The 72,089-nt window shown below is 36.4% G+C and overlaps 3 protein-coding genes and 3 pseudogenes across 3 annotated transcripts; 3 read left to right on the top strand and 3 right to left on the bottom strand.

Annotated features, from left to right (window-relative positions):
* The first annotated feature begins 13,639 nt into the window (after window positions 1-13,639).
* Window positions 13,640-19,170, top strand: LOC113349394 (far upstream element-binding protein 2-like). The gene is made up of 6 exons (XM_026593370.1): window positions 13,640-14,025; window positions 14,135-14,454; window positions 14,967-15,059; window positions 15,135-15,206; window positions 15,313-15,429; window positions 17,741-19,170. The coding sequence occupies exons 1-6, from the start codon at window positions 13,728-13,730 to the stop codon at window positions 18,944-18,946; spliced, it is 2,106 nt and encodes a 701-aa protein (XP_026449155.1). The 5' UTR covers window positions 13,640-13,727; the 3' UTR covers window positions 18,947-19,170.
* A 9,360-nt stretch (window positions 19,171-28,530) lies between these two features.
* LOC113352177 lies at window positions 28,531-34,191 on the top strand. The gene is made up of 5 exons (XM_026596028.1): window positions 28,531-29,803; window positions 30,003-30,444; window positions 30,538-30,883; window positions 30,994-31,216; window positions 34,046-34,191. The coding sequence occupies exons 1-5, from the start codon at window positions 28,531-28,533 to the stop codon at window positions 34,189-34,191; spliced, it is 2,430 nt and encodes an 809-aa protein (XP_026451813.1).
* Window positions 34,192-37,378: 3,187 nt separating this feature from the next.
* LOC113354097 (1-aminocyclopropane-1-carboxylate synthase 7-like) lies at window positions 37,379-38,902 on the top strand. The gene is made up of 3 exons (XM_026597533.1): window positions 37,379-37,552; window positions 37,637-37,935; window positions 38,047-38,902. The coding sequence occupies exons 1-3, from the start codon at window positions 37,379-37,381 to the stop codon at window positions 38,900-38,902; spliced, it is 1,329 nt and encodes a 442-aa protein (XP_026453318.1).
* A 2,090-nt stretch (window positions 38,903-40,992) lies between these two features.
* On the bottom strand, window positions 40,993-42,280 carry LOC113352176 (annotated as a pseudogene).
* A 21,629-nt stretch (window positions 42,281-63,909) lies between these two features.
* LOC113354096 lies at window positions 63,910-66,121 on the bottom strand (annotated as a pseudogene).
* Window positions 66,122-66,396: 275 nt separating this feature from the next.
* Window positions 66,397-68,252, bottom strand: LOC113352175 (annotated as a pseudogene).
* Between the last annotated feature and the right edge of the window lie 3,837 nt (window positions 68,253-72,089).

Raw genomic sequence — 72,089 nt, 5'->3', positions numbered from 1 at the left:
GTTCGGTAAGGATGTAGAATTCGATTGGATTCTTTTAAAAAGGTATGTCTATAAACTTGAGAAAGATTTGTGTTTTTATTTATTTGCGTAGAGTACTTATAATGATCCATGTACCTTGCTTATCGTTCATTTCTACCTAACTTGATCTGTGTTTAAGGTTCTTAAATGTTTAGATATGAAAATAGTAGTTCGGGATGTTTGGACTTCATGGTACACATATCAGGTATGCATACCATCATTTAAAATCAAAATCTAGGGATTTTAGTACGCAAACTCGTTTGCATACTGCTCCAGCTCACGAAATTTCGTTTGCAAACCAGTATGCATACTGGCCTGTAGACGTCAATTTTCAGTAAACTTGTTTTGGTCGTAACTTCTTCGTCCGAATTCGGAATGACCTAATTATTTTTGCATTCTCTTCCTCTCTGAATTCTCTTCAAAATGGAGACGACAATTCCAGAATTTGGATGCGTTAAGATTGGTCTTTGTCCCAACTCTTGTTTTTGAGTGTTTTGCTCCGTTTCGTTGCACTTGTTCCACTTTTCTCGGACTTGGGCACTTGGATTATTGGAGTACTTCTCTTCTAATCTCATTTGTAGCTTTTGAAAGATGATTTTGTAGTATTGATCTTTATTGGTTTTATATATTGCAAAAATTGTTATGGGATATGTGTGTTTACATCTGTGAACTATGATTGTCCCATACATGTCAAAAGTTAAGACTATTGTGTCATTATGCAAATATTGATGGAAAATAAGACAAAATTTTGATTACAAAGATTAAGTATATGATATCATTATGCAAATATTGATCAAAATATAATGAATCTTTGAATATTCCGCAGTATTGATCTTTCCTTGATCCACTTCTATGTGAAAGTACTGTGCGGCTCCGTAAATTCTCTTATGTTGAGCATTTCCGATTAAATTAATCATGGGTTCTCTTGTATTTAATTTAATTGAGTTTTCTGGATACAAATTCATGCTTCATGTAATTTGTTAATGTCCAAAGAAATCCTTGTTTTCTTGCAAAAGTAAGGTCGCTCTTGTTGTTCTTTCGGGAATGACATTTTATGGGGGAGAGTTCTTAATTGAACTTGTGCTTAATTGCCAAATCTTTGTGGGGAGTGCGACTGTGGAATATTGTAGGAGTTTTCTTGTATTTTATAAACTCCTTGATGAATATACTAAGTTTCAACTATGTGAAATCATCAAAACAAAGTTGATATGTTTTCTTTTAGTCATGAAGAATATCTATGAGAATTTCATTATGATTCCACTAGTTTTCGTACCTTTGCCAATTTATATTGACAAAAAGGGGGAGAATTAATGTGCAGTCCACACTACAAATACATATGGTTTACGGATCATTATGTAAGGGGGAGTGGTTTTCATATGAGATGAAGTATTGATTAAGGGGGAGTGATACATATCACCATATTATTGTTGTCAAAGTTGTGATACAATTGGACTTTGATGTTGTGTAATAATACTATGACATTGTATAACAATACGAAAACATCTTATTTTTATATATTATATAGTTTCGGAGCTTCAACAACTATGATGCTGAGGTGAACACGTTCAGAATCACTGGAGTAATTGCAAGTGACGAAGATTTCGAGTAATGTTAAAGAACCAAGGAAATCAAGAATTTGGATAAGAAGCTATAAAGTTTATTTACTTTGTAATCCAATGTATTGATAGTTTTATCACTAAAATTGACAAAGAGGGATATTGTTAGATCACTCCTCGGTCGAACTCGCAAGTGTTGCTATCTCAAACTTGTTGTCAAGTTTAGTTTCCAAAACTATAAGTCTTGATTTCTAGTATATTTATAGCTAAGTCTCAGATTAGGATAGTAAGTGTAGGTGAGCATTATACTTCACGACATTCATCAATTGAAGACGAAGAACTACTAAGGGGAGCTTGTGGAACTTCATCAACAATAGTTATTTGGAGACTTGAACTCATCTATCACTCAAAATTCTATCTACTCTATCTCCTATTTGAGACAAAATTCGTATGGCTATATAGGCTTCGGTTATACACATTTGATATTTTAAGCTGAGTTTAACTCGCTTACATATTTCTCGAAATATGTGTTGGTAAGCTTTCGCTTTAAACAAGTTCATCTTATATTCTTGACGAAAGTCAAAAGATGATCATGTGAAAATCGCCTGGTAACATCTTACATGATTTGTGTGAGAAAGTCATTTGATGTAGACTTGGAATGTTTCGTATTGATCATTCGATCACTTGAAAAGTGCTTTGAAGCTAATAGTTTTCTTCTTCTAAGAATGTTTCAATGATTGAAATGGGAGTTTAAAACAATTAACCATGATTGGATATAGTACAGTATGCGTACTTGTATGCTAAACTGTTGCATGTTATTCCAAGTCCGAGAACCATAGTATGCATACCTGTATGCGTACTGGTTGGTTATTGAAAGTCTGGGAACTTAGTATGTATACCCGTATGCGTACTGGCGTAAAGTTCATGTCCGGAAATTCAAATGAGTTTGGATGTATGCGTACCCGTTCGCATACTGGCGAACTCAAACTAAGTCCGACCACTTAGGTATGCGTACCCGTGGCTATAATGTTCATGAATTGATTCGAGTGAATCAAAACCGATTTTGCTTCAATTGTGCCCTGTATACTTCTATGAGAATATAAACAATTGAATAACTCTAGAACTAGTTTCATTTGAGTCATTTGAACTAGTTATGGTTAAGATGAATATGGTTGATATGGAAGTGTTCATATGGCTAACTTCGGTTAACTATTGTTGAGCCAACAAGGTGTACATGTTTTGGTAGGGTTACTCATATCTAAATGAAGTCACTTTTCATTTGTGTGTAACAAGCTAAGTTCGATCTAATGGTTGAAAGATATTAGCTTGAGTCTAATCAGGTTTTCATCTAACGGTGAATATTGAATGCTTTGTTACCAAGGTAGCATTGATTGCAAACCCTGATTTGAAGACTATATAAGGGAGAACTCTAGCAACTGGGAAACCTAATCCCCACACCTCCCATGTGATACTAGTTGCGACTAGAGTCGATTCTCCTATAACCTTAGGTTTTTCCAAAACCCTGTAGGTTTAATGACTTGAATACTTCATTGGGATTGTGAAGCCAGACCCAATTATTTTCTCTGTAGTTTCGTGTTCTAATCTTGTTGTTTTCTATCGTATTGAATACTATCTTTTCTAAGATTTGCTCGAGATTTAATCTCCGATAGGTAAGATAAAAAGTAGTCACAAACATCTTCGTCTCATCGTTTGTGATTCCACAATATCTTGTTTTGCTACCATACGTTTAAGATTATTTTGAGGTGATTGATATTACTAGGTTGTTCTTCGGGAATATAAGTCTGGTGTATCAATTGGTTCCGGTTCACCTTGATTTATCAAAATACGGAACAAAACTCGTAGGTATATTCGTGGGAGACGGATTTATCTATTACCGTAGACTTTTCTGTGTGATACAAATTTGTATATTAAAGTCTTCGACTTTAGGTCGTAGCGGCTCTTAGTTGTAGGTGAGATCAGCTAAGGGAATAAAGTACGTAGCATCCTGATGGGATTCATAGGCGTAAGGAACGCGACTGTACCTTGGTTAGGGATCAACTACATTCCAGTTCGAAGTTAAGTTGGAGTAGGCTAGTGTATGTAGCGTCTTAATACACTGTGGTGTTCAAATCTGGACTAGGTCCCGGTGTTTTTCAGCATTTGCGTTTTCCTCGTTAACAAAATTTCTGGTTTTTGTGCTATTTCTTTTCCGCGTTATATTTTCTATATAATTGAAATATCACAGGTTGTGCGTAGTTCAATCAATTAGATAATCCAACCTTTGGTTGTTGATATAAATTGATTGAAACTTGAACATTGGTCTTTGGTACCTTTCAAGTTGTTTCACATAAAAATCAGGCTCGCGGATTTCTATCTGTTTGATTTTCTGATTACATTGTGAAACAGAGATACAACTCTTGGATATATTTCCATTTATTAAGTCTAACTGTCTAGTTGATTCTCTTGGAATTATATTGGAGTTTGTCCATACAGATTGCCGAAACGAAATATTGGGTGTGGTGTTAGACCCCTGCTTTTTCAAGAACGACGTCTATTCTATTATCTTCAGTAAGGCCATCAATCTTCTGCAGCTCCGCAAACAACTATTTGTTGGTGTCTGATTCTTAGGCTAGTACCATGAACCACTTCGTAATGTTGAAGAGTGCTTGATACAAACTTGCTGGAAGTTAGGTATGAGTTCAATAATCATAAGACTAAAACGATCAACCAAAATATTAGAAACACTAAGACCTTCGGTAACTATGATAGACCGGAAAATTACGCCTACGACGCCCAGCCGCTGATACATATGATATCTGTACCTTGGTGACTATTATTATAGAGAAGACATTCATAATAATAATAGATGAAAACTAGAAAACAGAACACACTAGAAACCAAATTGGAAGAAGTATATCTTCTCTAGATTATGAACAAGAAAACTATTACAATTCTCTCTTTGTTACGCTCACAATCTCTCTAGGTAAATAACCTTTAAACTGTTTTGCTAAGCTTGCTTTTGCAATAACTAATTGCCTCACAAACTTATCTCTAGTATAGTTTGTATCACAAACCACACTATCTAGATCTAGGTGTGTCTGTATCACAAACCACACTCTAGATGTCTTAGCTATGAGCTAAACATCTCTATTTATATCTTTAAAGGTTCCCAAAACCTCTTAGGAATTTATTTCCTTATCTAAGAATAATACCTTTTCTTGGTATATTTCTTTATCTAGGAATAATTCCTTTTCTAGAAAGAATTCCTTGTCTAGGTATATTTCCTTATCTAGGAAAATTGCCTTATCTAGGAAGTATTTCCTTATCTAGGAATACTTCTTTACTTTTTTTTTGGTTTCCCAAACCTTCTAGGAATATTTTCCTTCTGTAGGAATACTGCCTTAAATCAGTAATCCCTCCTAAATTACAATTCTATCCTCAAACCGTCTTGAGGATAAAGATACACATGTATCAGCCACGCAGACCGAAACTCCTCGATGCGCCACTCATAATGCAATGACTTTATAACGACCCGTCTCTCCACCGATACTGTCCCCACTTAACCACTGCGGTTATCTGGAAGTATGGGTTCTTCAACGGGCATCGCTGCGGTAATCCTGTAGCAACTTCTCGGGAGGTCACCCATTCCTGTATTGCTTCCGCTCGAGCACGCTTAACTGCAGAGTTTTCTGCCAACTCTGGAGCCAATTGTGCTGAAAAGGCCTCAGTGTTAGGAAATGACAAATCATTACTTATATTCCATTCAGCCAACTGCTACCGAATATCAGGGTATTAGAACAATCATTTCTTGCATTATATTGCCGAGATAGATGATATGAATTATCATAATGTTACAATCACCTCGCAATTATGATATGAGCGACAAGGTGTTGGACCACTAATGTCGAAACTCATTATGGCTGCCTACGTACCCTTCTCCACATCTCGAAGGGATAAAGCACTGACCGTAGTTCATCTATCGTCAAGACATGCAATTAAATCCAACTCATGTTGCATGGCCAAAGCCAAGCCAAACCTCTATTACTTATAGTCCAAAGGGACTTTCAAAGACATGCACAAGATTGTGCATAACTGATACTTCCTGGGTTAAACTTTCTTGAGTAAGCTTCCTCGGGTACGCAACATGTCATAATGATGTTTTTGAATCATATATACTATACCGACTTAGATATAAGCTTCTTGGTGCATTCCCCATTAGTGTACCTTTAACAACGTACCCCTCCCTATATATATCTTAACAATATTTTTGTAACTAAAATTTCTGGACCACTTCGTCACTCACCGAGTACCACTTCCTCGAAGAACCATCCTCTACTTCCTTGAGGAACGTCCTTAATTTCCTTTAGGAATCCTCACAACATAATGGTTTCGTAGCATCATTAATGCTTCCACAAGTTTAAGCCGATGCTTCATCTTGTTCAGTGACGTATCTTTGAACATACATCATGCGAAAAGTGCCGGTGTCGCATTAATTGCCTGTAACAAAGATATTCAGGATACAAAATGAAGCATCGACAAAGAAATACCTCCAAGCTATCACTAAGCAACACCATCACTCTTCATTCATATCTTTAAGAAGATGGAGGGAGAGGATACACAAAATAGAAATATAAAAATACCAAACTAGATGTAGCAATATGATAAAAAAAATTATATGAACATCCGTTGAATATTGCTTATGTGTTTTTTATAAGGATTCATATTTTTTGATGCAATCACACACACAGGGAACACTACAAACATCAAATTTATCGAAATAACAAAAAAATGAAAGAACAAATACACATATTCATAAGTTAATTATCATACCATAAGCCCAGCACACAAATCAAAATACAAACTTATATCACTATCGAAATCAAATTAAATGAAAAAGGTGGAGATATTATGCATGAAGATGCTCTAAAAATCCAATTGAGATGATAATTGGTCTTGTAACTAATAACTTCTGAAACAAACTTAAAAGAGATTTAAATCCCTAACAACAAAATGAGAAGAAGTTGCATAAAACGAAGTAGAGAAAAATAAAGTTTCAATCTCTAACTTTACCTGCCAAAGTTGCATAAAACGAAACCCTCACAACGAAATACAAGAATATCATTTAGTTACCACCTTAAGCAAAGATGAAAAATGAATATGGTTGAAGTAGAATTGTTTCTTCATTTTTGCTTGGTTCTGTGATTACTAATTTTTTTTAATGGTAGAAAATGGAATTAAGTTTTAGAGAAGTAAAGTGGAAGATGCAATTAGAGAAGACACAGTTAATGAAATCGAACAAAATTTAATCTTATTATAATATCCATCTCTCTTTATCTCTGGTTTTTATTCCTTACTCTCAGTAATTTAAGAAGATGAGAAAATGAAAAATAAAACAACTAACTCTCGATCTAGGTTTTAATTTAAAAGGGACAGTTTAGTGAATTTAACTCGACTCCCATGTTTTCTTACGAAAATTCGATTTCATTCCACTTACGGAATGACTAAATAGAAAATAACATATGCGAGGAAATTAGATTCCCAATATGATTTTTATAAAAATGTTCGGTTCGGGGAAATTTGGCGTATTCCCTCGGAATCCAATTCCTGGACTCTTAATTACCCAAACTGAACGCGATGTTAGGTATGGGAACATTTTTCCGACATGAGGCCTAACTCTAATACTGGCGGTTAAAGATTGAAGTTGATGTCTTAGCAAATTTATAGTCACGTTACTTCCATCGTGATAAGATTTTACAACTGTCGTGAAACACAAATATACTCACCATAGTGACCGGAACGGACTTGTGCAGGACGCTTCTTAATGTCTTTCACACTATCCCAACGGCCTCTGCCACCCATCTCTTAAAGTTCATTTTCTTACTTTCTAAGTTTTTTTTTTCTCAGATGAGGAACAAAGAGGCTGCAAAGTGAAACTAAGGCTCTCTCTCAAATGAAGGATTCAATTTATAGGCTAACCCTCAAACATGATTTTTTTTTTTGAGACGTGTCTTGATCTGAATGTGAATGTCATTAATCCTCCGACTATATATTGATATCCCCCGACAAGGGCGGAGCCATCCCATGGAAAAGGTATAATAAAACTTCGATAAGTAAATAGTCTTGATACTGCCAAATTCTATCAATTTATCGAAGTATTAATTTATGATAAATTAATAAGTTATTAATATACCGAAACATACCAAATTTAAATTTAAAAAATAAGTGTGTAGTGTTATAGGACCTATGGCCCATGGATGTGCGGTCCATTAGATGACTAGGTTTTCCCTTACATGTATATAAAGAACATCATGTGTATGTAATATAGGATGCCTTTCAAAAATAAGTGTGTAGAACAATTTTCCTATAATAACAAGAATTTAGAGATTTTATTTTCAAATTATATTTTATGACATAATATCAAACAATATATTGCATATTATGTATATAAACTATTTAAACTTTGATGTCAACAAGAAGAACAATACAACAAAATCACTACAGAACTTCTCAACGGATTATAAAAAAGTTACATCTAAAGTCGAATGTGATATAGATGTGAACAAGAAACAAACAACTTTTGGATTCTTATGTTAATAAAACATCATAATATAATGCTACCACACTGATTATTAAGTTATATATTAGTTGAGCTCTATTGGAAGTTTAAATTTTTTATTATCTTATAAATTTAGCGAGGTTATTAATTTAGCATACTTGCCCAAGTCGGAACTGGAAAAAAAATAATATTTTAACGAAGTTTTATTGTAGATAGTTTTGCATGTCCTATCGGGCTGGCTCTCAAGCCTATTTTATGTCTAGCTTTTTTTTTTTATTATTATGGTAAATCTTTGTTTGTTTGCTTTTTTATTTATTTTTTTTCTTTTTCTTTTTTTGCTAGCAAAGATAATTGAATTAACGAAGAGAAGGATTATAGAGTCATAAGATGAAACAGGGAGGTGTATTACCCCATTCACCGGTTACATCATACCTTATACTAAATTTACCAGCTTTATCTGCTAGACTATTAAACTCTCTACTAACATGAGAGAAAGTGTGGAAAAAAAATAGTTCATAATAGATAGACAATCATCTAAAATTGTGGAGCTAGGCCAGCTAATCTGGTTAGCACTTTTATTTAAATAAGAGATTACATTTTTTGCATCCCCTTTTATAGCGATCTTAGAGAAATTCCTCGTCTTAAGCCACTTGACGGCTTCCAAAACTGCCAAAATTTTAGCCTCCTCTGGACCACTGTTTAGCCCTGCAATAGTTTAGCAACCTGATAGTTGCGTGCCGCGTCTGTCAAAATTAAGCCGATACCATATTTATGAGAATTTTCATCAAAAGAAGCATCCACATATGCTATGACTGAATCAGATGGAAGGTCATCATAAGTGATGGAAGAGTCTCCAGAATCTACAACTTGTTGCTGATCAATAATATTGTCAGTAGATAATGCATTCAAAGTTTCAGCTGCCAATTTGGTCGCTAATGTTGAAACACTAGTAGGGTTAACTTGCTTTCCCTAGAAGACATCACAGCACCCCTCTTTCCAGATACTCCACGCAGTTGTAAACATGTAGCCTAGTTGTTCTCGACTATAATTTCCAGACAACAGTTTCTTAATCCAATCGGATATAGTGATATTGGTACCAAAATCATCCAAAACTAAATTACACATGACTAACTGATTCCAAAACTATTCTAGAGAACCTACACTGAAAAAGAATATGTTCCGTTATTTCATGCTGGCTGTCATCACACATGTTGTAATAAGTATAATGCGCAAGCTTACATTTAGATGGGAGGATGTTTTCAAAACATTTTCAAATGAAGAGCTAGATTTTATGCATGACACTAGTTCCCCAAAGTTTTTTGTATAAATGGGTATTAGGATTAGAAAAAAGCATAACTAGAAGTATTACTAGTGATTATCCTATATACAAACTTAATTATAAGAGAACCATTCTTAGTATATGGCCATATTATTCTGTCTTGGCCAGAGTTGGAAATTCTACTTCTTAAGATTTTCTGGCAGTTAACTGTCGCGAAGAAAGATTCTATCAAGCTAACATTCCAACTATGAGTATCTTGATCTATGAACTTAGCAACATAATAATTAGAGTTAGGATAAGAGATGCATAATGGTGAAGAAGCATTACTAATCCAAGAATCCCTAAAAGCGGTAACTTGTTGACCATTTCTAACCTCCCAAATAACATGAGTTTTAAGGATCTCAATGCCAGTACAAATACTAGTCCATACCCAAGAAGGATGGCTAGTTTTTTTTTATAGTAAAGAGGATGGTAGTCCGTAAAGTATTTACACTTTGTAATAATTGTTCATAGTTCATTTGACGAATAAATGAGTTTCCAAGTTGTCTTAGTTAAGAGAGCAACATTCATCTGTTTAAGATTACGAAAAACCAGACCCCCTTGGGTTTTGTGAGTACAATTACTCTGTCACATCCTCTAAAGTATACACCTCTAGGTGAGTTCTTACCCTACCAAAAATTTCTTTGAGACCTTTTTATTTCCCGGATAGTAGCATCAGGAAGCAAGGATGAATTCACGGTATAAGTTGAGTTGTGTTTAAAACATGATTAACTAAGATGGATCTTCCAGCTTGGTTAAAGTGGATTCCTTTCCACTTAGATAATCTTTTGTCAAACTGATCAACAAAAGTATCACAATTCTCAACTCTAGATCTTCCATGAAAAATAGGTATACCTAGTACTTTTCATTCGGCTTAACTTTCCAAACATTTAAAGTTTTGACTAGAGACAAACAGTGATTTGGGTATATATTTTTACTAAAAAAGCAGGATGATTTTTCGAAGATTATCATTTGTCCCGAGATAAGGCTAAAATCTTAAATTAAGGACAAAATATTATTAACCTTATTGTCGGGTGCCTTTGTGAAAATTAGGCAATCATCAGCGAGTAATAAATGATTGATGCCGGGGGATTTTCTAGTAAATTTTATGCCATGAATTTGGTGAGTTTCTTCAGCATGTAAAAGGTATCTAGAAAATGATTCCATGCACTGAATAAAGAGGTACATAGACAATGGGTCTCCTTACCTCAGGCCTTTGGTGGGTTTAAAAGAAGGACAAGAAGAACTATTGAGCATCACTGAGATATCAGTGGAACTGATGTATTGGTGTTTAAGTTCACACCAATGGTCTGAGAACCCAAATCTTTTAATAACATTAATTAGAAACACCCACTCGATTCTGTCAAAATCTTTTGACATATCGAGTTTTAACCCCATAATACCAGTTCATAAAGTAAACCAGTTCATGCGCTATGATTACATTGTTCTAAATATTTCTATTTGAACATATGCAGACTGATATGGGCTGATCAGTTACAGATCAGTGGTTTCATTCTGTTGACAAGTATTTTAGAAATAATTTTAATTAGTATTGCATAGAGAGGTTGGTCTAATGTCAGCTGGGGGTAGCTGGATTTTCGACCTTTGGGATAAGAAATAAAAATGTGTGGTTCATTTCTTTAAGCAAGTGTTTGGAGTTAAAGAAACTCTTGATGGTATTCCATACATTTGTTTCCACAATCTCCAGGTGTTGCTTGTAAAAGCCTGGTGGAAAACCATGTGGACCAGGGGCAGTCCAAGATTACATTTTCTTAATAGTCTCTGACTTCTTGCAAGGTTACGAGACTCAAAAGCTTGTCATTGTCCTCATTATTTATGCAAGTCTCTATGCAATTAAGGATATAACTGTTTTGAAAAGGGTTAAGGTAGTGATTGTGGATTTGAAATGAGATAGTAGCAAGTCTTCAAGGGTATTTCTATCCTCAGACCAGCTACCATCATTCATTTTCAGAGCACTAATGTGATTGAAATGCTTTCTTTTATTAACACGTGAATGATAGAAACCAGTATTTCTGTCAAAATTCCTACTGTAATCAATTCTAGACTTTTGTGCATAGAAATCTTCTTGCACTTTTTGCCAATGCTCTAGATCTTTCTCAACTTGCCTTATAGCTTCCATATTCTATATAGTATTATTATTACTATACAGTGTTTGGAGTTGATTTTATAGAGTTTTCACTTTGTGATATATTCCAGTCTTTAAGACCAAATTTGGCATATACCTAAGTCTATTGACTAACTGGTAGGGAGCAGAACCTCTTACATTACGATTTAAAGAGCTCTTAATGACCTCATGAGAAGAAGGATCCCTAAACCAGCATTTGTAGTATCTATACGACTTTTTACCTTGATGAGACTAGGGATTAGTCACCAAGATAATTGCAGAATGGTCAGAACCAACTGTTTCTATGTGAAACAACTTAGCATTAGCATAATCAGTTATCCACTGACCATTAACAAAATCCCTATCAAGCCCAGCTTGAACATTATGAACTCCTATTTGCCTATTAGAACATGTGAACTGGGAACCAATGAAGCCCAGGTCACTTAGTTCACTGGCATCAAGAATAGATTGGATAACAGAAAATTCAGAAGTGGTAGAAGCTGTAAAAGTAGATCTTTCATAATCATGCAATATAATATTCAGATCCCCAATAAGAACCCAAGGGTGATTAACCCTAGCTCTTATTTCACTGATGTAATTCCATTGTTCCAACTTTTCTTCTTGGTATACTGAACCATAGAGAAAAGCTGCTAGGAATTCTGGTTTACTAGGATCAGATGAAATGATGGTATTGATCATTTTATTTGTGTTCTGAACTATTTCTAGTTGAAAACCAGTTTTCCATAAAAGAGCAATACCACCTGAAAGTCCAGCAGAAGGGAATATCCAACTATTAGGATACTTGAACCTTCTGAGGTATTGGATCATTTTGTTAAAATTGTTTTTGGTTTCACAAAAAAAAAACAAAAAAAAAATGTATGGGTTTTGACCTCTTATCATGTTCCATAGAGCATTCCTAGTTGCAGGGTTGCTGAAGCCCTGACAATTCCATAACAAGATTCTCATAGTGTTAGTATGAGAATAAAATCTAGGAAAGTTATGGTTAAAACCCAGAGAGAAAAAATTATTCAAACAATGGCAATTAGATGGAGTGACTAGACAGGGGAAATGGTATTCAACTAGAGATACGCAGATGATGCAAATACGATTATATCTTAAGATACTGCTAATGTCTAATTGATTGCAAACTAAAGTAACATGTTTAATCTTGACAACCAACACCACAGCAGAACCACCAGAGTATAACAAGCGCTTGCATATAAAGTAGTTTCAAATTGATGAAATTTGAAGATATAAATAGACACAGGTGTAGGTTTACAATTGTCAAAATTATTAAACAAAACATGATGGCAAGCAATTGAACCGCTATTTATGTATCTAATAATAAACCAATTTAGATTAATTGAAACAACTAATAAATTAATCGAAGCCCTAATTTTGTACCAGATATCATAGGATATATATAAGTAATAATAAAGCCTAATTGGTTTAAGAGGAACCTGTGTATATTATTGCTAGACAGTGTTTGGCTTTTCTTTTTCAGTCCGCGAGTTATAATCACAGAGATGTCACCATCCTTCCACAAAAAACTCATCAAAACAAAAATAACACAAAAACCCCATCAAAACAAAATTAACACAAAAACCCCAATTTTAAATGTTGGTTTCATCAAATTTTATGATGAAATCAAAATAAAATTTGATGAAACCAACATTTAAATTTCGGATTTTTGTATCAATTTTTAAAAGTTTGGGATTTTTGTATCAATTTTGTTTACGATGGAATTTTAATGGATCCCAACATTTAAGTGGAGGTTTTTATACCACAAGTTTGGTCACCTTGGATTTTTATGACTAGTTTTGTTTCTTTTTTAGTTTTTACCTCAAATTTTTTGCTTTCTCATAGGGGATTTTCTGGCTCCGCCCTGTTGGGAGATTTCAGGCACCATGAGACTTACCTTGCCTTGCCCTGCCCTAAAAGGTCAAGTCAAGTCCAAAAGCATGGTTTAATTTAATAAACCTAATAACAATCTGATTAAATCAAAAGAGGTTCTAAATCTTAAACCCCACAAAATATATTTATTAGGAAATAAAATCGAAATAAAGACTCTTTTTACTCTAAAACCAGCAGCACAAAAAACTCTCAAGAAAAAAATCACTTCCGTAGGGTTTCTTCTTTTCTTCATCATCTTCAATGGCGGACGATTCACAATACTCAACTCGAACAACAACAGATAATAACAAAAGAAAACATGAAGATTATCATGATAGATCACCACCGTCATACTCATCTCGTCGTCCATCTGGTTTTTCAGCTCCAATCATCGATTCAACACAACAAAACCCTAATAATTCCTATAATCCTTCTCCTAATGATGAGATTCAACAAGCTAAACAAAAAGCTCAAGAAATCGCTGCTCGGATTTTCAATTCTGCTGAAGCTAAACGTCCTCGTTTCGAAAACGGCGATGGCTACAACGATGAACCTAATGGTAACTCCCTCCCTCTATCTCTCTCTTTCTGTCTCCCTCGAGCTGTCGAGCTCTCTAGGGATCTTTATTACTGAGATTTAATTAGTGGAATTTTCGTTTGGTGCTACAGATTATGGACAGAAGCAGCAACCTCAGCAGATGCCGATTTATGGCGGTGGTATGAATATGGCTTCTTCTGCAGTACCAACTTCATATGGTTCTGCTCAAGGTGGAAGTAAGAAAATTGAGATTCCGAATGGGAAGGTTGGTGTTATAATTGGTAGAGGTGGTGATAAGATTAAGAATCTTCAGCTTATGTCAGGAGCTAAGATTCAGATTACTAGAGACATGGAAGCTGACCGTAATGCTCCAACGCGAGGGGTTGAACTTATGGGTACTCCTGATCAGATTGACAGAGCTGAGCAGTTGATTAACGAAGCTCTCGCTGAGGTACTACATTGTTTTTTTTTTGTTTCAATTGTCAATTGTTGGAAGTATTGTTTGAGCTCTTTTTAGTTGGAATGGACAAAGTAAACTAAGTTGACGTACTCATATTCAGCTAAGCTGATATTTGGCTCTAAGATCAAATCTTGCCGAAGTAAACTTGAATACATAGCAGTTGAAGTCTATAATGATGCTAGATAATTCTTTCTTTTTGGTTTATATTAGAGGTGTCAATTTAGTTTGCTAGCTTTTTCAAAGATAGTATTTAATCGAGCATTTTTCTTATATATATGTGAGCATCCACAGTTTTGTGTATTTGGGACTACTTGGGCAGCAAATCCATAAAAAATAACCAAAAAAGATGTGAGCTAGCTTCTGAGTTGGTTTGAGTATGCACAGCTGCAAGTGCTCAAAACATGTCCCAGTCTGAACTGGTTTAGACACTGCTATTGTTTTGAAACTTGATTTGTGAGCTTTGAATCTGATGCCTATTAACACTGTAATCAATTACGATGCAGGTTGATACCGATGGAGGGTCTGGTGCTGTTCCTCGAAGGTTCACAGGGCAACCTGGAGCTGTGCAATACCAAATGAAAGTTGCGAACAATAAGGCAAGCAAAAATTGCAGATCTTGTATACCTATTAGTTCCACTTGGACATTTATTTGATGAATTTTGGTTTATCAGGTTGGTTTGGTCATTGGTAAAGGAGGTGATACCATAAAACAAATGCAAGCTAGTTCTGGCGCTCGTATCCAGGTTTGTTTTCCTTGCATTTTCTCATTCCACTTTCTAACCATTCTATTTGACACCCTATGTTTGCATATGGTTCTAAAGAAATTGTTATGCTATTATTATTAATTAGGTGATACCATTGCATCCGCCACCTGGTGATACCTCAACAGAAAGAACTGTGTATATCGATGGCACTCCTGAACAGATAGAATATGCCAAACAATTGGTTAATGAGGTCATCAGCGAGGTATGTTTGGAGACCCTTGTTAATTGTTAACATGTAGATTTATGCGTATAGGTTTTACCCAAAAGTTTCTTGCTCCAAATTGTTATTCTTGCAAAAAAGTGATTACTGATTTATAAGGCCTAGATCATATATTAGTGTTATAGTTATGTGAATACATTTTGGAACAGTCTGTCTGACTGTTTTTCTTTGTTACTGATGTGGTTTCACACCCTAGTGGGGACTTTCGTTAAGGCATATCTCTCTCTTTTGCTGGGTATAATAAGTACTATGTGTTAGGGATGCGAATATGACTGCTTTGGTTTTACTGTAGACCTATTAATTTTGATGGCCTTCCTCAAAAGTTGTTTCTAAAATGAACTTTTTTGCACCGAGGCAAATTTATAGTTTTGAATTCCTCTGATCTCCTATTTTTCTCATTATGCCAATTTTTTTGTTACCTGGGTTAACCATATTCATATTTCACCTGTAGCTTCATTAGCATGCATGTTTATGGTTAGAAAATGCTTATTGTAGTTTGTTATTGGTAGAAAATCAATTACTGTCTCATATTCTGTACAAGAACAATTGTGGATCAGGTTATCTTATTGTTCACATTGTATCTTGAGGTTTTGAATCTGCAGTGCCTTCGGTTCCTAGGTTTTTTGGTTTTTAAAGTTGTTTCTAAAATGAACTTTTTTGCACCGAGGCAAATTTATAGTTTTGAATTCCTCTGGTCTCCTATTTTTCTCATAATGTCATGCCAATTTTTTTGTTACCTGGGTTAACCATATTCATATTTCACCTGTAGCTTCATTCGTATGCATGTTTATGGTTAGAAAATGCTTATTGTAGTTTGTTATTGGTAGAAAATCAAGCATATTCTGTACAGGAACAATTGTGAATCAGGTTATCTTATTGTTCACATTGTATCTTGAGGTTTTGAATCTGCACTGCCTTCGGTTCCTAGGTTTTTTTGTTTTGGGTAATCTGCAGCTTAGGCGCCAAAAAATTTCATCCTGATGTGTATTGGGATTGGACAAGGAGGTTGTATCGTCAACTTTGGACGCTACTTTTACCAGTTGAGAATGTGGAGATTGTTCAATTCCATGGTTTATGATGTGCTTCGAACCTTTTCAATTGTCACATGGCTTTTGATTTCCAGGATAAATATAAATAGGGTGAATTATCTCACTAGTTCAGTGCTTAAGAGACTGCCTATTAGGATTTTAGTTGCACGAGTTTTTAAATGGTTATGTTCACTGTTGCATCATGGTTATTCAAATTTATTTTTTCAGATTAGATTTCTGGATAATGATAATGTGGTGCAGGATTATGAGCATACACCTCGTGTTGATAGTCTTATAGCAAGGTATTCAATACCTTGATTGTTGTTCGCTAACAAATAACTGGTCTTCGACTAGAAGCTTTAGGAGTTTAGGTTGCTGAATTTTGTTTATATAAAGTTTTACGCTTGAATCTATGAGCCTATTATGGTGCAGGGTCATGGGCAGGCCTTCTATTTATATACCTTGAATATTGTTTTGCTGCATAATTAGGGACTTTCAAATAAGAATTTTGTAAAAGTTTACGTTTTCCGCAGGAGTTCTAGATATGAAAGTTTGAGCTTTATCTTATGAGCGTATTGTGCCAAATTTTTGAAATGTTGTTCAGTGGAAGCAATTGTTTAGGGATTCAAGACTATTTCTCTCTCATTTCTCTCCCTCTCTCTATATGTATATATATGTACTCTGTATACATGTATTTCCTGCTGTCATCTTAGTTCAGAAACATGTGCTGATACTCGTTAAGTTTTTCTTGTCCATTTTGGTTTTAGGATATTATTCTGATGTCAGAATTAGGTGTTTGTTCTCAACTGCCAACAATTTTTGTTTCTTCTTTGTTTAGTTATCTTCTCCTAGCCATAATTTATTGCTATATCTGTATGCTGTAAGGACATGGTATCTCCTCCCAAAGCTCAATGCTTTTAACTAGAGTTCCGGTTGCCTCATTCTTTTATGCGATATACCTGTATAGTATTTGTCACTTGTATTTTGTACGCTATGCACTTCGATTAGGCAGAGGATGCGCATCTGCTGGCATGTGGCAAGTATACCACCTTCGTGCGGTATGTAGGTGGCTTTACTCTCTTAATGTGTATGCATACGTATTGCGTGCTTTTGTTTGATGTAGTATTTAATCTACTTTTGTGCCTTTAATTCCGTCTTTTTTTTTCTGGCATCATTTTGTATATATCTTGTGTTCAATTTCGCAAATGGTTTTAATAAATGCATAGAAAGGTTATTTCGGTTCACTATAGACAACTCTGTTGCAGAATCGGGTCAGAAATCCACCTATGGGTGGAGGATATCCTCCTCAACAAGGTTATCGTCCTCAACAAGGTTATCGTCCTCAACAAGGTTGGGCTCCTCCTGGGGCTCCCCCAATGCAGCAAACTAGTTATGGTTACGTGCAGCAGCCTGGAGCATATCCTACTCAGGTACCCCAGGGCAGCAGTGGTACATCTTATCCTGCGTATCCAACACAACCAACATCAGGTGGATATCCATCTGGGTGGGACCAAACGTCCGGTCAAACCAATCCACAGGGCAGTGGTACTGGATATGATTACTACAGTCAGCAACCACAGGGTGGGGCTTCAACCGCAACAGATACCACTGGTTATGGTTACGGTTACGGTCAGACAGCCGGTTACGGTCAGACACATGGGGGATCATATGGAGATTCTGGTTATGCTCAACCTCCAGCTGGGCAACAACAAGGTTATACTGATATGTATGGTGTTTATCACCCACCCGCACCTCAACCTGGTTACGGTTATGGTGGGTCACAGGCAGGCTATGACCAGAGCCAACAGAGTTATGGTTCTTCAGCAAAAGGACCAACTTATGGAGCACAAGGACCTACTGAAGTACCACCTCCAACTTCACAGGTAGCACCTGTCCAGCCTCCAACATCAGCCGGAATTGGTAGTCAGCAGCCTAACACTCCCCCAAGCTATCCTCCTCAAGGGTCAGTTCAAACAAGTTATGGCGGCCAACCAACACCTCCACCTATGGCTCAGGCTGGGTATGGACCCCCACAAGGGCAGAAGGCAGCTTATGGTCAGACTCCACCTCCTTCAAGCACCCAAACAAGCAGTGTTCAGTCGGCCCCAATGCAATCAGGATACGGACTACCTTCCGCACTACCTCCCCCACAATCAGGATATTCACAGCCAGATTCAGCTCAGTATCGCACTCCATCAGGTTATGGCTCAGCACCAGGATATGGGCTTGCTCCACCTTATGGTGCACCACAGCCTGCTGCTCAACCAGGTTATGGACAGGTTCCACCTTATGGTGCATCGCAGCCTGCTACTCAACCAGGTTATGGGCAGTCTTATGAGTCTAAGGTTCCTAGTTATTCCAGTGATAGTAATGTGGGCGCTGCAGCGCAGAAGTCTAACTCCAACGATACTACCCCAGCTTCTCAGAGTGGTCAACAGACTGGAGCTGAAAAGGCCTCACCTAAGAGTTGATTGTAGTTTAGTCTCTAGATTTTTCAGAACTTACCAGTAGATGTTTACGATGTAGTTAGTGTTTTGATTTGCGAGTATCGGATACTATCATGTCGAATATATGGGTGCGTTTATGTTTTTTTATTTTTGCAAAGATTGTTATGTTTTTCTCTTTGCACTTGGTTTAGCTGCTGCAGCCTGGTTCTGAATTGTTCTTTGATTGTGTGTTGAACAAGTTTTGATCATCTTGTCGGTGCTCTGTCCACATTTTGCACTGAAATAAACTTTTCTAGTGGGTTCATCAACTCCATTTTCCCCCAGTTTTATCTGGTTTGATGATATTGTGTGCCTCCTAGGTGACAAAGAAAAGTCAAAAACTACACAGTTGGACAGCAAGTTCCTAGTAATCATACTATACCCATTGGTCACGTGAGCGTTTGGCGTTTCCTATTGTCAGATACTCAGCTGAAAAGGTCCAACTCTCAAACCTCGTACCTGTGGTTGCCCGAACATTTATTGTAACAGTTCTCGAAAGCCATGTTTGAAGAAGTATGAACTTCATATCAAGTAACCAAGCTAACCCATTTAATGATCCGCATCTACTCAATACCTTAATATAGAAACTCATTTGGAACACGTCTGTTGGTACCCTGAATATTTTGGTAGTATTCTCAAGTCACTTTCTTGCTTGCATACTAGGTCGGTGCAGATGCAGAATACTTTTCGAGAAACCTCCTCAAAAAATAATAATATATTGGTACTGTTTTGTTAGTAGAGTTCCACTGTCTTAAGAACTTTCCCAAATGAAGAAAGATGAGGGGGTGGCTTTTTCCAAGTCCTTTCCATATCAATGTGCAAATGGAAATGCAGTCCTCTCGTAATCTTTGTTTCTATGTGAAGAAGGTTGTACTGGTTTCACTGTAGGGATAGATAAACTTTGATGATGCCAAAGAGAAGAATTGGAAGCAAGTAAGAGATAAGACCAACAAAAACTGGTTTTGTGATCCTTGGGCAGCCAACCATATTAGGGTATACTTTTGGACAGATCACCTCAGTTGGTAGCCAAACTATAATGGTGGGGTTTACTTGGAGATAACTATCCGGATACTACTTTGTCGCCATATAACTCCATGCACGTCGCAATGCATATTGCGAGCATTGCATCATACTATTGCATTATCGAATATTTCTGAATATTCCGCTTCTACGAACTCAATAGTCAGTCTAGAGAACTCATTATCGTTAAGGCCTCTTTCTATGCCAGTACAATATAACAATACACCAAAAGGTTAAGTTTGGGCAGAAAATTCACAGTTTGTAAAGGATACACACAAGCCACTTGCTCGTGGTGCTGTTCCTGAGCTTTTCATTTTCAAAGCAATTTGCACATTTGCATTGGTTCAAAATTTGTTTTCACTCGAGAGTGACTAAGAGTATGCCCACAGATGTGTGCACCATAGAGGCCAACTGGCCAAGCACCATATCAAATTTAAAACCTTTGAACATTTAGATCTAAACTTCACAGTGCAATCCAATAATGCCTAACACCGCAATAAATCAACAACCAAACAAAAAGAATATGAAAAGAAAAGAAGAGGATACATTTTTCACACGACATTCTTTTAGGGTATGATAATTGCTCCACGAGACAATACTCCTTTTGAACCACAAAAAACATATTACAAAAAAGGGAATTTAATAATTGATTACGAATATACGGTAAGCAAAGATAATGTTGTATATATGTATGAAAATCAAAGAACATGAAACTATAATGAGATTGATATCGATATCGATGAATGAACAGATTATATTTTTGAATGCATCAATATTGTGATATTGAATGTGAATACATGAAATGATAACGGTACACACAAGTAAACCTATGTTTGGTGCATACCTACATAAATACGTGAATCAAATCAAATGAAAGAATGTGGTAATATCCTTGCCAATTTTTTCAATGGTACTTACAAATCAATACTGTTTCTTGACTTGAAGATGTTTGAATCTAGTTCATGCAGGCAGGCGTGCTAAGCTAGCTAGGTTAGACACTGCTATCTATGTACATGATAATTGTTAGAAATATTATGTCAAGTCAAGTTTAGTCTGTTTGACTTGACTTGATGAGTCACACCAATACAGCTGTTTCAGCTGGATTTCTCTCTCTCTCTGGTATTAATATTGTCTGAGTCTATCTGTAACAGTGAATCTGAAAATATCTGACATTAATTCTAAATCATTTCTACTTCATTTACTGTGCCATTCTTTACATGGTATCAGATACCAAAATTGATCCAAAACTTCATCATCTTTGATTCAACCTTCATCAGATATCGATTCAATATCAGAAATCAATTCAACATCTTCATTGTTTTCAATATCTTTTACTACTTTGATCATTCAATTGAATATTCAACTTTCAGTTCTTGATTTTCTTGAACTCAGATCTATTTTTTCTTCATCATTTTCTTTGATTCTTTATCAAGTTCTTCAATGGCGACTACTCGAAGTATGACACAACAACATCTTCACAACAACAACAACAATTTTACTCAAAATCCATGGGGAACACAATCAAATCCTTTCCCTGCAAATCAATCAGACCCCCCTTCTCAATTCAATTTACCTTTTACCAATATCACCAACTTTATTTCAACAAAACTTGGTCCTGATAATTACCTTATCTGGCGAGATCAGTTCGAGTCAATCTTAATCTCTATTGATTTGTTTGGATATGTTGATGGTGAAATTCATGATCCACCTAGAGAATTTTTTGTTGATGGATCTGCAATTACTAATCCTAGATGGTTGTATTGGCGCAAGGTTGATCGATTTGTTTCAAGCTGTTTCAAAGCTACGTTTACAGATACTATCTCAGGTGATGCTCTTGGTCTTTCTTCTGCTAGGGAAATATGGATTTACCTGCAAACTAGCTTTAGAAATCAATTCTCTGCTCGTAGAACAATGCTTCGCAAGCAATTGAGTGGTGTTAGAAAGGGAAATTTGTCAATTCTTGTTTACTTGCACAATGTTGAATCCCTGGATGATTCTCTAGCGGCTATTGGTGAAAGAGTGAGTGAATCTGATCTTACAATGTATGTTCTTAATAGTCTTGGAAGAGCATATGATAATTTTTTCATCTCTGCAAATATTAGAGAAACTCCTTTCACTTTTGCTGAACTCAAACCTCGACTATTGAATCATGAGCAGTGGTTACTTGATCAAGAACACGATATGTCTATCAATTTTGACTCACAACATCCTTCAACTTTTATAGTCGAAATGGTAATAACTTTGATGGTGGTAGTAAAAATAAACCAAGATTCAATCCCAGTAACTTTGTGAATAGTCAATTTCAATCTGGTTCCTCTTCAAATTTTCATTCACAAGGTGGTTACAATGGTGGTTATTCTGGTGGAGTTCCAAATATGGGTAGTACTTCAAATTCTGGTTGTAGGAGAACACAAATTGATTTTTCCAAGGTTGAGTGTCAAATATGCAGAAAATTTGGTCACTTTGCAAATAGATGCTATTATAGATATGCTCCAGACAAGAAGCAAAATAATCACTCTGTACATGTTGCTTCAGAAGAAGATGGTTTTCCTTGTATGGATACTTCTGCAAATATAACTACTATGGATCAAGCTTTCTCTAGCATGACAATGCAAGCTCCTCAAATGAGTGATCCCTCTTCCAGTTATGGTGCTTCTGGTTCTACTTGGCTGTCTGATTCTGGTGCTACTACACACATGGATGGAGATCAAAACTTAATGCAAAATACTTCTCCTTATGATGGCAAGGAAATAGTTATGGTTGGCAATGGTAAGTCCTTATCAATCTCTCTAACTGGAACTTCAGCTTTAACTACACCAACTGCTTCTTTCATGTTGAAGAATGTTCTACATGTTCCTATGATGAAACTTAATTTGTTATCTGTTGCTAGGTTCACTAGAGATAACAATTGTTACTTCAAATTTTATCCATATAGCTATGAAATTAGGGATATAAAACATGATACTCTTTTGGCTCAGGGTGCTATGATCAATAATTTGTATCCCATTTCAAACCTTCATAACCTTTCATCTCCTCATTATTCATTGACATCTACTTTATCTGCCTCTCCTACTCTGTGGCATGATAGATTAGGTCGTCCATCTCATCACATTGTTAAAATTTTACATGATTCACATCATATTATTTTAAACTCATCTCCTTCATCCTCTTTGTGTGAATCCTGTCAACTTTCAAAAAGTAAAAGACTGCCTTTTTCATCATCCACCACTCAATCTCTTACTTCACTTTCTTTTATTCACTATGATGTCTGGGGACCTTCCCCTGTTCCTTCTATTCTTGGATATCGATATTACATTGTTTTTATTGATGACTATAGTAGATTTACTTGGGTTTATCCAATGCAACAAAAATCTGATGCTGTTCAATGTTTCTCCCATTTTAAAAACCTCAATGAAAATATTCTTTCCACAAAAATCATTTCTTTTCAAACAAATGGTGCATACGAGTTAGTGAAAGGACTTTTAAATGTTTTCTTGTGTCTCATGGTATTCAACTCAGAATATCCTGTCCTAAGACATATGAACAAAATGGCATTGCTAAAAGAAAGCATCGCCATGTCACTGAAATGGGAAATTCACTTCTATTCACAACTTCTTGTCCTAAAGATTTTTGGTTTGATGCTTTTTCTACAACTTCTCATCTCATAAACATTACTCCCACAAAAATCTCGAATTATAAAAGTCCCTTTGAAGTTTTGTTTCACACTGCTCCAAATTACTCTCTCTTAAAAGTGTTTGGTTCTATATGTTATCCCTTCTTAGGTCATTCTAGAATAGATAATCTATCACCAAAATATGCGAAATGTGTATTTATTGGCTATAACTTACTTCATAAAGGCTGTAAGTTCTTCAATCCCTTTTCTAGGAAAACACATATTTCACGCCATGTCATTTTTGATGAGTCAAATTTTATTTCTCATCTTCTGATTCTTCTTCTTCCATTGTTGAAGAATGTACTCCAGTTTCTACATCCTCCCCTTCCACTTCTATAGTTACTAGATCTAGCACTGGCATTTCAAAACCAAAGCAATTTCCTGATCATATTGCTCATGTCTCTGTTCTATATCCTCTATGTTCTGCTTTTACTTCTCTTCTTACTAGCAATCCTGAGCCCAAAACTTTTAAGGAAGTTGCTAAGAATCCTAAATGGTTAGTTTCTATGAAGGAAGAGAAAACTGCTTTGGATGAAAATGGAACATGGGATTTGGTCAAGCCTACAACTGATATGAACATTCTAGGTTGTAAATGGGTTTACAGAGCTAAACTAAAAGCAGATGGAACAATAGGTAGACTTAAGTCTAGGCTAGTTGCAAAAGGGTATAATCAGTGAGATGGTATAGATTATACAGAGACATTAAGTCCTGTAGTTAAATCTACTACTATCAGGATTGTTCTTACATTAGCTGTCACCTACAATTGGCACATCAAGCAATTGGATGTGTCAAATGCTTTTCTACATGGTGAATTACATAAGAATGTCTACATGCAACAACCTCCAGGATTTGTAGATCCAAATTTTCCTGATCATGTGTGTCATCTAAAGAAAAGTCTCCATGGCTTAAAACAAGCACCAAGACAATGGTTTGCCAAGTTTAGTACTTTCTTGCTGTCTGCTGGTTTTGTCAAGTCTGTGAATGATCACTCTATGTTTGTTCTTCATTCTGCTTCCGATATCTTAGTTTTACTTCTTTATGTGGATGACACAATTTTGGCTGGTAATTCTGAGTGCTTGATGGACAAACTTATTGCTTCTCTCAAAACTGCATTTGCTATGAAAAATTTGGGAAATCTGAGTTTTTTTTCTGGGAATTGAAGCTGTAAGACATTCAAACTCTTTAGTTTTAACACAAAAGAAGTATACTCTGGAACTTTTGGAAAGGGCAAACATGTTAGAGTGCAAACCCTGTGATACTCCAGTAGCTAAGACACACAGAGCTTCAATTCATGATGATACATTATTGCATGATCCTCTTGAGTTTAGAGCCATTGTAGGAGGATTACAATATCTCACTCATACTAGACCTGACATCTGTTTTGGTGTTAACTATGTCAGTCAATTCATGCATGCACCCACAGATTGTCATCTTCTTCTTGTCAAGAGAATTCTCAGGTACTTAAAAGGCAGTATCGGTCAAGGTCTTACTATTCATTCTGGTGATATAACCTCACTCAAAGCATACACTGATTCTGATTGGGCTGGATGCCCTTATACTAGGAGGTCTACTAGTGGATATGCTGTGTTTTTAGGATCATCTCTAATCTCTTGGTCCTTTAAAAATCAACCTACAATCTCCATATCATCTGCCGAGGCTCAGTATAAAGCTTTATTTGTTGCAACTGCTGAGCTTAAATGAGTTTCTTATGTGCTGAATGATCTACATGTTCCTCTTCAATTACCAGTTCAGCTGCATTGTGACAATACCAGTGCTGTTGCTTTGTCAGCTAATCCTGTTTTTCATGCCAGGACAAAGCACATAGAAATTGAATATCACACTGTCAGGGAGCTAGTGGACTCTGGATTTCTTGTTGTTTCTCATGTTTCAAGTGAAGAGCAGGTGGTTGACATATTCACAAAGGGTCTATGCTTTCCAGCTCACTCCAGATTGCTTCATTTACTGTTGGATGCTCCAGTTGCTTAGTGCTTTGCCTTTTTTCTTATAGAGACAGACCTTTGTTCTTTGGAGTTCTGCACATTGTTTCCTGGTCTCAGGGGTGTTGCTTTCTTGTTGTTGTTTTTTAAATTTTTTAGCTTTCAAACTTCACAGTTAATCTATATCAGTTTGCAGGGGTGTGTTAGAAATATTATGTCAAGTATTGTTAGGCCGTTAAACAGGGGAAAAACGTCTAGGGGTTATATACGCTGGTAAGATTGGAGGATGGCTAGTGGTACAAGCATGAAGCACGTTGATATGACCCCAAGTTGGCTTACTTTATTAGCTGCATTTTTGGATCAAGCAGCAAGCCGGTTTGATTTTCTGCACAAAATTAATTCTCTCCCTCAATAATAATAGTATTTTGTTTTGTTATTTTAAATCGTCTACATGATTTCCAAGGCAGTCTGACACTCAGTGGGAAAATAGTACTCCCTCCGTCCCTAATAAGATGACCTATTTGGTTTTAAACTTTGTCCCATAAATAGATGACCTATTTCACTAATCAAGGGATATTTCTAAAACTACCTTTTTAATTGATTATTTTTTCTATAAGAAATATGTATAATTTGATAGTCATGTTTATATTCGTTGAGTAGGTGTTTTAAAATTCTTTTCAACGATATAAAGTTTATAAAAAACCGTGGTATAGTTTAAGAGATAAAACGTTTCTAAATTTTATTAATTATTGCCCATAAGGGTATAATTGTAAAAAATAGTTAAATATACTCCACTTTTCTCCTTGTCTTAAAATTTGTGCAAACTACAACTAGATCATCTTATTAGGGATGGAGGGAGTAGTAAACAGCAAGTTGCACTACATAGCTAGTAAATTCTTAGTTAACCGGGAAAAATCCCATGGAAAATTCCTTATTCCTGCCTCACTAGTCTTGCAGGCCGAGGAAGCAGCTGAAGTCTTGGTCGGGGAAATGTGCCCCGAAAGCTACAATAGATATCCGATTGGGATCTCAACCACTGGCGTGAAAACGTTTTCTCCATGGGTGCCCAAGCATTGTCAAACAATTGAAGGAAGAATCAAGGAATGATTATTTCATTAAAAGAATTAGAATCTCTTATCCGCGATTTGCGAAGATCCTTATCGAATGAAATTTAGTCGTAGGTTAGAGGTTACATCAAGATCACAAAAAAGAAAAGAAACTAAACTTAGCCGTTTTGTTTTGAATTGTTATCTATTTTCGGTAGGATTGGGTATGTATAAAATGAAGATTTTCATGATTGATTATTAATTAGTTTAATTATTTTTCTTAGGAGAAATAAGGAACAAAATCTAATGAAACAAAAGTAAGTAGCAATATCCGGTCAACCTACTAAATATACTCGACTATCTTTGTTTGATTCGGTATCATACTAATTTGACGATGAGAATCAAAACTTCCAAGTGCCATTTTTGTATAGTGGATCTTCTTATGGGGTTCAAATCCTTTTTAAGCACTTATATTCCACCTACTTCCTTGAGCACTTTTCATGCCTTCAAAATCCATATTTAGTAAATTTTTATTATCTTACAAGTGTGCCATATTATCGTCAAAAGCACCTTGACTGTTACAGGGCTATCAAATTTCAGGAGGATAATAAAAATAAATAAATATCATCATTGGATCCATTGAATAGGTAATTTTCATGAAATTTAGTAATCCTCTGTATCAGTTACGGAAAAAGTAGATCACGATATGTTTTTATGTTGTTTCCGTAGAACAGTAAATGAGACATCAAAATAAAAAAGTTCCACGTGAAAAGAGCACATCATCATGTGAGTGTAATTATCATCACTCCGAACAAGTGAAGTATCTCACTAGCTAATGTTGAACCTATATTCGATTATCACCAAAGTCTTTCGTGTAACTATAAGATATTGAGTTAGGTTTATAACAATTTTTCTAGGCCTAATTGTCTCCATTGGTCTTACTTTTTTCATCTCCCTTGTCAAAAAGTCATTAGTTTGTTGCTTAAATGAAGTACACTAGCATTGTTAGAAAGAGACCATATTAGTGTGCAAATCATGTTGATTATTGAAAATGAAAGACAGTTTCAAGCATAAAAGTTGTAGATGTCTCAATTATTCCCTACTTTAAATGATGATTGGTTCCTTAATTTTGGGTTCTTGTAAAATATTGTCACTCGATTTAGTAGATTAGATCAAATTGTTGTACTATATTCCGAACCAATTATACTGCGTACTCACTCTAATTTTATTCCACAAACATACTATAACACGATAATTAATTCCAATATATATTTTAACTATTCATAGCTGTACTGCAAAAGACTGGGTCTGGTCGACTTTGATACAACATTACAGACAGAGATAAGAAGATCAAACAAATACTTAGATTTGAGAATCAGTTTTAATTAGCTTTCTTTGTTAAAAGTATATAATTAGCTTTCTTTGTTAGAAATTAAAAGTATATACATACTGCTGAGCTAAATTAGTAAAGTAACTTTTCTTGTTTAATACTAATTGCCGACTAGCGGTTCATCTGTACATTCCAACTAGCTTAGCAAGCTTACATGGCATTCGGTGACATTGTTCAGCATCGCAATGCAACGAGGTAATCTATCATTGTGAAACATGAACTATGTACAGTCGATCTAATAAATTTGAGTAAACTTTTTATTTAACAAATATTTTTACTGGGAGTATAAAATCTGTGCACCCACTGGAAACCAGGACACACATTTCTCATTTTTGGTCGACTGTTCGTTTGACTAATTAACTACAACAACCAATAGAAAGGAGTAAATGTAAGACAACTAAAAAATTAGAAAAAAGGGGCCGTTGAGCGCTGATTAAAGTCAAAGGCGATTTTGAAGCGATTAGGGTTTAGGTTTTCGTTTCTCCTGCATCTCCTCTAATGAGATGCAATCGTCGTCTCCAGCAACAACTCCTCTATTGGTCTCCTCCACACCTTTAGAGGATTCTGCTATGGAGGATTCTCCTGTTTCGAGAGTGATGAGTTCTAATTTGGTTACTGATCCTGTTATGCTTCCAGGGTTCGAAAACTTTCCTCCTCCTCCTAGGTTTACTGCTTTTTCTGCAAATTGGTCTTCATTATTTGATAAGCAAAAGGAGGCGGTTGTTAATACTGATACAGAATTCTTTTCATACCCAGTGGTTGATAGGAAGAAGAATATGGATATTCCTTATGTGGTTTTCGATCAGGATATTCGTGATTGTGAATCTAAGGTTATTGGGGCTTTTGTGGGAAGAAGACTTCCATTTAACATGGTTCATAATGCTGTTAATCGAGCTTGGAAACCTAAAGGTACGTTTCAAATGACTATTCATGGAGAAAGAATGTTTATCTTTGATTTTAATTCTGAAGAGGAAAGAATTCGTGCTTTAGAAATTGGATCCATGTTCATTTCAAATAGATTATTCATTGTGAAACCAAGGACAGTGGAACAAGAAATTGCTGAATTAAAATCTGTTCTAGTGTGGATGAATTTTAGAAACGTTCCTTTATTCATGTGGAATAATAAGGGCCTGAGCATGATAGCTAGTTATCTTGGTAAACCTTTAATGATGGATACACAAACCTTAAACAAAACTAGAATGAGCTATGCTAGGATTTGTGTAGAAGTGGGAGTGAATTGTGAATTTTCTGAGTCATTTACATTCACTTTGGGAGGAAAAGATCGTGTTGAAATCAATATGGACTATTCCTGGAGACCTCCAAAGTGTAGTGATTGTGCAGTATTTGGCTATGTTCTGTCCCATTGTCCTAAGAAGGTGCATCCTACTCATAAAGTGGTTCAGAAATGGGGGCAGAAACCAACCACCACCTCAAGGAATGAGGATGGGTGGATTACAAAATCTAGAAATCAGGTAAAGGATACTTCTATGCAAGTTACTACTGTCTTACAAGAAATACCTGCTAGTACTCCAAATAAAGTCAATGATCTCATTTTTTCAAACAGTTTCTTTATCATAGACAATTATATGGAAAATCCTCAAGTACTTCAATCTAATCACAATAAGGAAAATTTCCAAGCACTTCTGCAAGCGGCTCAACAAAAGTCTTCTGAACAAGTTTCTGGTTCCAGAGTTCATTTCCAAAAGGAGGGACCTGTTCCTCAACAAGTTAGTAGTATCCTTCCAAAGGTTGCAGCTCTGAAAAAGGCTGCAAAGAGTAACTCTAATAAGTTTAAATGATGTTCAACACATGATGTTGGAACATCAGGGGTCTCAATGACCCTCTAAAACAAGTAGAAGTTAAAAATCTAATAGGAATAATAAGCTTTCTTTGATTGGCATTGTTGAGACTCATGTTCAAGAGTCAAATAAAAACAAAATTAGAAATAATATCAATCCCTCTTGGTGTTTCTCAGATAATGATAGCCGTAGCTGTTATGGTCGTATTTGGGTTGGATGGGACCCGGGAGTTATTCATGTTAATCTTATCCATTCTTCTCCTCAAGCTGTTTTTTTGGATATCACTACTCCTTCTTCTATCAATTTAGCAGTGACTCTTGTGTATGGTGATAATTATTATCTTACAAGGAATGCTCTCTGGAATTCTCTCATTTCCTTTGCTGTTACTGTTAACAAAGCTTTGATGGTGCTTGGAAATTTTAATTCCATCTTATATCCTTCTGACAAAGTGGGAGGTGCTCCAGTTTTACCTCATCATTTTCAAGACTTTTCTACTTGTGTTCATTATACTCAGCTGATGGATCTTTCTTTTATGGGTTACTTCTATACTTGGACTAATTGCCAGCAAGATGGATCTGTTATAAGGTCTAAGATTGACAGAGTTATGGCTAATCTGCAGTGGGTTTCTCAATTTTAATTTTCGAAAGCAGAATTCCTTCTCCCAGGTATTTCTGATCATTCGCCTAGTATTGTTTCTATTTTTGAGAACAGAATGCATGACCCTCCTCCTTTTAGATTTTTTAACTTCTTATCTGATGAGCCTGAGTATATGAATGTGGTGAGAACTGCTTGGAACATCCCTGTTAGAGGTAACCCAATGATTACTCTTGTTACCAGAGTTAAAAATGTTAAAAGTCACATTATTAATTGGAAGAGATTTAAGTTTAGAAATGTCTCAGCTCAAGTACTTCAGGCTAAGGAAAATATGGATTTTGATCAACTCCAATTGCAATCTTTTCCTCTTGACTTAGATCTAGCTAGAAGAGAGACAGAGTATGTGGCTGAGTATGTCAAACTTGTTAAATATGAAGAGTCTGCAGCTAAACAACAAGCCAGAGTTAAATGGCTTAATCTTGGAGATTCTAATACTTCCTTTTTCATAATTCCTTAATAGAACGAAGATCTAAAAATAATATTCCCTTCATCTATAATAGTGAAAATGTGAAGTTAGTTGAAGATAAAGACATTGCTGTTGAGTGTATCGATTATTATAAAAACCTTTTTGGTAATGATCTGGTCCCCGAAGTTATTTCTGATAGTTCTACTAATCTGCATTTTGATGGCTGCATTCAACAAGATGATATTGCTGATTTAATCAAACATGTCTCTCGAGAAGAAGTTGTAACTGCTCTTAATTCTATTGGTTCAAACAAAGCTCCTGGCCCTGATGGTATGTCCAGTCACTTTTTTAAATCTAGTTGGTCAGTAGTAGGAGATGATTTTGTTGCTGCTATTCAGAATTTTTTTGATAAGTTGAAACTTTTAAAAGAAGTAAATAGTACCTTTATTACCCTGATTGCTAAAACGAAGAATCCTAGTATTTTCTCTGACTATAGGCCTATCTCTTGTTGTAATATAATTTACAAATGCATTACTAAGATCCTTGCTCTTAGAATGAAAACTATCTTAGGGGGCTTGATTAGTCAGAACCAGTCGAGTTTTATTTCCGGGAGAAGTATTCAAGATAACATAATGGTTGCTCATGAACTGGTTAGAAATTACCATAAGCTTAAAGGGACTCCAAGATGTGCTCTGAAGATTGACTTAAAAAAAGCTTATGATACGGTCAGGTGGGAAGCTATTTATTTCATGCTACAGAAGTTGGATTTCCTAGCAAGTTTATTGAGTGGATCACTCTATGCATTTCAAGTTCTAAATTTTCTATTATTATTAATGGATCTCCTTATGGGTTCTTTGGTGCAACTAGGGGATTAAGGCAAGGCTGATCGTTATCTCCTTATCTGTTTGTCCTAGTTATGGAGATGCTCAGTTCCTTTCTATTAAGACAAGTAAAAATTTAGAAGTTTGAGTTTCATCCAAGATGCAAGCTTAACTTCCTTACTCACTTATGTTTTGCTGACGATGTGCTCATTTTCTTCAAAGGTACTACTTCTGCAACCCTTAGTTTAAATTCTGCCTTGAATGACTTTAGCTCTTGCTCTAGTCTGGAAATGAATAAGCAAAAAATCTCCCTTTTTAGTGTGCTGTTGTGGAGGATATTACTCTTGGGAAAATTATTTTTATTCTTGATTGCTCAGTTGGTGAACTCCCAATAAGATATCTTGGAGTGCCTCTTTTGTCCACTAGGATTTCTTATAAAGACTGTTTACCTCTGTTAGAAAAAGTGGACACTAGAATTCAATCTTGGAAGTCTATTTATTTAACTTATCTTGGGAGAGTGTTACTGATAAAAGCTGTTTTATGTGGAATGATTTACTTCTAGTTTTCATGTTTTATACTTCCTAAAAGAGTAATAAAAGAATTGAATACTAAATTTAAAATATTTCTTTGGGCTGGTCCTAGAGCTGTCAATTTCTAACCCGTCCCGCGGGTTGGACCTAGCTTGGATTGTTTTAACCCGGCTCGGCTTGGCTTGTTGTCTAAACAAGCCGGGTTAGGGTTGTCATATCTAGCCCTAATAAAAACAAGCCGGGTTAGGGTCAACCCGCGGGTTACCCGTCAATTTCATATGAGTTACTAATTTAGGAATTTTAAGTTACTAATTTAAGAATTTTAGGGTGTTGTGCTAGAAATCAAAGTTTATATTTCCTTAAATGATTTAATACAATCCAAATTTCATTTGATTTAGGATTACGGAGTAGTGATCCCTCTGCCCACTAAATTTTTTATACATTTAAGTGATTTTAGTTTCAACCACCCCATTTAACAAGCCAACCCGCAACCCGTTAGAGCCAACCCGTCTAGGGCTAGGGTTGGCGTTTTTGGCTTGTACATGAATAGTACTAGGGCTAGGGATGACCCTAACCCGTCCATGGCTTGTCAAGCTAGGGCCGGGTTGACCCTAGCTTTCCCGTTTGACAGCTCTAGCTGGCCCTGACATGAAGAAAAGTTATAACCCAATTAGCTGGACTAATGTTCGTCATCCTTATGAAGAAGGAGGTTTGAGTGTTAAGGATCTGGAATTCACTAATGTGGCAGCAAACCTTAGGCATATTTGGGATCTTGAGTCTAGGAAAGACACAATATGGACTTCTTAGGTGAAAATCAATCTCATAAAAGACAAAGATTTTTGGACCATGTCAGTTCCACATGATTCCAGCTGGTGTTGGAGAAGAATTTTGGATCACAAAACCCCAGCTAAACAGTACATTGGAGTGGTCATAGGAGATGGAGCTAATACCAATTTTTAAATGACTGTTGGCATCACAAAGGTAAATTGATTGATTGGATTGACCATGGTACTCTTGAAACCATTAGAGCCTCTGATTCTAATGTTGTTAGTGATTTTATATCTAATGGTGAATGGAGTTTCCATTCTTTCATGGAAGATGAAATGCAGGATAAAGTCAGACAAATATGCACTGCTGATTTTAATGTTCAAGAAAGGGACCAGCTGATTTGAACAACTAGCTCTTCAGGTCAGTTTTCTATGAAAGAAACATATCTTTCCATTTCTTCTCAAAACAACAAGCCTATCTGGGAATCTTTAGTTTGGTTTAAAAATCATATCCCAAGACATTATTTTATCTCTTGGTTAGCCTTGCACAAAAGACTAAAGACTAGGAGAAAACTTCTCAAGTGGGGACTTATTCAAAATGCTTCTTGTGTATTATGCGGTGATGCAATAGAAACTGAGGACCATTTATTTCATGACTTCCCTTTATCTGCTGGTATCTGGGAGGGTCTTATACTTAAGCTGAGTTTTGTGAGAAGTTTGGCCCTTACTTGGAATGAAGATGTTAACTGGTGTACTTAGAATTTCAAGGGTTCTTCTTGCAAGTCAGTTCTTAAGAAATTAGTCTTCACAGGCTTTATCTACCACATTTGGAGAGAAAGGAATAATAGAGTCTTCAATAATCAATTCACTCCCAAGATCAAGTTAGTATTCTGGTGGTTCAGGATGTAAGATTTAAACTAGCAGTGAAAACTCAAATTGTGGAAGATAGTTTAATTAATAGAATGCTTATGAGCAAATGGAGTATTGATTGTCATTTTCTTATGCCTGATTACATTGATTGCTCTTGGTTATTTCCTTCAGAGAATGAAGTGATGATAAATACAGATGGTTCAAAGAGAGAACATACTGCAGGTTTTGGGGATGTTCTAAGAGATCATATGGCAGAAATGTTGGATGCAGCTTATGGAGGCTCTCATCCAATATCTATTCTTGTTCATGAGCTTTAAGGAGTTGAAACGGGTCTTACTTTGGCTATAAGGAAGAATTTTCTGAGAGTACATCTTGTTGTTGATTCCATGGCGGTTTACATTTTGTTCACTAATCCTAATTCTAAACCTCCTTGGAATGCTATTCAAATCTGGAGAAGAATTACAGTGCTAAGGAGGAAGTTTGTCTCTTGGAAAGTAAGTCATTTCTATAAAGAAACAAATAAAACTGCAGATTTGCTTGCAGCTATTCAGCCTGCTAGTGTTTGGGTGGAGGTAAGGCATGATGCTTTAGATCCTGATTTTCGTGAGATTCTAGCTGCTGATAAGGCCAAGAAGGTCTATAAGAGGAGGAAGAAGAAAAAGTTGTAATCTTTCTTCCCTTGTTTGTTGTTTGTTTTCTTTCTAGTTTTTGTTTTGTTTTCTTTGGTTTGCCATGTGATAAATGTACTTTTTAGTTTTGATGATTAATATAAGTCTGTAATGGTCTCTTTCTGAAAAAAAAAAGAAATGAGTAAATGTGCACTTTCATTTAGGGTGCACAAATTATATCCTTTTGCAAGTATTGCCATAGCTAATGGCGCTAGTTCAAAAATGCTCCAACAACAAGCAACTTTTTTTTTTTTTTTCTGTGCAACACTCCAAAAAGGCTAAGAAATATATAGCCGAGGAGTTATGTTTCTTAGTTTTTGCTGAGTCAGCTCTTCCCTGCGAACCAAACATACAAGGTTGAATAAAATGTAGTGATAACATCACCTCAATAATTCCTACTTCTCTAGATAACCAATGATTGATTGAAGTAGTACCACAACTACTTGTTATAGCTAGCATTAGTTATAGAAGATCTTGACTGCAATTTCCAATACATGTTTTTTTAAATTTTTGATTAGCAAAAATCTTGTTGTTTTAAAAGATATAAAATCCTTATGTCTGGTGTATATTCTGTTGATGTCTTAGAGTATCAGCCGAACAAATCTTAATGAATCAACTATTGTATGCCAAATCTCATGGAAGCGGCTTTAAGATCTTAATTAGACCCACATAGCTGATCTTGATGTCTTAATCAAGAATCTCCCACCGTTTGAGCAAACCATGAAAAATCTAAATTATGTGACATTTTTTTCTTTCAGAATTTAATTCAATGATATTCATCGTCTAAATTCGAGGCAGTTCGTAAAAGATTTTCACGAAACACGGGGATATCCCTTTAAAGAGGATGTAAGTAGTAACGAGGATATATCAACCCATAAATCAAATTATCGATCGAGATTATATTGTTTTATATGAATTAGTAATTTAGTATCCTTGATAATACTGGTATCCGTTTAGCAGTCCTGGGGATCCCATGTATAATACCGAATTGGATAATTTTCTTAATTTTAATTCTACCTAGCAACAACAGAAAAATATGATAGTACAACAAATTAGAAGAAGCCAACAGTAACTGTGATATCTTAACTCCACTTCAACAACTAAACAATCACTTCTTTATCTTTTTCTTCTTCTTCATTCTTTTACTCAACTATAGTCAATAGTACCAAATGTCAACAATAAACAGCAAAAACTTTAGGAATTCATTGAATTTGTTTTTATAGCCGAAATGTACACAATTTATGGAACCGCACAACCTACCATGGGTCCATGAATCATGATTTTATTGAACTCTTTTAGCTCGTTGGCTACCGCATGTGGTGTTAAACGAAATTTTTGTGTCACTTTACCGCAACACTCAACAAATAGTGTTGTGTGTTGGAATTTTTGTGACCACCAATTAACATGCAGTACAGTAAGTACTGTTTGTATTCTTGTTCTTTAACTAATTGACCAATTAATTAGGCAGTGAGTGTCACTACAGCTTTCAGATTATACTTTCCAATATTTTACCAAAGAGGGAAGAAATGATCAAATGTTGGATGATGCATTTAAGCATCATTTTTGTGAATTTTTATTTGTGTCGGCAAACATTCATATGATTATCTGCGAATATGCTTTAGAAATTGGATATTGCATTCTATGCATGCAAATGAACTTTTTTTTCTTTTTTTTTCTCCAAATGCTATTTTTATTACTCTTGAGAATACTCTACGTGTTCAATTGAGATCTTTGTCTTTTGTTTTTCTACGACTATGGTTGTTGCATGTCTTGTTGAAATTTGAATATGAATGTATCAATTAATAACCCTTCTAAATTTCTCTTGTTTTCCTCATGGCTTATCTAATTTAAATGCATGATGATTAATTTGGTTACCTCAACAAAGATTTTTCTTGAGGATTCAATCTTTTTGAAAACAGAAAATGAGTCATTTGTTCAAATATTTTTAAATCACGGTTCAAATGGACGAGTAAAAAATAGTTTGGGTGAAATGGGCAAAAAAAAATAGTAATCCTAGGCTCCTAGCTTAAATTTTAAAAATAGCAAGAATGAAACTGGATACATCCTGTGTAAATTAAAAATAAGAAAAAATATTTGAAAATGGGCACGATGAAACTGGTTACATCCTGCCTATTTTTACATTTTTGTCCATTTAAACAGTATCAAAATCTAACTGTTCATTTCATGCAGGAATTGTTGATTTTGATCTTTTTAACCAATTTTGTGTTTTGAAAAACACAATGAGATGATGATACTTGTTAAAAGACTTAATAAATGTGAAAAACTTGTCCACATTGATTTAGTACGGTTGTATTTTCCAACGATTAGTTGTGAAGCTGTTAGATAAAAAAAGTGATTGAAGAGTAAGTATTTTTTACAACATGTAAATAAAAAAGATAAGAAAACTTTTTATAAAATCTTCTAATCAACCACCATATATGATGTAGATATCATGAAGATTGAGGGATCATGAATAACTCAAACTTGATAAATTATACTATGTATATTCCTACTACATCAAGAGATACCAGTAGCTGTACATGGCTATCATAGACTTTGAGAAAATATTCAAAAAAATCAATTCATAAAGGTGATGTTTGATCTTGTTTACATTACAAAATATTTCAATCTTTAATAATTGCATTCTTTTTATGTTATCTCGAAATATGACAACCTTGAAACCTTTGCTTATATATATGGGTTCTTTGACATGGTTTTTCTCATCACACTTCAAACTTAATAACAACAAGAGTAGACATCACCACTACTTTTTCTCTAGCTAGCTTCAAGAAAGTAACACACAGAAAGACACAAAAGTTATCCATTTAATAGAGTTATGGCTATAGAAATTGAACAATCATCTAGTGTTGGTTTATCTAAAATTGCAGTTTCTGATACCCATGGAGAAGATTCTCCTTACTTTGCTGGTTGGAAGGCTTACGACGAAAACCCTTACGATGAACTCAAGAACCCAAATGGTGTCATACAAATGGGTTTAGCTGAAAATCAAGTAAGTATATATTATTTTAACGTATATTATTTGTTGCATGCATTAAATTTTTTTGATGCTAATCTTGATTTTTGTTTTGAACAGGTTTCATTTGATTTACTAGAAGATTACTTGGAGAAACATTCAGAATCATCTACTTTGAGACCAAGAAGCAGTGGAATCTCTAGTTTTAGAGAGAACGCTTTGTTTCAAGATTACCATGGACTCTTAACTTTTCGAAAAGCAATGGCGAGTTTCATGGAAAGAATTCGAGGTGGAAGAGCGAAATTTGATCCTGAAAGGGTTGTTCTTACGGCTGGTGCAACTGCAGCTAATGAGTTACTAACATTCATATTAGCTGATCCTGGTGATGCTCTACTAGTTCCAACTCCATACTATCCAGGGTAAGAACAAAAACTTAAACAAAATATTCATGTATATTAGCTGATCTTTGTGAAACAACTTAAGAAATTTATCGATTGAGACTGACGTTGTCGATGATATTTTCTTTGCAGATTCGATAGAGATTTAAGGTGGAGAACTGGTGTAAATATTGTACCTGTTCACTGCGATAGCTCAAACAATTTCCAAGTAACTCCTAAAGCATTAGAAGAAGCGTTCGACAAAGCAACATCTATGAACGTTAAGGTCAGAGGATTACTTATGACAAACCCATCAAACCCACTAGGTGCATCAATCCAACGATCCGTTCTTGAGGAAATTCTTGACTTCGTTACACGAAAAAACATTCACCTTGTGTCGGACGAAATCTATTCTGGTTCAGTATTTTCTTCATCAGAGTTCATAAGCATTGCGGAAATTCTCGAAGCTCGAAACTGTAAAGACGCGGAGAGGGTACATATTGTCTACAGTTTATCAAAAGATCTTGGGTTACCCGGTTTTAGAATCGGAACGATTTACTCGTATAATGATAAAGTTGTGACAACTGCAAGAAGAATGTCAAGTTTTAGTTTAATATCATCCCAAACACAACACCTATTGTCTTCAATGTTATTAGACACTGAGTTTACAGACATTTACATAAAAACAAATAGAGAAAGATTGAGGAAAAGATACGAAATGATTATCGGAGGATTAAAGAAAGCCGGTATCGAATGTTTGAAAGGAAATGCTGGATTGTTTTGTTGGATGAATTTAAGTCCATTATTGAAGAATAATTCTACAAGAGAAGGTGAGCTAGAATTATGGGACTCATTTCTGCATGAAGTGAAGTTGAATATTTCTCCTGGATCTTCTTGTCATTGTTCCGAACCTGGTTGGTTTAGAGTTTGTTTTGCTAATATGAGTGAACAGACATTAGATATTGCACTCAATAGAATTTCTACATTTATGGAGAAAAGGAAAAACTAGTATACAATCTAGCTAGCCAGGTCACTCTCTCTATATATATATACATCTCTTTGTTAATTAGCCTTTTTGATGAATTAGAAGATTGCCGGAACAATATGGTGTACCAGTCAGTTATCATCTGAAAATATATCATTCTAGCTAGAATTAGCAATTGATAATGTATTAATCAAATTAATATATAAATATATTCTAGTCTCAATTAGTAGCTTATTATTGCATTATTATTATTGATGTATGAACTTCAATAACTTGGTACAACTTGATCACAGATGAACGTAAGCGTCCAACAGTGTAGTAGTTGGTCAGACATTTGGCCATTATACCAACGAGTTTACGGTTTGAATTCCATTCACATCCTGATGTAAAATTATTACTAGTATATATTATTATTTTCCACAAAAATGAACTTGGAAGTGTCATTATCAGAGCACCATATGATGATGATACGTGGGATTTGAATCAGCGTCGGCTAAATCAAAATTCTACTCAGTTATATAAAATAGTTTACTCCACATATAGTTTTTCTTAAACCCAAGACATTAGTTTCTCTTTTTTCTTGGTGAAGGACTAATTAAAACTTCGATATGGCCTGCAAACATTACATCACAAGACAACTAAACTACGAGTTCTTGATTATAGCCTGCAAAGTTACATTACAAAACAACTAAACTACGAGTTCTTGATTATAACATGCAATGGTATTCAACTATATGTGATGTCTACGTTTAAGAATTGTTAATAAAATATATGTCCATTTCGATAATGAGATTTATATAGATATTCAAGTATTTTGTTGCATATGGATTATCATTTGCCTATATGGTTCTAGTGACTCCCAAAAGTAAAACCTATTCAATTTTTTGTTTCTGTTTTGACCTCTTAGAATTCTAGTTCTTAGCCTATTCTACTGCCTTAGCCCATCTACATTTTCAATCTTCGGGCGGTGGCATGAAGCATAAGAAGCAGCAGGTTAGAAGGTTTAGGGCACTGCCATCAAGGCATTAACTCAAGACTACTTTGCTGAACTCATATGATGCATGTTGATTCAAGATGTTTTTGTCCAGTTTGAATTTTTTTTCAGATTCACAGCTCTTTCATTTGACATGGCAGACTCCCATTCGATGACATATGCCAAACAACCCAATAAAAAGAAATTCATGGATGACAAAAATTCTAAATGACCAACACTTAGATTTCTCTTGTCGTTTTAGGTCAAACAATACCTTTTGTCTTCAAATCATCCGACATTTAAAGAAACAAAAATACTTAAGTTTTTGTCACTGGAATTTCATTTTATTTTGAGGCAAAGATAATTTCTAACGTGGTAAACATTACCACGTGGAATGTTTGATAACTGTACCACACAAAAGGTTTAGCTGCAGCCTGTACGTACCTACTTCGTTCATATACACTGTACCTGGTTGATTTTGTCAAAACAATTGAATTTTGTTACTCCATTATAAAGCTTAAGTACTCCCGTTTGGAAACATAAAGTCTGTACTGGATTTTGTTTTAAGTGGTATCAGACTATCGTCATATATTCGTATGTACTTCCATGAGGAGCAAAAATCAGAATCAAAGATCTGACTGATTTGAATTTGATATCAAAAGAGATTTAAGTCCATGAGGTATATTCTGAATTACGAACAAATTTCAAATCACAATGCATATCATTATCAACAAGAAGGCATATTTAATTTCTAGGGTAATGAGGTAGATTTTGGGTTGCACACAGGTTTTTTGTGTAGTTTATTTGTATATTTTGGTTGAAAGTGTAGTTTGGGTTGCACACAAGACAGTGATTTCAAATGGATTGTGGAAATATGCATGCATGAGATCACCTTTAGGAGATATGCATGCATGAATCATGATTCAGAGTACACTTAGTAGTTGTCTAGCAATCTGGGCTAATGCTATTTCTGGATGGGCTTTTGCATATGAGTTTCATATATTGAACTGACCACAAAAAAATTGAAGAATTTGAAAAATAAGAACGTAGAATTGGGTGCTTTTATTCCTTGCTACAAGCTAACTGATCGCTCCATGAACTAATTAATAATCAATCAACTACGACAAGTTTATCATATTCCTCACCAGAGATTGCCTTTTCCATTACACTTAGTAAATTCGCTAAAATCAGGATCCTCCAGAAAAACTTTTATCATATTCTTTGAAAACCCACTAACCATGGCCACGCCCTTCTGTTGACTCAAAACTGGAGTTGAGTGAGACTCTCGCAGGTTCCAAAAAATAATCTCAGGCACATTCCTGTATCATTTTTTTCTGAACTTATTCTGTATCACCTGATAATCCGTCTCCCATTCTGCATTAGCACTCTGTCGATCATAATTATAGTCATAAGGGCTATACTTTCCTTTTGAATTAGCCTGGTTGAATTCCATATCGCTAAATACAAAAGCCTCTTTATCATCTGGTCTTCCTTCAAGTTGCCTTCAACTGCTACTTGCAATATCTGGTCAAACACTTTCCGGAAGTTAGTTGTAATCCCCCACTTCATTCTTCTAATGAATTCTGTCTTCGATCTCAAAGTGTCACCTTCAATCTTGTGCAGTTCAGGATCTAAGCTAAAGGTGACAAGTCTTCCTTTGCATGGTTCATGACTCATCTCTGATATCAACAAACCAAGAGCTACAGCCACATCCATTGGCGTTCCTTCCATACTCCCTGACACATTAGCAATTGCAAGACAATCTTTAAGTTTACCGATTTTGGAAAAATCTTCCAGCATTCGTTTCCGTTGAAGCTCAGGGACATTGCAATCACTTTCTTCTTCGAATTTTAAAGACTTGATGATCAAGTGAGGCAGCAAGGCTCCAGCAGCAATCTTATGCTTCTCATCTCCTCGTTTAACACCTTCTAAATGATTCGTGAACCGTTCTTTGTCGTGACTCATGAAAACCTCCTTGTAATTATTCATTGCAACTGATGGGACTCGATTATATGGCAACAATTCCCACTTGTTTGCACTCATGTAAAGCTCAGGTAGTTCCGAGGATTTATGGAGGGGGACTAAAACTTCTTTCCTTAGACGATCACGTATTCTATAAGCATAATGAGCTTCATCAACGTTTTCATACTCCGATACGATTCACGAGGGAAAATTCTTCTTGCGATGATTTCGCACAAAAGAGTTGATTGATCATAACACAAATACAAAGAAGGGCACCACTTCGCAGCAAAACTAATCCCATAAGACTTGCGCTTACTTTCGTTCAGAATTTTCAAATCTGCAACTAAATATTCAGCAAACACTTCAGAAATATGGTCATGCAAAAATCTATAATTCTCATCTCCATTATACCTCTAGATGACTCTTTTCGCCTTCTTGATTCTCCTTTCCTCCCGCAACATACTCATTTTTTGTTTCACTAACTGTCCCCTTATTATATCTTCTTGTATCCTTTCTTCTCGTGGTATTTTCTGTATAAAAACCAGTTCTTTTTTCCGTGTTTCAAACTTGCAACACATCTTTGACTTCTTAACCCAAATTTTCTTCTCCTCCTTCTCGTGACCTTCGTTGGTTATTCATTGAAGAATCTCTGGTAAGTCTTTGAAGTAACCAAATTCTGCAAATGACTTGAAAGGAAGACTTGGTGTTTAACTAAACAAGCCCACAATCACTCAAGTTGGTGTTTAACTAAAACTGAATTTTATTGCATTAAAACTTGGTCGTACACAGACCTTTACAAAAGACTTCTAATCCTTACACTCTGCTACCTATACCTCACTTTGGTTAGCCGCTCAATTACAAGTCTAAACTTTACAACTGATGCCTATTTATAGGACTTGATTGACCAACCTCCTATAGCTCTAGAACTTTCTCTAATTATCTAGTATAGCACCTACTCTAGAAAATACTTTAAATTTCTTTTCTAGTCAATACACCGGACTAGCCTAGAGTACTCTAGAGAGTTCTCTCACCACCAGTGTTACTCTTAAATTTTCTAGGTTCTTCTAATTATTATTAATTAGGCATAATCAAGTTTACATTTTTAACAGCCGTCCTTAAACTTGATTTGTGGTAACTCCGAGAATCTCTCGTAATTTGACAAAAACCTCGTGCTTTAGAGGTTTCGTGAATATATCCGCAACTTGGTCTTGAGACTTTGTGTATTTCAGTTGTACCTTACTCTCCGATATGCACTCTCGGATAAAATGGTACCGTGTGTCGATGTGTTTGCTGCGGTCGTGGAACACTGGATTCTTTGCTAAAGCCATTGCTGACTTGTTGTCCACAAATATTGTAGTCGGTTCTTCCTGCTCCATTTTAAGTTCCTTCATTAAACTCCTTAGCCATATTGCGTGACAAACACACGATGCTGCTGCGACGTACTCAGCTTCACAAGTGGAAAGTGTGACGATCGGTTGCTTCTTCGAACTCCAAGTGAAGCCCGTATCTCCGAGGAAAAATACAAAACCAGTAGTACTTTTCCTTTCATCTAAGTCTCCGGCCCAATCACTATCACTATATCCAACGAGTTTGTACTTGTCTGATGACGAGTAAAATAAACCGAAATCAAGCGTACCTTTTAAGTAGCGCAGAATTCTCTTGGCAGTCTTCATATGGGTAACCGTAGGTGCTTCCATGTAGCGACTAATCAGTCCTATTCCGTAGAGAATATCTGGCCTTGTACAAGTTAAGTATCTCAAGCTTCCAACAAGGCTCTTGTAAAGAGTCGGATTGACCTTCTCGCCTTCATCGATCTTTGATAGCTTGATTCCGCATTCCACGGGAGTAATTGCCGGATTACACTCCTCCATTTTAAATCTCTTAAGGATTTCCTTCGCATATCCTTCTTGAGATATAAATATTCCATTTTCTTGTTGTTTTACTTCAAGCCCGAGATAGTATGACATAAGACCAATGTCCGTCATCTCAAATTCTCTCGTCATTGTTTTCTTGAACTCCTCGAACATTGTCGGATTATTGCCGGTAAAGATCAAATCATACACATATAGGAAGACGAGCAACATATCTCCCTTTTCATCCACCTTCACATAGAGAGCATGTTCATGCGGGCATTTGTTAAAATTATTTTCTTGGAAATACTTGTCGATTCTGCTATACCATGCTCTCGGCGCTTGTTTTAGACCGTATAAAGCCTTTTTCAACTTCAGGACTTTATTTTCTTGTCCTTTTACTTCGTACCCAGGTGGTTGCTTGATATATACCACTTCTTCAAGATGCCCATTTAGAAAGGCAGACTTGACGTCCATTTGATGGACTTTCCATTTATTTTGAGCTGCTAGAGAGATAATTAATCTTATAGTTTCAAGACGAGCAACAGGAGCAAATACCTCATCATAGTCGATGCCCTCTCTTTGTTTGTAGCCTTTTACTACCAATCTTGCCTTGTATCTTTCAACCTCCCCTTTAGCGTTTTTCTTGGCTTTGTACACCCATTTCACTCCAATTGCTCTTTCTCTTTTCGGAAGTGTTACAAGCTCCCAGGTGTTATTTTTCTCAATAGCCTGGATTTCTTCATCCATCGCCTTTCTCCATTTCTCGCTTTTGACTGCTTCTTCGAAATTTATTGGTTCACTTTCTTCAAAGAGACAAAAAAAAGATATATTGTCTCCATAGATGTCATTTAAACTCCTCGTCCGTAAAGGCCTTTCGCTAGAACTTTCATCTGCTGATAATGGATCACCATGATGTACTGCTGGAGGTGATGGTGGTGGTGAAGTAGCTGGAGATTCTGGTACTGGTGGTTGTTCTTCTTCTTCTTCTACGATAGGGAGAAAATTGTAATCCTTTTCTTGAACACCGAAATCCCAGACGCCTTCTTCATCGAACTCCACATCTCTGCTTGTGATGACCTTTCTATTGATTGGATTGTACAACTTGTATCCCTTGGATCGAGAGTCATAACCGATAAATATGTACTTGGCACTCCTGTCATCCAGCTTCGTTCTCAGCTGACTCGGCACATGAGCATATGCGATACTTCCGAATATTCGTATGTGTGAGACGCCAGGTTTTACTCCGCTCCATGCTTCTAAAGGAGTCATGTTCCACACGCTTTTTGTGGGACATCGGTTTATCAAATAAACCGCACAGTCAACCGCTTCAGCCTAAAATTCCCTGGGCACTCTCTTTGTCTTCAACATACTCCGGGACATATTGAGAATTGTCCTGTTTCTCCTTTAGGAAACTCCATTTTGTTGAGGTGTATATGGAACCGTAAGAGGCCGACGGATTCCATTGTCTTCACAGTAAGACTCGAACTCCTTCGAGGTAAATTCACCTCCTCTGTCTGATCTCATAGCCACAATTTCGAAGCCGCTTTCTTTCTCCACAATGGATTTAAATTTCTTGAAATTGGAGAAAACCTCCGATTTTTGTTTCAAGAAATAAACCCATGTTTTTCGACTAAAATCGTCGACAAATATGAGGAAATAGTTATTTCCACCATACGAGCTTGGCTTTATTGGTCCACAAACGTCCGTGTGAACTAACTCCAGTGGTCTATTCTTGGCAAACCTCTAACCATATTTTGTTTGGACAGTAACTTTAATCCTCCAAAATTTAGATGTCCATATCTAAGATGCCATAGCCATGACGAGTCTTTCACACAAGCAGTCAGACATCTCGCGACGTCATTTTGAATGTTCAGATAGAACATCCTATTTCCCGTCATTGGCACTTTGGCAATTAGTTTTCCTCTCCTATCTCTTATGAAAAGACTAAGGTTTTCCATGTTCATCCTATAGCCCTTTTCTAAGAGTTGTCCAAAACTTAATATATTCATTTTTACGTTAGGGACATAATAAACATTAGAAATAAATTGATGGCTTCCATTTTTTAATCGAATCAAAATTTTGCCAAGACCACTCACCGGAGTTTTCGCTCCATTTCCGAACGTCACATTTGCAGAAACTGATTCATCAATCTCCACGAATTTCTCCTTCGTGCCGCACATATGGTTGCTTGCTCCCGTATCAAGCACCCATGTACAGTTTTCATCATAGTCACCTCCTTTGCATGCCACCAACAAGGTCTGATATTCTTGATTTTCTTTACTAGCGTAGTTTGCTCTCTCCTCGACATTATTTGAAGAAGATCGACAGTCCGAAGCATAATGACCAAGCTTATGACAGTTATAGCATTCGATTTGAGATTTGTCATACCTTGGCCTATTATTGTTGCGCCATGAATTATTTCCTCTGCCACGACCTCTTGTGGAGCTCGACCTCTGGACCCTCTGATCATCGTTATTTTGCTTGCCTCTTCCTCTCCCGCCGTAGTAGCCGCGTCCTCTTCCTCTAGCATTACTACTATAGCTCTCTCCTTTGTCTTTTAAAGTAAGCTTAGCTTGTAGAACTTGTTCTACCGCTCCCTCTTTATTTCTCTTTCTCATTCTTTCTTCATGGGCTTGAAGAGATCCCATGAGCTCATCCACGGTCATGGATTCGACGTCTTTCGACTCCTCAATTGCAACGACGATATAATCGAATTTTGGAACAAGTGACCGTAGTATTTTTTCGATCACACGACTATCACCCATGACCTCGCCATTTCTTCTTAGTTGATTAACAACAACTAAAACTCTTGAAAAATAATCCGATATTAATTCGGACTCTTTCATGGAGAGAGATTCGAACTCACCTCTTAGAGTTTGCAACCGCACCTTCTTTACTTTGTCCACGCCTTTGAATGAGTTTTGCAAAATCTCCCATGCTTTCTTTGCATTAATAGCTCTCGATATCTTCTCGAACGACGAATCATCCATTCCTTGATAGATTAGGTAGAGAGCCTTCTTGTCTCTTTTTCTTGAAATGCGTAGCGCATCTTTTTCATTTTGCGGAAGCGCCGCTTCATCATCCGGTTCAACATAACCTTTCTCTACAATCTCCCATGCATCTTGCGAGCCTAATAACGCCTTTATTTGGATACTCCAATTTTCATAGTTATCTTTGGTGAGTTTAGGTACATGAAACGGAAACATTTCACTGGCCATTAGAATCTTATGGCTCTGATACCACTTTGTTGGAAATGATTTTGGGGTTAAAGACTAAATGGGTATTGAAAATGTTTTGAAAATGGGTATTGGAATGACTAAACAAGCCCACAATCACTCAAGTTGGTGTTTAACTAAAACTGAATTTTATTGCATTAAAACTTGGTCGTACACAGACCTTTATAAAAGACTTCTAATCCTTACACTCTGCTACCTATACCTCACTTTGGTTAGCCGCTCAATTACAAGTCTAAACTTTACAACTGATGCCTATTTATAGGCCTTGATTGACCGACCTCCTATATCTCTAGAACTTTCTCTAATTATCTAGTATAGCACCTACTCTAGAAGATACTTTACATTTCTTTTCTAAACAATACACCGGACTAGCCTAGAGTACTCTAGAGAGTTCTCTCACCACCAGTGTTACTCTTCAATTTTCTAGGTTCTTCTAATTATTATTAATTAGGCATAATCAAGTTTACATTTTTAACAATATCAACTTCAAAGCTTTCAATGGGTCATACTCCCAAGCCAGTTCTAGTCTTTTCGTCACACTTTCAGATGGTGTGCCCGGCACAACGTGGAAGAAGAAATCGACCACTGGGTTTCCACTCGATAAGTAAGTCGGCGATCCATTCTCTGTATATCCATGTAAGGAATAAAAACTTGGTTTCTTAATTTTTCTTTCCATCAGATGAATGAAGGGATTAGACGCGGTTGTAGGATTATTTGATGGTGTTGTTGGTGGATGTGGTGTTTGTTGTTGTGGCGGTGGTGTTGGAATAAAGGGGGTTTGATAGATTTCAGGAGGGCCAATGAGTTGGAATACATATGAAGACAACTTTGGTAATGCTGCACGTATGAGACCATGGTGATGATGAAACACATCACAAGATGAGGATGCCATTTTTGAGTATGAAGATAACAAAACGAGATTGATTATAGAACGTAAAACCCTAGCGTTATTAACAGGGGGCTAGTCAATTGAGAATTACACGGAATCTTAGAGACATGCCAAATTTCTTGTTAGTCGACAGGGAGTCTTTGTAAATCTTTGAGAGTTTCTGTTATTGAATAATGACTTTCTGAAAGTCTTTAAAATTCTCTGTTATTGGATGTGGACTTTCTGAAAGTCTTGATAATTCTCTGTTATTGGATTTGGATTTCCAAATCAATGATTTAAGGTTATGGAGGATTTTTTAGAGACTTTTAAGCGAAAATATACCATAAAAGGCTTAAACAAAGTCTCTCCAAAATAGGTGATATTTGGAGAGACTTTGGATATTAAAAATAAAATAAAAATAATAATAATAAACCAAATAAGCTATAGTAAATTCCATGCATTAAAAAAAATACTACTAGATAACTGGTGCAGCAGTAGAGGGACGACCAAAGAAAAAAAAAGAACAAAAATAATCTTTTTTGTGAGGCATTTTATCAAACAGGTTGGATAATACTGTTTTGTTCCTATTTTTTTTGGCATATAGGGCAAATTTGATTAGAAGGAGTCATAAAAAGTGATAAAAGAGATACAAAATCTGTATTAGTCAAATTGACACATTAGTTCCATGTTAGTTAAAACCTTAACACACCCACTTCTCAAAATCACCCATTCACTTAAAATTAAAATTAGGATACAAATTACATTTCCACTGTTCATAATAATAGAAATCAGGAAGGATTTTGGTTAACAACCCCATACCTTTGCTTAGATTTAGCTCAACATAAGAAAAAAAATTGTTGTTTTGAATTGTGTTCGTTGTAATTGAAATTCTTCTGAGTACTGCTTGCAAAAGAGAAAGTATAAAGAAGTATAAAAAAGTGGTTTATGGGTTTCGGGTTTTAACCGAACCACGACTGTATCCGAACCGCAACTCCATCTTGTTAATCCGAAAGCTGAAGAACAGCTCTGTTTTTTTGTGTTAGATGATCAACTCTGACCGTACATAATTTCTTCATATGTAGCGTTTTCAGTGGTACAGACCAGTGATTCCTTCACTATTAATTCACTTGTAAATGTGGGTTTTGAAAATGAATGAAGTATAGCTGTTTGAACTATCAAAATATGATTGATTTAGCAAAAATTGGAAAATTGGAAAAGTGATTTTGATTTCCTGATTGATCAATTCTGATCGATGTAATGGATATCTTAAGAAATCTTAAACTGTAACTCTGTTTCTTTGGTAAGACTTGAATGTAATTCGCAATCAATTTAGTTGATTATCTCAATTCGAATGTAAATTTGATGAAATTGCAAAATCAAAAAACCAATTTCAATTTCTCTGCACATTTGTTGTGGCGGACAACATTGGTTATTTTTCATCACATAGGGACTCCCTTTGGTCGTCCAATTATGCGAGATCTCAACTCATGCAGTTTGTTAGTGTTCAATTTGGTTTAATTTTCCATTGACAAAATAGTCACAAGTTCTATTAGACATTTATAATATTTCATTGATTATATTCTTCCTTTTTTTTGCATTAAACCTATGAATCATTTATTATATATTAATTTAATAAATCCTTTTAATTTAGAGAATAAAAAAAATCATACAAAGCTTTTAGTTGGTAACCTAGCAACAAGCTGGGTTCCAACCCCTTTTGAATATCAATGCCTAATCTATGAAAAATAAAACTACCAATACCACTACTAGCGTCATTACTAACTAAACAATTCTTCAAACGCTTAAAAAAACATAAGTATCTTCACCTAATTCTCCTAAAGTAGTGAAAGCTAGGACACCTAAACCATGGCCATGTGAAACACACTTGTCCAAGTACTTTGCGTGCTTCCGAGAGACCGTATTAGCTAAGGCTTTTCCGGGAAAAAGGAGCGAATTCCTTCACCTGTGAAGGGTGAGACACCTGTGACATCCATACAAACATCCTTTCCATTTTCCCAGTTGAGCACAAGAATATCAGCAGGTTTCAACTCCTTGTCATCATCTGTCAGAAAACCCAAAGAAACTTCCTTGCGCGCAGGGACACTAGCTTTGTAACAAATGTCAATGATTATATCACGAAACTTGGGGCCTATATCCTTAGCACAATGAAGCGCATGATCCCCAAAAATTTCCATGGATTTGTTACAACTTGGGCATAAACCATTCTCAACAAACAACAGGATAGCAAAGCACAACTCTAAAATGTCTGGGACCAAGGCACTGATTAAGCCCACTGATAGGTACACCTAACAAATAATCTTGTGCATTCTTGACCTGGTTACACTTCCACAGGATGGAATCCCTCGTAGTCATATAAAATTGGTCTGAGATTTGCTTCTTAACTGCATCAAAATAAGTGACTACCAGAGAGTGCATGGAAAGGGGGGGGGGGCAGTATCATCGACACAGTATGTAGAAGGCAAGCCACATACTTGGATAAACTTCTGAAGGGAAAACTGATAAGAAGAACCTTTGTCAGTTGAGAATGAATTACCAAGAATCACCTTTAGTACCGAAATAGTCTGACTCTGAGAAGCAAGGTAACAATAGGCACTGGTGTCAGCCATGGTGTAAATGCCAATTCCACCATCCTTGATAGGAAAGGTAGCTAATCGCTGCTGAAGAGGACCAAACCCCGCGCCATCACCAGTGATAAGAAGTCTCAAGTACTTAAGTAAGTGATCATCAAACAGGGCAACGGCTGATTGCAGGGCAGCAGGGTTGGTAGTACGCATTGCAAAATATAATCTAGAAACTCCGGTGCAATTACGAAGTAACAACATCTCGCTTTGAGGGTCTCTGAGTTTCTTAATAGACGACATCAATTGAACAGTCTAATTCACCCTACTTAACATCATATCACTGATAAAGTTCATTTAATAAATAATTTTTGAATTCTTTTTCTTATATATTTTTTGAGAGAAATGTCTAAAGTCATTGATTATAATCTCAAAAAAAAAAAGTCATTGATGTATGTAAAGTAAAATTTCTATATATTTTTTGTCTCAATGACTCTCTGAGATTTCCTGAAAGTCACTCAAAAAGTCCCCCAAAATCAATAGACTTATAAAGAGTCTCCCCAAATCTCTTACAAAAAAATTCTCTCGAAATCTCTATAACTCCTAATTGACTAACCCCCTGTAATTCTCGGATTAGAAATTTTGTTTTACCAAGGGACCAGGTCAAGTGTCGATGGGCCAAAAACATGTTTGCTCGGATGAAGCCCAGCGGGCATCCCTCGACGAGCATTTTTGGAAATCCAGTTTGGTCGGGTACGCTAGACATACAATGTCTTTGTTATCTTTGTTTTCGATCTCTTTTTTACCGCTGAGTTAGGGTTTGGAGTTAGATAGTATGGCCACTATGAACAGGGAAGTATTGCATTTGGAGGAAGGATGGGCAATCCTGCAGACGGGGATTACAAAAGTTAATGATATTCTTGAAGGTATCCCTGAATCACTCATGGACGGGGAGTTTATTTCGAAGATGCACACAACATGTTACAATATGTGCACTCATAAACCTCCTCACGATTATTCTGGACAGCTTTACGAAAGATACGAAGGTGTGTTTCAAGTTGTTTTTGTGCAGATGAGACTGATTTGATGCTAGTGAATATAATTTCAGTGAGAGGATATATATGCCTAATATTCTTGGTAGTGAAGATCATATTCTGCAGTTGACCGCAGTTTTTATCTCAGCTCCGGGGAGGAGGTAGTGATAAATTTACCAGGCATATGGAGTTAAGAAGAGATACTTGGTGAAATCTTCCACACTCATCACTGGTGAAGAAGGTTCTTATTTATATGAATTACATTACCCTAAATAGGGCATATATTACATGAATGAGAATAACGAAATTATTGCGCAAATCATGCCTTTGATACAGCCAGTACAACTGTGATCGAAGAGTGATTCTCTGGTAACTGGCATAGTAGAGGATCAGCGCTAATCAACCCACTGATATAGGCTTTAGCTGATGTATCCTTAACATCCCCCCTCAAGTTGAGCGTGAGTTGACGAATGTTCAACTTGTTTCTGAGATATTGAAACCTTGGTGAATCTAGGCTCTTAGTAAAGATGTCTGTAAGTTGATCTTTAAAAGAAATAAATTTTACTTCTAATCGTTTGCTAGCCACTCTTTCTCTGACAAAATGGTAGTCAATTTCCATGTGTTTAGTACGTGCATGAAACACCGGATTGACTGTAAGATATGTTTCTCCAAGGTTGTCGCACCATAAAGAAGGAGTAGACATAGGAATTCCTAGTTCTTTGAGTAATGACTGAATCCATACCATTTATGATGTAGCTATTGCAATGCCTCGATACTCAGCTTCAGTGCTTGATTTAGACACAATCTGTTGTTTTCTTGCACTCCATGATATCAAATTGCCACCAAAGTAGATACAATATCCACTTGTTGACCTTCTGTCATCTAAATTGCCCGCCCATTCGCTATCATAATAAGCATGTAGTGATAAATCTGTTGATTTTCGTATTGCCATACCATATTCAACAGTGTGCTTCAGATAACGAAGAATTCGCTTCACTAATTGGCTGCAAGAGGAGTACAAACATGCTTTGCACCATCCATTGTTGTACGTTTAAGAAAATCAGCAATGTACTTGCACTGACTGAGTATTATTGCACCACCTTGTTGAATTACCTCAATATCCAAAAAATAATTGAGATTACCCAAATCACGAACTGCAAACTCTGTACTCAATTCATTGATGAGTTTATTGATAAGTAGTGAACTAGAGCCTGTGACTATGATGTCATCGACATAGACAAGTACGTTAGTAATATCTTGTTTTGATTGTTGCACAAATAAGGAGGAATCATCAATCGAGCCCTTGAACCCCAAATCCGTTAGATAAGAGCTGAGTTTGGAGTACCATGTGCGTGGCGCTTGTTTTAAGCCGTATATCGACTTATTAAGTTTGCACACATATGTTGGGTTCTCAGGATCAACATACCCCGGAGGTTGTTTCACGTAAAATTCTTCTTCAAGCACACCATGAAGAAACACATTCTGAACGTCAAGTTGTTTCATATCCCAATTATGTGTTGCTGTTATAGATAGGATCAATATTATAGTGGAAGGCTTGATCAAGGGGATGAACATTTCACCATAGTCATCACCTACTTTCTGATGAAAACCATTTGAAAATAGACGTGCTTTTCTTTTGTCCATATCTCCATTTGGTGTTTGCTTAACTCGAAACACCCACTTGGAACCTATCACATTCATTCCATCAACATATAGTACTTTGGTCCACGTACCATTACGTATATGAGCATTGATTTCTACATCCATGGGTGGTCTCCAGTTTGGATCTTTAGATACTTATGTATATGATATTGGCTCAAAAAACTCATCAGTTTGTAAAGGATGTTTGGTAGCTGCTAAACACAATCTATTGACAGGCTTTCTGATACTATCTTTGGCTCTAGTCACCATAGAATGTTGTTGTTGTTGCTGCTGTGTTGTTGAACCTAAAACTGTTGCAGATATTATACCAGCATTTATGTTGTGCTGTGCATTGTCAACAGATGGTTGAACTGAGGATCCCGGTGATAGACACATTTTTGTGTCTAAATTGTACTCAATGTCTCTATTGTTAGTGCTCGATTTTGATTTTTGTACTAATTTTGATGCTTTCTGTGTTTGTAGATTTTTGGAGAAATACACTTGTGTGGAAAAAGTTGCTCGAAAAGTGCTATTTGGACTCCCGGAGAAAAGTACTAAAGGCACACTCAATTTGGATAAGGGGCACCTCAGTTGGGCACCTGCTATTCGCACCCCCAGTTTGGTTAGGGGGACACCATCTTCAACATTTCAAAAATTCGTTTTGGCGGGAAAATTTTATTCTCAACTGTGTAACTTTCGATCGATTCTTGAAGGAGTTCTGGGTAGATTAAAGGGCTGAAATTTAATGGGTAGTTGTGATATGTCCTAACAAAGCTATTATGGGTGTTTGTTTCGATCAAATTTGTCTGGATAACTTGGTTTAATCCAAACAGGGAGTTGGAGGAAAACCATGAGCTTACACGAGTTGTGGTGAATCTAAACGTGTACTTCACGTGTTTGGAAGCCTTAATCAACACATTGGAACGTGAAGAAGATTTATAAGGAATTTGATCCAGCTGCAGATGCGTAAAAATCAAAATCATTGATAAAAAAAGAAAGAAAATATCCCGAGTAAATGAAGATTATTTGGAGTTAATGGAGGAGATTCAATGTCGCAATCACGTATAAATATGTTCACAAGGTATCATATAAGCGGTGTCGAGAGTTTGGGGGGCTGTGGAGAGCCAGAGAAGAAGAAAAAATCAAGTTACATAGCTACCATTTTTCTGCTGCTGCAGAAGAACGCGAAGAACATAAGACCCACACTGAGCAGTCTTATTTTGCTACAGTTCAAAGACTGTCGCATGACAGTCTTATTTTGTCAATGAGGAAGCTATTTACGCATGAATAATTGGTAACTATTTTATTTTCTCTAATATTTAATTATAATTCACTCAATCACTGCTTTTGTAGAGTTTTAAATTGTTTGCGTAATTTTCCTAATCAGTTGTGATTCAATTAGATAGGTTATGCTTTGTTTAGATAATCTATGCTTAAGGGATACAATTGATGTTTGAGAATTTGCTTGATTATTAGTGAGTTAAGATATAAAGGACTTAAAAGATAATTAGAGTTTTGGATTATTTACCATCATTAATCATGTGTAATAGTGGAATCAGTGTCTTGATTGTTTTCTCATACCTCTCGCCCACTTTGTTAATATTTTTGTATATAATTTTATTAAATCTTTAAATTTAATCTTCACAAGTCCGAGAGTTTGAACCTCATTACTACAACATCATTCAAAAAAACATTATCATTTTGGCGCCGCCGACGCGGATTTGTGCTTAGGTAGAATTTTTAGTTTTTTTTTTTATTTCATTTGTCCTTTTTACGTTTCTTTGGGTGTGTCTTTGTATTACAGGTTTGAAGTTGGATACTAAAGACTTGGAATCAAAGCTTAAAGCCAAAAGAGAAGGAAAAAGACAAAGCAAAAAAATAAATAAAAAGAGCGAAAGAAAAATTAAAAAAAAAAGAGAGAATTTATTTTATTTTATTTTCTTTTAGAGACCTTCCATTTTTTTTGTAATTATTTTTTTTATTTCTTTTCTTTTGCACTTTATTTGGACTTTGGACTTGGAATTTTTTTTTTTTTAAACCCTAAGGAAGGGTATATTAAATATAAAACTGTTTGCAGGGAAGGACGACGATTACAATATCGTCTCGGCCCCTCGGGTTCGCACATGACATAGGAGTCGTGGCCCGAGTCGATTTCAGCGGTTCTGCGCCCGTCTGGTACGGGAGGTAAGCTTTTGAAACACCCACGAATCCTCTGTCAGCGGGTTTATTGTATGACTTAAGGTGAATATATGCTGAGGATTTGAATACGGTTGTTTTAATTTCCTAGTAAAGGCAAGGCCTGGCCAAATTAAGATAAGGACTCGGATTTCATCACCGTTTCCTTCTTGCCCGCTTTAGGAAAACGAAACCAAACGCGAACCTAAGCTTAAAATTTTGACTAGAACAAGACCTATGGGGTAACGAGCTTAGTAGAAAAGTCGTTCGAAAAATATTGGTTACTCTTTTAGCATACTTCGAAGTTCATGATGGTTTCTGTGAGTTGAATGCGTGACTGCGCCGCCTTGTGATAGCGGTGAGGCCTTGGGTATCAAAGCTCCACTGAGCTTCCCTCGCCTCAATTCAACTTACTTTGACTCGGATTGATTCCAGAGGGTTTTGCTTAAATTGTAACGAATTCCCTTTCGAAGGATTAGAAGCTGGTCTAGAAACAATCTAAGTGGAGCCATCATGCTTGTTGTTTGTTAGATTTTATAGGTTTGATTTGGTCGAGTCAGCCTTGTTTGTGATTGTGTAGAATTCCCTTGCAATTAAGAATGTCGAACTGGTATGATAGAAGCCAATACAATGATTATCGACCTGAATTTGAATATGTACATCATCCTTTTTATGACCATGTTGGGAATAGTGGTTGGGAACGCCATCCTTTGGAAGGATATGGGTCATACCCTGGTGATCCCAATTACTATCCACACATGCATCAGTCTTACGAGCAAGAATATTATAGTACTAGTTCTTCGTATCTAGAGGATACAATCAAACTATTGAAAAGTAGTCCTTTTTACGATCCCTATGTTTCTATTCCTCCTTTAGAAGAGTCCCTCAGGAAGTTAGCTGAGTCGACGCGTAAGTTAGCTGAGATGAATAATATAATTATAGACGAAAGAACTACAATAATGAGCGAACCTTCTTTAGAAGACAACCTCAAGCGGATAGCCGAGACAAATGAAAGAATTGCTCGAAATTACTTGAATTGCCAATATAGTGTATCCAATAATACCCTTGAGAATGAAGATAGTTATTTACATAATCAAGATAACAAGGTTAGAATTGGTAGCACTACTTGTTTTGATGAGGTTCGATCTTTTTCATGTTATTATGATGAGGATAGTGTTGATGGAGAATCATACTTATGTAGGAATACTGATCAGGAAATGGTTACTCCAATTGAGCTTTACAATGATAATATTATTTCTAGTTCAAATCCAAATAATTTTAATAATTATTCACCTATTCAAAAGGACGAGGATTTGACTAGAGATACCCTCGTTTTAGACGATGTAGTATTTCCTGTTTACAAAGCCGATAATGATTTAGAGGAACGAGTTTATTCTGAGAATAATGTTTTAGAGTCTATCGATTTAGAAACAATAGTCTTAGACGAAGAAGATGAAATCGTAGAGCTTTTAAATATGAGTGAGGATGCATCACCTGAGTATAACCTAACAGAAGCAATTGACCATTTTCAGGATTCCGATGATCTAGAAATTAGGGAAATTGTAGTTAGTCTACCTAGAGACACCCAAAACTCTAAGTTTGGGGGTGATTATCATTCTCCCTGTGCTTTACCTTTAACTCTTTGAAAGTTCCCTCGTTTGGGGGTGACTCAACCATCGTTCAAGATTATCTACATACACGTTTTCCCGAACCTAATAATGTCCAGAAAGAAGTTCAGTCATTAGAAACCCATCCTCTGGTTGATGTGGTTTTCCCAGGCTATGATACCCTTATTGACTTTGTTTTCCCACCCAATAGTTTTCTTCCAAATGTGGAAACGTTTATATTTCAAATGTGTCGAATATTTAGTTGTGAGACTAAACCTAAATGCTTTAGGAAATTAGAATCAACACATTTTCTTAAGAATGACTACTACCCTCATTGTGGTCAATTTTGTAAGTCAAACCTGATTGACTTAGAGGATCCCCAATTATTCAGGTTGTTGTTATGTGCTTCTAAATTTTTATTTGAGTTTTTACAGACGCTAGGACCTAATAATTCGGATCTCACTTTTGAGGAGTTGCAGCCTAAAGAAATATATTTGGACCCTTTTATAGAACCTGAACCACAATTAGATGTAGTTGTCTTAATCAGTAAACTAGGTAAGAGCATGCTAGTCTTGTTCATTTTCTTGGTTTACTGCAGTTTCCTTTGGTCATCTCTTTTTGGTTTTGAAGACCCACAGTTATTCCGGCTACTGTTATACGGTTCGACTTGACTAATCCATTCCTAAGTCTGGCTAAAGACTTTAAAATTAGCACTTCTTGGGAGGTAACCCATGCTCATGCAACATGGTAATATCTTTCCTTAACTCTTTTTCTTCAAGTGGTAACAGTTTCTCCTTGTTCATGCTTTTAATTTTATCTTTAGAACATCGAGGACAATGTTAGATTTAAGTTTGGGGGTGGGGAAGAACTTTTTAGTTGCACTTTTGAAACTTCTAGCGTCACATGGTACCCGGTTAGCTAAGTTTACATACTGTTTCTCACCGAAAAGATACAAATTGGAATGCTAGGGATAACAACCTTTTGAGACATTAGAGAAAAAGACATTGAGATCCTTGAAATTCAGGAGAGAACTTGTTCCTTTCAGAGGGTAACCGTGATGGACCTAACCACACATGATGGAAAGGAAAGTAGGTCAGGAAATGCCAGAAAGACAAAGCAACCTCACAATGTAGTCTTAATTACTGGATTGCGACTCTCTCTCAGTAGAAACTTATCATCATCAACAATCGGAGCGACATCAAAATCTATGAAGAAAGTTGAAGACGTTTTAGGTTTAGAAGCAACAATAGAAAAGAACAATTCAAAAATCAAAGTTGAAGTTATAAGAGCAAATGATATAAGTTGTTAGAATCCATGATACCAAGACATCACAAGTTGCGAAGATCCAAGTTTTGAAAGTCCTTCTCTTATGGCCACGTAAATTGTTGTCTTGTAATTTTTGTTTCCAAAAAAAAAAACAAATAAAAAGAAAATGAAAAATGAAAAAAATCATCGTTACGTGTTGTTCAATAAGGCCAAAGGGAAGTAGAAATTTATAAGTCAAGCAAGAAATCGAAGAGAAGAGTTAATTGTCAAGGTTCTATGAGGTTCAATAGTTTATCATCAACAGTTGAAGACCGAAGAAGACGTTGTTTCTACTGAGCACTATGAGAGAGTTGAAGAAAGATACATTTGGTTGCTTTTTTATTCCGCTTTCAATCTGGCACAAGATCTTTCTAGCACTGGTTTAACTCATCACACGTAATTAGTCCATCTGTGTAGCAGATGTCCCTCTCATATTTATCTCTCTCCTAATCTTATCCAGCTGTAAAGCAGCGGACGCATCTTACAATGTTTATCTAGCTGTGTAGCGGATATCTCTTTATCTAGCAGTGTTGTGTTGCGGATGTGTCTCCCCTTTTCTTCAGTCAGCTTTAGAGAGGACACCTTTAATTTCTCTAGAATTCTAGTTACTTGGAGATAGGTTGAGAATATGTATGTCCTCGTAGCTCTTTGGATACTTGTGACCAATTAGAAGTCATGGTTTTGTGGGTACACCTCTGGTAAACCCTTCCGAGATTAACTCGGTTTTATTTTTTGTTAGTTTTGCTCGAGGACTAGCAAATAATAAGTTTGAGGGTATTTGATAGACACATTTTTGTGTCTAAATTGTACTCAATGTCTCTATTGTTAATGCTTGATTTTTGTACTAATTTTGATGCTTTGTGTGTTTGTAGGTGTTTTTGGAGAAATACACTTGTGTGGAAAAAGTTGCTCAAAAAGTGCTATTTGGACTCCCAAAGAAAAGTACTAAAGGCACCCTCAATTTGTATAAGGGGAACCTCAGTTAGGCACCTGCTATTCGCACCCCCAGTTTGGTTAGGGGGACACCATCTTCAACATTTCAAAAATTCGTTTTGGCGGGAAAATTTTATTCTCAACTGTGTAACTTTCGTTCGATTCTTGAAGGAGTTTTGGGTAGACTAAAGGGCTGAAACTTAATGGGTAGTTGTGATATGTCCTAACAAAACTAGTATGGGTGTCTGTTTCGATCAAATTTGTCTGGATAACTTGGTTTAATCCAAACAGGGAGTTGGAGGAAAAACATGAGCTTACACGAGTTGTGGTGAATCTAAACGTGTACGCACGTGTTTGGAAGCCTTAATCAACACTTTGGAACGTGAAGAAGATTTATAAGGAATTTAATCCAGCTACAGATGCGTAAAAATCAAAATTATTGATAAAAAAAAGAAAGAAAATATCCCGAGTAAATGAAGATTATTTGGAGTTAATGGAGGAGATTCAATGTCGCAATCACGTATAAATATGTTCACAAGGTATCATATAAGCGGTGTCGAGAGTTTGGGGGGCTGAGGAGAGACAGAGAAGAAGAAAAAATCAAGTTACAGAGCTCCCATTTTTCTGCTGCTGCTGAAGAACGCGAAGAACATAAGACCCACATTGAGCAGTCTTATTTTGCTACAGTTCAAAGACTGTCGCCGGACAGTCGTATTTCGCTACAGTTTCAGCGACTGTGGACCGACAGTCTTATTTGTTACAGTGACAGTCTTATTTGTTACTGTCGCAGGTCATTCTTATTTTCCGAGGGTCGTAGTTCTCTGGTTTGTAACAAATATAATTGTTACAAACCCGGTTTTGAATTATTTCTCCCTTTTCATCATTTGTAAACACCCTTTGAGCAATAATAATGATTTTTGAGCGTGTTTCCAACATGATGAGCGGCTAATTCTCCCACAACCAAGGCAACGAGGAAGCTATTTACGCATGAATAATTGGTAACTATTTTATTTTCTCTAATATTTAATTATAATTCACTCAGTCAGTGCTTTTGCAGAGTTTTAAATTGTTTGCGTAATTTTCCTAATCAGTTGTGATTCAATTAGATAGGTTATGCTTTGTTTAGATAATCTATGCGTAGACTTGGAACCATAAACTTAGAAGTCAATTCATAAGCTGGTTAGCGTAGGCTGCGCACCCAAATTTAGTTTGGATATTGAACAATGGTTAGAAGACTTAGGGTCTATATATACTTAATGGAAAGAATGATGAAGTGAACATAGTTGATTCTTTTGTTTACTTTTGTGTGATTGTATTAGGAGACTGATAGAGTCTCCAAAGAGACCAATGAGGGTCCTGCTGAGCCCGACTTTGTTCGCAGAGCCCCGTTCCCCCAGATGCTAGTTCCGACTAAGAGGGAGCAATTTTAATGATATATTGGAGGTTTTTAAGCAGGCTACTATCAACCTCCCATTGTTAGATGCGATTAAGCAGATTCCCGCTTATGCCAAGTTTCTTAAGGACTTGTGTACACGAAAGCGTAAGCTTAGTGTCCAGAAGAAAGCCTTCCTATCTAGTCACGTGAGTTCCACTATTCAGAATACCACTACTCCTAAGCATAAAGACCCAGGGTACCCTACCATTTCTTGCACAATAGGTAAATACCGTGTTGAGAAAGCTTTGCTTGACTTAGGAGCCAGTGTGAATTTACTTCCATACCATGTGTACCTCAAGCTAGGACTTGGTGATATGAAACCTACCCAGATGACACTTCAGTTAGCTGATAGGTCCGTCAAAATTCCTCGTGGTGTGATCGAGGATGTTCTTATTGAGGTCGACAAGTTTATTTATCCAGTGGATTTTTTTATCCTAGATACCCAACCTGTCCCTGACCCAGAGAACCAGATACCAGTGATTTTAGGTCGCCCATTTTAAGAACTGTTTTGAGCATCAGATGGCCTAGACGCTGATGCCAAATAGGAATAATATCTGCAACATAGGTAGACGGATTTGCTTGATGTATCTCTCGTACTCCATCAAAGATGTAGAGCCCATTCTTACTCCTGCCTCGCAGCAATATTGTCCTCGTGTGGATATCCTTTACAACAAAGAAATCACAGTGAAACTCAAAGCATACAAAATTGTCTTTGCAAAACCGTGAAACTGATAACAAATTAACTTTAATTTGAGGAACATGAAGTATGTTATTTAGATTAAAAGAGCGGCTATTGAATTTGAAAGAAGCTTTACCAATATTATCGATTGTCAGTACATCACCATTACCAACATGAACACGTTCAGTGCCATCATATTCATGACGAACATTCAGATTTTTGAGATTTGCAGTGAGATGGTGAGTAGCACCAGTATCAGTGATCCACTGATTTTCAACACCGTCTCCTAGCAATGCAAGATAAGCATCTTGTCTAGGCTTTCTAGGAATAAAGTCCTGTTTGAAGCGAAACCAGCAATGTAAAGCATCATGCTTCTTACGACCACATATCTGACATGGTCCTTCACCCTGATCGATTTGAGGTTGGTTCCTTCTTTGTTCTGATCGATTTGGTGGTCGATTAGGTGGCTGGTTTCTTCTCTGATCCGACCTCTGAAAGGGTCTAGCATTTAAGGACGCGACTACATGTGCTACTGGCTGTTGAAGCAAAGAATATGCTGCTCCAATCACATATCATAAGTAAGAAGATGTGAATAAAACGCATCCATATCAACCTTTTCCATTGTGCTTAGAGATGTCACAATGGAATCATATGCTTGATCCAAGCCGCTCAAGATGGCTTGTTGCATATCCTTCTCTGATAGGGCATTGCGTGATGCTGCAACAACATCAAATAGCTGTTTAGATTTTGAAAAATACTCTTGCATAGAGTTGTTACCTTTTTGAAGACTATGAAGCTGTCTCCTGAGATTCATATGATGAGCTCGAGTCTTGGGTGCATATCGCTTTTCAAGTGCATCCCAGACCTCCTTTGCAGATCCAAGTCTTGAAACACAACCAAGAACTCCTTCTGTGAGTGATGATAGCAGCCAACCAAGCAGGATTTGATCTTGCTCTTCATATTTGGTGTAAGCAGCATTAACAGTTTCAGTATTTGGCAGGGTTCTTGCTGGTTTTGGATAGGTTCCATCAATATAACCCATCAATCGATAACCTTTTAGAAAACTGAGTTTTCTATAGCAAGTAATTTGTGTCATTGAGCTTGACACTGATAAGGTGATTGACATGAATCTGTTGGAGTGTTGTAGTTTCTGGTGTTGATATGATGATGAAGATGAAGTATTTCTGGTTTTAAGTGTGGCTTATAGGATCGTCGGCGAGATACCAAGTTAAGAAGAGATATTTGGTGAAATCTTCCACACTTATCACTGGTGGAGAAGGTTCTTATTTATATGAATTACATAACCCTAAATAGGGCATATATTACATGAATGAGAATAATGAAATTATTGCGCAAATCATGCCTTTGATACAGGCAGTACAACTGTGATTGAAGAGTGATTCTCTGGTAGCTGGCATAGTAGAGGATCAGCGCTAATCAAGCCACTGACATAGGCTTTAGCTACTGTATCCTTAACATATGGTCAGGTAGGATATGTGATAAACAAGAGGTTTGAGCCTTCAATATTAGTGGTAAGGGTACCTGCAATACTGGTGTCCGTGCACTGCATGGGTGCAACCAACTACTGTGGCAAATTGGGATTTTTCTTGGTCAATGCCTTAACAATTTTAATGTTTCCGACCACTGCTCATTTCATATCTCAGTCGATGGGTTCAAGAACTCAAGTGTGTCTGATGGCGCCAGTTCAATAAAAGCTTGCATCAAAATACACTCCTCTTGTAAGTTGTAACGCAGCCACATTCAAAATCTTGTGAATTTCTATCTATGAATCACTTGTTGCGATTTTTTTTTTCTTTTTTTTTTTTGATGTTTCTTTTTTGGTATACTGCTGCCACTAAAATCCATCAAATATAGCGTATGGTTTACCTGATCAAAGACGGATACAAAAATACCCAAAATGTCCACATATTTTTATAAGAATTTGAAACTACTGCAACAAGAAACAAAACTAGTTAACAATAGAAACCCAGTTAAAATGCGAATACAGAATGTATTACTTTTCCCAACATTATATAGTTGTCTCGCAGAATTTGATTACATGCCAAATATGTATTTTATTCATTACTGTCAGTAAACAATAGTTTCAACTCTCCGAAGAAGACTTAGAAAAAGCTAACTATAAATCGAGTAATGCTTGACAGAATTAAATCAGAATTTTAATTACTTCTATGGTGGTAGAGTGGAATATTACGTACCTCAAACCACTGTACCTGTCGTTGCATTTGTAAAGCTGCACCGGGTACCAAATTTGATTTAGCAATAGGAGCTAATTTTGCAGCATAATGTAAGATGCTGTTACCATTTTCATCTTTTCTAGAAATTAGATCATCTTCATCATTTCCACTATTTTCCAATATATGGTTTGAAATCTTCCAAATCGGGCAAGAGAATGAACTGATTTACAAATTTGAAATCTTTTGGTCACACACTCCATTACAAACTCAGTGATTCCATATTCTATTGTCGTATTCACAACGGCAGTTTTATCTAGAAAATCTGTCATTTCTCGTGTAGTTGCAGTCGTTGTGCACCCTCTGGCTATTATATAGGTATAACAGCCAAGAAATACCATGTGGAGAGACCAAAAATAATGCAAGTTGTCTACCAAAAAGAAGATACGCTATATATGCGTCTAATAAGCTGATTAGTGCTCTAACTGACACGGAGTTAACCATTTATATAATTGCTCAATTTGAAAAGTAAAAAAATAGAGAAAGTGCAGAATTGGATGCATTTATTCCTTGCTACAAGCTAACCGATCGATTCATGACTATGCATGCATTTGTATGCTCAAATTCATTATAACAAGAACTAGAGTCTAATCAATCAACTACGACAAGTTTTTTGTATTCCTCACCAGAGATTGCCTTTTCCATTACACCTAAAGGTGTGAATTGGCTAAAATCAGAATCCTCGTCCAGAAAAACTTTAACCATATTCTTTGAAAACCCACTAACCATTGCCACACCCTTCTGTTGACACAAAACTGGAGTTGAGTGAGACTCGCGCAAGTTCCAAAATATAATCTCAGGCACATTCATGTATCCCTTTTCTCTGAATTTATTCTGTATCACCTGATAATCCGTCTCCCATTTCTCAGCTGGATCATTGCTCAATTGACTGAAACCGTAAGAGGTATAATATCCGGAATTGTAAGGGTTGTATCCATTAGCCTGATTGAACTCCATATCACTGAACACAAAAAGCCTCTTTATCATCTGATCTTCCGTCAAGTTGCCTTCAACTGCTACTCGCAATATTTGGTCAAACACTTTTTGGAAATCAGTTGAGTAACCCCATTGCATTTGTCTAATAAATTCTGTCTTGGATCTCAAAGTGTCACCTTCAATCTTGTGCAGTTCAGGATTTTCGCTAAAGGTGATAAGTTTTCCTTTCCATGGTTCATGACTCATCTCTGATATTAACAAACCAAGAGCTACAGCAACATCCATTGGCGTTCCAGTCATACTCCCAGACACATCAGCAATTGCAAGACAATCTTTAAGTTTACCAACTTTCGACAAATCTTCCACCATTCGCTTCCATTGAAGCTCAGGGACATTGCAATCATTATCTTCTTCATATTCTAAAGACTCAATGATCTGGTGAGGTAACAAGGCTCCAGCAGCAATCTTATACTTCTTATCTCCTCGCTGAACACCCTCTAAATGATTTGTAAACCGTTCTTTATCATGATTCATGAAAACCTCCTTGTAATTATTCATTGCAACTGACGGAACTCGATTATATGGCAACAATTCCCACTTGTTTAAACTCATGTAGAGTTCAGGCAATTCCAAAGCTTTATGGAGCGGGACAAGAACTTCTTTCCTTAGACGATCACGTATTCTATAAGCATAATGAGCTTCATCAACGTTTTCATACTCCGGATATGATTCACGAGTGAAAATTCTTCTTGCAATGCTTTCGCACAAAAGTGTAGATTGATCATAACACAAATACAAAGAAGGACACCACTTTGCTGCAAAACTAATACCATAAGATTTACCTTCGTTCAAAAATTTTAAATCCTCAACTAAATATTCCGCAAACACTTCAGAAATTTTGTCATGCAACAATCTATAATTCTCATCAACATTGTACCTGTTGATTACTCTTACTGCCTTCTTGATTCTCCTTTCCTCTCGCAACATACTCATTTTTTCTTTCACCAATTGACCTCTTTTAAAATCTTCTTGTATCCTGTCTTCTTGTGGTATTTTCTGTATAAAATCCAGTTCATTCTTCCATGTTTTGAACGTGCAACACATCTTTCACTTCGTAACACAAATCTCCATCTCCTCCATTTCCTGACCTTCTTCGGTTATTCTGTGAAGAATCTCTGGCAAGTCTTTGAAGTAACCAAATTCGGCAAATGATTTGACATTAGCAGCTAGGGTTTTAGGATGATGTTTAAAGAGCCATAATGCAGCTGCATAAAAACCCTCTTTCTCTGATTTTCCAGTCCCTCTGACACCTCTTAAGTTGCATATCAACTTCAAAGTTCTCAGTGGATCACACTCCCAAGCCAATTCTAGTCTTTTGATCACACTTTCAGATGGTGTGTCAGGAACAACATGGAAGAAGAAATCGAGCAATGGGTTTCCACTCGATAGGTAAGTCGGCGATCCATTTTCTGTATATCCATGCAAGTACATACCACTTGGCGGTTTCAAAGGTTTGTTGAATTTTTTTTCCATCAGATCAATGAAGGGATTAGACGCGGTTGTATGATCATTTGATGGAGTTGTTTGTGGAGGTGGTGGTGTTTGTTGTTGTGGCGGTGGTTTTGGAATAAAGGGGGTTTGATAGATTTCAGGAGGGCCGATGAGTTGAAATACAGATGAAGATATTTTCGGTAATGCTGCACGTATGAGACCATGGTGATGATGAAGAACAGCACAAGATGGGGATGCCATTTTTAGGTTTTAGTTGGACTGAGTTTGATCAGAGGATGAGGATAACGAAATTATAGCACAACAAGAGGGTTATAAAACCCTAGCTAGTTACGCGTGGGTTACAAGTTTCTTATCCGATGCGGCTGGATTTGATGTCCATGGGCCAAAAACATTGTGTTGCTTTGGTGAAATCCATCGGACAGGGCCCGACGAGCATTTTGGCAACCACATGTTGCTTCATAGAATCATATGGCTAGAGTAAAAAAATTTACTACAAAAGACGGTAAAAAAATTCAAGTTTCAAATTCATATCTCACATTCAATCAATTACAACAAGTTTATCATATTCCTCAGCAGAGATTGCTTTCTTCATTACAGAAATTGGTGTCAAATCATTCAAATCTCCACCATCTATAAACAAGTTCAACATATTCTTCGAAAACCCACTAACCATTGCAACACCATTCTGTTCCCAAGTCACCGGAGTTGCTCCTGAGCTTCTTAGGTTCCAAAACACAATCTCAGGAACAGACATGTACCCGCTTTCTCTGAACTTTCTCTTTATTGTTTCATAATCTGTTTCCCAACTGAAAGCTGTATCGAGTGTTGGATAATCGGCGGCCCACTCAAAGTAATTTTTTGAAGCTTTGTCGAATCGCATATCACTGAACACAAATACTCTCTTTATCACCTGATCTTCTTTCAAGTTTCCATCAATGGCTACTTGTAGTATTGTGTCAAATACTTTCTGAAAATCTGTTGGCATATTCCACTTAATACTTCGGACGAACATTCTCTTAGAGCAAAGATCATCGCCCTTGATTTCTTGAAGTTGAGAATGATTATTAAATGTGATTAGCTTGCCTTTCCATGGATGTTCACTAATTTCTGAAATCAACAAACCAAGAGCTAGAGATGCTTGCAGTGGAGGTCCTACCATGCTACCGGAGACATCACAGATTGCTAGACAGTCCTTCAATCTTCCTTTTTCCAATAAATCACTAACCATTCTTTGCCATTGAAGCTCTGCAACAATGCAACCTGTTCCCTCATAAATCTCACAAGGAAGCAGTTCTCCAGCTGCAATTTTCGCATCACCTCTCTTGACACTCTCTAGATATTTCTTGAATCGTTCTTCATCGTGTTTGATGAAGAACTTTTTATACTTTTTCATGTCGAGAGATGATACTCTGTCGTAAGGCAGAGAATCCAATTTGTTCGAACCAATATAAACTTCTGGCGATTCTAAAGCTTTTCTGAGAGGGGAAAGGAATTCTTTCCTTAAACGATGGCGAATTCTCTTTGCATAGTGAGCTTCTTCAACTCCTTCGTATTCTGGATAGGAATTACGCGGATATACTTTTCTGGCAATGCTCTCAGTAAATAGAGTAGAGTTTTCAAAAGAAGAGCGCAATGATGGACACCATTCTGAAGCCAAACTAATCTTGTCCAGCTCGCCAGATTTCATGAAAGTAAATCAGAAATCAAATGCTGGGCGTAGAGTTCACAGATTTTATCATATAAGAATCTGTAGTCAGGATCGCCTCCAAGTTTCTCCAGAGCTCTAATCCGTAAGGCACAATTCTTCTCCTGTCTCCAAATTCTTGCCTGAATCTTATCTTTGGGGAACGCCACAGTAGATTTTTTTTTCCGAAGAAAAGGGTTAATCACAATAGATCTAACTTCAGGCACCACTTCAAGGCCTTCATTCAGTTTATTTAGAATAACAAGAAAGTCTTCGAAGCTCCCAAATTCAGCAAATAACTTCAGATTATAAGCAAAGGTTTTAGGATGGTTTTTGTGAAGCCACAGTGCAGCTCTATAATAATTTTTGCTATCCGCCTTTCCAGTTCCTCTGACTCCTCTCAAGTTACATATGAGTTTCAACGTCGATAACGCGTCATATTTCCACGCACGTTCTAACCGGTCAGTCAGATATTCATATGGTGTATCAGGAAGTATATAAAAGAAGAAATCAAGTATTGGATATCCTGAGGAACCGTATATCCACGATCCCTTTGGTGGAGTAGGAATCTCAGTAGTATTGAAATTGGCTACCGTGAGATCCATAAAACAAGACTTCGAAGATGAACCAACTGCCTGATTTTGTGTTTGTTGTGTGATTGGTTTGTTGGTTTCTGGAGGACCAATGGTCTGAACATTTTTAGATGACATTTTTGTGTTTCTCGATAAAACTATTAGTTAGAGAAACTTGATTAAGGTTGAGATTGAGGAATATCTGAATATGATGCAAGGGACTCCAATTTATTGTTAATGAGATGTAATTGTTTAAGCACTAAAAAAATGAAAATTGACTTAGGAAATGTTCTTGGGCATTGACGTTTAAGGAACATGTCTCCAGTTATTTGATTGGATTATGCGACGTGGTGGTTAGTTAGTCAGTGATTATCAGTCCTACTAGTGAATGTGTCGAGAGGTCTGTCAAAAATCCTAAGACCTATTCATGGATCCTTAGTTTGGTTGCTGAATGCTTGAATCTCAGCATAAAAAACTAATGGAGATTGTACAGTTGTGAATTAGACAGGCAAATAAAAACGAAAGAAAGAACTATTCCAATCCTTTTTATTATTTTTGGGATAGAAATCTCAAGAATCAGAGGTCATATATATCTCTGCAACTGCAAGCCCTTCAAGGTGCCAACGGTTGGTTACTTGGTTCTTTAATTTCAAATGTGACGCTTGGTCGTAATTATACCTCGGAGCTTGCATCATTCGACAACGAAAGTTTGGAACATAGACCGGTTCATTATAATGAACAACCTCTTTTGCCATTACTTGAAGAATGTACAAGAAAAGTAAGAGCCTAGCATGAGAGATAAGAGTAGGTCAAGTTAGCCGAGGTGACTGCCTATCCAAAATCCAACACTTTTGTTGTACAATGAGTAGAGATAGATAGGCAAGTCATCCTTGGCTACTAAACAAATATACTCTTATTTTCAATGTAAGACCTCTCTTCTTAAGTTCAACTATACTACATCACTAATGCATTATGCATGCTAATACAAGCAGTATAGTGGTGATAACTGATGAGTGATGTAAATGAGTGCCATGTCTCTGAGCTTGACTAAGTAAGCAAGTCTGTATTTATAGCAATGTATTGGAGAGAAAACTTGAGCTTAATAAATTTGTTGAAAAGAAGAAGGTCGACTTGAATGATGCTATATTCCTTAACGTGTTGTGTTGTGTCGTGCCATATGCCGCGTGCTATGTTGAGCTACTGTGCTGATTATTCAAACCCATCCCATCCCATAAAACTAAGTATGATTTTTTGGGCACTACTCAAAAATGGAGGGGGACTACTAAGTGATAGGAACATCCACCCTACATTTTAAGGGGTGTCCTAAAAGATTAGAAAAGACTAATCTGTTCTTATCCTAATTAAAATTATAACTAATCCTAATAACCCACTAATCTAACCCACTAAATTAAAAACTAAATACCAACTGATTAAAATCAGTTTATCAAAAACTCTTCCTATTCATTTCTTCTTCTTCTTCTTCTTTCCTTGTTCTTCGTATACATAGTCGTTAATCGTCGATTCAAAAAAAATTCATCGTTGATTAATCAATCGTTTATAAACAATGCGTATGAAACAAACTTCGAATCCGGGACCCGCATATGCAGCGAATCTCCCAAATCAATTGAAAATTGATAAACAACTTGAAGCAAAGTTGAGAGACCAAATCAAGCATCCAACAGGAAAATAGAAGTCCGATTTGAGTCAAATGCAAATCTGCGGGTAATTTCCTTCATACCCATTCCTCTTAATTCGTTATTTGTTAAAGAAATCAATTAGAAATCATCAAAACCCATTGAAAATGGTAGTTACAGTAAAACATTTTGGCTAGGAGAATTTTATAAAACCCTAGCTTTTGGTAACCGAACTTCTTGAAATCAGAACAGTTCGGTGAAGCAGCCTAATATCTGGTAACCGAAATGCGTAGTTCGGTGACCTCGCAAAAAAAAACAACCTTCGTAACCGAACTCATTGTTTCAAAGGAAAAACTGAGTTCGGTTTTGTCGATAACTTTTTTTTGGTAACTGAACTTTGGTAATACGTTGTTCGGTTAGCTCGCAATTTATACCAGGTAACCGAAATTTTGTTTGTTTACTCCAAATATTGTGTTAACTTCATTATTTAGTTCTATTTTATTTGATAACACAATATTCTTTTCTGTTTAGCTAATACTTTGGTTTTCGTTCATTAGGAACAAAGGAAGAAGATCTAATCCACACCTAGATGAGGATTTGAAAACTCCCACCCCTCGTGGTAGAATACATCTAGATTTCCGAAACCGTGGTGCTAAAAATGCTAAACATGGAGTGGGGTTGTTACTGGAAGTCAACCAAGAGAATGTTCGTAATGTAATCCAAGATGTCAATTAAGAGTTGATGGATAATACAATTGATCATGTCGTTGAAGAAGAAAAAGATGATGAAGAAGAGCAAGGAAATGAAGAGCAAGGCAATCAACATGATAAAGATGTAGAGGATGAAGAGGCGGAACAACAAGGACAAGGCAAAAAAGGAGAAGAAAAGAAAGATAAGGAAGAAGAAAGAGAGAATGAGTCCGAAGAAGAAGAAGGACAAGAGGAAGTGGAAGAAGTGGATGACTCTGAAGAAGAGGAAGAGGCTGAAAAAAAGAAGTTGGAGAAATTGTTCCTATTAAAGAGAAGAAGAAACCGAAGCCGCCTGGTCCTAGATATTCACATATTCCTCCTGATAATTTGTGTTTGTCACCAAAGAGCCCATCTTATGGTACTCCAAATGATGGAGGGGAAACATTGGTTGGCTACAAACACTCATGGGCTGCGAAGATCTATGCAAAAAAGGTATTCTTAAGTTCATTCTTAACTGACAATTTTTTTTTTGACATGTTTCATCATGTATTAATAGTGTGATGTTCTTTCCGTAGGATCATAATGATGCAATTCGTCTTATTCGTCGTCAAAAGGCGGCCAAATGGGATCTTTCTTTGGAGTGTGACGAGTTTCAAGCGAAGGTTAAAGAATGTGTGTTACGTAGAGCTATTGAGTACGCACATGTGGAATTTGACGTTATTTAGGTATCCGCATTTCTCGAGAGACATTATCCTGAGACATATACAATGCATCTTCCATTTGGCGAGATGGGAATTACTCCCGATGATTGTAAGAGAATCACCGACCTACTCGTGGAAGGTAAATGTCTTCGAGAAGGCTACGACCCCCTGATGCGTTATGAAGATCTTGAAGCATTGGCTCTAAAGTGTCTAGGATGGGATGCAAAAACGACCCAATGTGAGTTGGGAAGTGCTGTGAAGTCCCATAAACATGGCGATGAGTATAATCCTAAAGGAGAAAATGGAGCCTTGAAGAAGTTGGTCAAGAAATTCAAGTTGGTAAAGTTGAAGAAAACATTTGAAGGGACAACTAAGAAGGTGAAGAATGTAAAGTTGGTGATGGACAAGGAGACGCTTAAGCACCATGTCACTGCTTATAGGTTATATCATCTAGGAACTGTTATTTTTCCCGACACTTCTGGAAATAGGGTGGATGCACATTATCTACATATTTTGGAGGACCTCGATGAGATGAACAACTACTCTCGGGCCACTGGGGTGCTTGCATTTGTTCTAGGAGAGATGAGCAAAGGGTCGAGGATTAAGACAACTCAAATTGGAGGTTACTAATTAACTCTTAGGTGACCTTCTACATTGTTAATTAGCAAATTATTCGTTAAGATTTTCTGCTTCCAGTTCAATTTTCATCTAGGTGGTTAATATTTTCATTTTTTCGCATAGGTTTGGATCTACGACCACTTCCTGTTAGAGTATAGCGCGGTTGAGCCCACCAAGCGTTTGTATGTCAAGTTTGGTTGTCATATTTTAGTAAATCAAAACTCATTTAAAGAGTCGCTTGATTATTTACTAGAGTCAACTTCGTATAGGTTAGCTAGAAAGTTACTAGGATATGAGACTTACAAGTATTACACGAAGACTTGAAGAATGTGA

Source organism: Papaver somniferum, chromosome 2 (assembly GCF_003573695.1).
Source record: "Papaver somniferum cultivar HN1 chromosome 2, ASM357369v1, whole genome shotgun sequence".
NCBI classification, from domain to species: domain Eukaryota; kingdom Viridiplantae; phylum Streptophyta; class Magnoliopsida; order Ranunculales; family Papaveraceae; genus Papaver; species Papaver somniferum.
This window is presented reverse-complemented; position numbering and strand designations above follow the sequence as displayed.

Bases quoted from the DNA above. Each gene is read 5' to 3' on its own strand.
- LOC113349394 (XM_026593370.1), top strand. From the start codon at position 13,728: ATGGCGGACGATTCACAATACTCAACTCGAACAACAACAGATAATAAC. The intron at 14,026-14,134 runs GTAACTCCCTCC...TTGGTGCTACAG, and splicing joins CTACAACGATGAACCTAATG to ATTATGGACAGAAGCAGCAA. The intron at 15,430-17,740 runs GTATGTTTGGAG...ACTCTGTTGCAG, and splicing joins TTAATGAGGTCATCAGCGAG to AATCGGGTCAGAAATCCACC.
- LOC113352177 (XM_026596028.1), top strand. From the start codon at position 28,531: ATGCAATCGTCGTCTCCAGCAACAACTCCTCTATTGGTCTCCTCCACA. The intron at 30,884-30,993 runs GTTAAATGGCTT...GAAAATGTGAAG, and splicing joins CAGCTAAACAACAAGCCAGA to TTAGTTGAAGATAAAGACAT. The intron at 31,217-34,045 runs GTATGTCCAGTC...TATTTCCTTCAG, and splicing joins CAAAGCTCCTGGCCCTGATG to AGAATGAAGTGATGATAAAT.
- LOC113354097 (XM_026597533.1), top strand. From the start codon at position 37,379: ATGGCTATAGAAATTGAACAATCATCTAGTGTTGGTTTATCTAAAATT. The intron at 37,553-37,636 runs GTAAGTATATAT...TGTTTTGAACAG, and splicing joins TGGGTTTAGCTGAAAATCAA to GTTTCATTTGATTTACTAGA. The intron at 37,936-38,046 runs GTAAGAACAAAA...TTTTCTTTGCAG, and splicing joins CCAACTCCATACTATCCAGG to ATTCGATAGAGATTTAAGGT.